Source organism: Trachemys scripta, chromosome 10 (assembly GCF_013100865.1).
Source record: "Trachemys scripta elegans isolate TJP31775 chromosome 10, CAS_Tse_1.0, whole genome shotgun sequence".
NCBI classification, from domain to species: Eukaryota; Metazoa; Chordata; order Testudines; family Emydidae; genus Trachemys; species Trachemys scripta.
The window spans coordinates 63,299,833-63,371,921 of record NC_048307.1 but is presented as its reverse complement, the minus strand read 5'-3'; the positions used below and the strand labels follow the sequence as shown (position 1 = coordinate 63,371,921).

Genomic DNA, 72,089 nt, shown 5'->3' with positions numbered 1-72,089 from the left:
TTGAATTGAGGCAGCTTAGTTATGAACATAATATAAGAACTCAGGTAATGCATTATATAGACCTACACTAAAGCCTCCAGCTAAATAACAATAACTAAATTCCCCACATTAAATAGAATTACCTTTTTTACTTTTTTCCCCTTACTAAGTGGTTCCTCTTTCTGATTACGCACCCACACACCCCATGGTTCAGGAGGGGTATCTCTTCAGGACAGGAAGTGGGGCAGGTGCTTGCCAGAATAGTTTCCAAGGGTCCAAAGAAGCTTAGATGGGGGACCTGTTGAGAGCAGAGGCCTGATGTTTGAGAGGCTGGTGATAGGGTCCAGGGGCTCCCATTGAGGAAAGCTGTCTGTGGGGAAGATGAGCAGCTGTGAAAGGCCAGGGAGAGAGGAAGAGGAGGAAAGATATCATTTGAAGGGAGCATGAGGGCACCTGACTTACTATATAGCTACCTCTGAAATGGCCTACATTTGAGAACAATTGATTTGATCTTTTCTCTTGTATCATCATATTTCAAGTGCTTCTCTGCTAGTTGTGAACTTTCCTGTTTTTCACCAGTTCTGATTTTAGCATTTAATTGCTGAAAATCTATTTCTATGTTTTCTATTGATATCTTGCCTTTTTTTTCTTGCTTTCTTAGTCTGGAGTATACGAGTAAAATTTTCTGCAAAAGCCTTTTCATCTCTCCAGCCCTGAAGCTACAGAGACAGGTTATTGTGAATACCCAGTTGGGTATTGAGCACTGAAACGGAAATGTTTAGTCTCACATCACTGTCTTTGTACGTTTCTTCTGACAAATTGTCTACATCTTTTCTCCCCATCTTTCTCTCATGCTGCCCTGCACCCCTGTTCTTGTTTGCCTGAGACCCTGTGCCAATTTATTTCTAACTGCATGATTGGACTACAGCGAGAAGGCCCAGCAGTATGAACCACTTCATCTACTTTTGCGATCAAACTATAAAAATGGAGATGAGTGTAAGAGAGAGCCTAAGAAGGCAACAGTTTAAATATTTATAGGTTACTTTTTAAATGAGTAGTACATTTTAGACTTTAATGGTAGGTCTCTGTAAGTACTAAAACTTGTAAACTCCATATTCGAGCATCAGTGGAGTATCTTTTCTAGCAATGAAAAATGATTATCCCACTCTGATTTTACAATATAGCATTAAAACTTTTCAGTTCATTAATTTGAACCAAAGCTGAAGACAGACAACTTGGTTTATATAAAAATGTAACCAGGTACATTTATATTTTTTATTAATATATCATGTGATTAAGTATTTAAACCACTGTTAATATTTGGTTGATTTTCTGCAAATATATAGTAACTTCTAATTTAAAAAAATAATGTGGAAACATCCTATCTAACCTGAGGCTTTTAAAACTCTTAATCCACTTTCAAATCCACTATATCTACTCAAAAAAGAAGTTAATTTGATCAGGAAAGAGAAAATGCAAGACAAACTGATTATTTCACTTATACGCTATGTAGAACATCAGGGTTTTACTTCAAACATTAAGCGTACTCCAATCATTCAGTCAATACTGCATATTCTTTAACTGTAAATAGCATGTGAGTTTTAGTAACTTTATTCACCAATCTTTTGTTTGTCCCTTGTGTAATTTATTGTTTTAAGAGATCTGAAAATTTACTCACTCTGATAATGGACTGAAGATTATCAGATTACTGAACACGCGTTAATATTGTAAAGGTTTTTTTACCAAGTCTTAGAGTGTTCTGAAGCTTTTGTATATTCCTAATTAGAGCTATAATTAAGCACGGTGCTAGAGAATGGTACATATGAAGTCAAGAATAACTGTTAAATCTGCTCTCCAAATTTCAAGTGATATGACATTATTATACTCTAATTCTTACCATATAAATCTTAAATTGTTCATGAGTATCGAAATAAGGTACTCAGTTTTGCTAATAAGCAAATTTGAAATGATGAATAGTGCTAAATGTTAATTAACTGTTTGGAATGAAATTTTACATAGCTGAAAGAATTGTGGTTTAAAAGGTTAACTACACCACCTCTACCCCAATATAACGTGACCCGATATAACACGAATCCGGATATAACATGGTAAAGCAGTGCTCCGGGGGGGGCGGGGCTGCGCACTCTGGCAGATCAAAGCAAGTTCAATATAACGTGGTTTCACCTATAACATGGTAAGATTTTTTGGCTCCTGAGGACAGCATTATATCGAGGTAGAGGTGTACTAATTGTCCTGTTAGCTGTTGAGATATTGTGGAGATCCTTAGACAGTTATTACAGGTTTTATAATTGTGTTTTCTCTTTTCTTATGGACACAGTTCGCAAGAGAAGGGTTGAAGGAGACAACCAGTAAACCTTGCTGCTGCTAGAATTGCATTGTGTGGAGATTTCAAAGGTCCTCAAGGCGCATCTGCTCATCATGGGTGTTGGCAATCTCAGATTTCATTTACTTGGGTAGAAGGGAAAAGACTGGAAACCCCATTCCTTTTTAGTAAAGTTATATTTAGATCTGTGTGGAATGCATCACATATTTCAATTTGAGACATAGTAACTGCACCAGACTTTGCAAGATCAGTTTTTTGAGAACGTTTTTGTATTCAAGACTTTAGCTATACTTTCCACTAAAATAATGTAAATTTTGAAATCAGTGGAGTAGTTGTCTGTATTCAAAGGATGATACATGAAGGGATCAATGGGCAAACAATGGAGTACGTTTCTGATAGGAAATCTGGGGATGGATATTTAAATGGAGGGATTTGTATATTTTTGAGAACAATGTTTTGAGAAAAGGGATTCTTCACACAGAACAATTGGACTCTTATTTTGTAGCTATTACTTCAGCCTTCTTGTTCATATACACTGAACATAAATCTTTCACAGCTGTCACAGTTGCAGTTCTTCCTGTTTATCTTGATTGGCTAATATGCTTTCTTGATACTTTGATAAAGCTCAAAAGTCATCCCTTTTCTGATGAAAACGTGAATTGAATAAGGGCTGTTTCTGCCCTCCAGTACATTTGGAGGAGAACTAATTACAAGACGAGGATGGGTGTCTTGAAAAATCAACATCTGTACTAAACCAAAAAAGCCTCCGAAGTAGCTTACATTTCTGAATATTCTAAAAGACTGTACTTTGTTCTGATGTGGTTAAACTGGACATCTTTAAAGTGATTTAGTATGTTCATCAGCATTGTTTTAGATTATATTCTTGTATAAAAATGTATATCTAAATACCTTAAATGACATAGGAGTTTTCTAGCAGTAGTGAACATGCACTCTTTAAGAAATGCTTGTAGTGTGTATAGGAAAAGCAGTCTTGTGCAGCTCTGAAATCATATACATAATCTTCTTTGGCAGGTTGCAACTGAGAAATTCTGTTAAACTAAAAAGAGCAGTCAACCATACTTTCTGTGAAATAGTGACCACTGTACTAGACGGATCTTTACCTTCCACTCTGACAAAGGGTCCTCTTGTTCCATCATCACAACATGTTATGCAGAAACTTAACAAATGTAGTGTCTAATCTGCATTGGGTAGTAGATTCATGCTGTTATTCCAAGCCATTTATTTTAAAGAAAAATATTTAGAGTTCTGTAGCTAGGAAAACAAATTAGCGAACAAAAGTCACTTCAGTTTCTGTACATAACAGCTGTGGACTCTTTTGTAATATTGCAAAACTTAGGTTTTATTTTCATTGTGCTATTTTTGTATTGCACTATACTTGATTGCACAGAGTTGACCATTAGATCATAACATAAGTAAAAGCATGTTCTAAGGAATTGGACAGTCTATTTACAGTGACTTATATAATTCAACTGACTTAACTGTCCAGTATCCATAAAATGAACATAAATATAGTCATTTTTTTTAAAAGCCATATATAGGTGATGTGGAGAAAAATGAGATTTTTGCATCATGCTGTACATAAAGTTTTACAATGTACAAATTTTTCTTTAGAATAATCCCCTATTATTGTGCCCACTTCTACGCTACCACAAATCATGTTTTAGGTCTTTAAAAAATCCAGACTTCGATCTTAAAATGAATTAAAATTTTATGGCAAGTACACAACAACTTTTAAACTATAGTACCTTCAATGAAGATATAAATAATTAGGTTTTACAAGGGTGGAAAGATGAATTATCATTTCAAAATTGGAAATGTTATGGTTAATTCTGAATAAACATCAGTGTGTTATGGCCTAAAAGACATGGATGTAACCATGTAAAAATGAAAGGAAGTTGGAATGAATTCTGTTGAAAAACCAAAGATTTCCTGCACTGCACATTTTTGAATGAACAGAAATATGATATTGTTGGTCATAAAAAAAGACTCCTTTTGCCTTTGGTTTACAATATTTAAATTTGTTACATAATTTAAGCAGACTTTGTTGTGAGAATGCTATCCTAAAGTTTAAGTTCTTATACATTTGCATGCAAATGTATATATTAAAAGCTAAGTGTCTTTTCAAGAGATGGTGCTATACCGGTGTGGCCAAAGCATGGTATACATGCATTAAGGTGTCTGAATCTATTTTACGGTGCCTAATGTTTAAAACACCAAGGAATCATTTTGTGTCAAATAAGCAGGTTGTAAAACCTTCTCTTCCTTCTGTTGTCAAAAGATTGCATATTTATAAAATCTAAGTTTTGTCATGTCTGTTTGATCAGCCTCTAGGCAAATTAGCCAGTTACTTTATATTTGTAATTGAAGATAGAGGAGGGAAATGAAAGGCAATGAGGTGGGGGGGAGAATTGATAAGGAAAAGCATTTTTTCTTCTCTACGCTATTTGTTTGAATTATGTCTGGCTCATCAGTGGCATAAGTGGAAATCAGTGGTTGGTTGAAGATGTGTAGTGGTCAGGAATCCTGTCACAGTTGAAAGTAATGGGCATCTTTGTGCCAGATCCTTAATAGCATAGCCCCAGTGAAGTACATGTAGTAGCTCTGTTGTGGATGGCTGAGGCTAGACACATAGTGGCAACCTTAGCAGAGAAAACAGACAGATTGGACATGGAGAATTAACCATAGAGGCTTGTCCCTTAGGTTTGAGCACATTTGGCCTGGCAATATGAAGACGCTTTAATAATTGCTGCCTGTGATTTACCTTGTGTGTGGATAAATGAAGGAATCCCGTCTCCAGAGCTGTCAAATACCATAATCAAACTCAGCAAGCAAAGCTGACTTTTTGATTTACTGGCTTCAAATATATCTTGGGTCTTGGGTATGATGAGGTCATATTTTATGGGTGGTATTACTTTAGCAATAAATTACTATAAAAACCAGGCTGCTTTCCCAAAAGAGGTGGTGATTATGTGCTTTTTTTTTTTTTTTTTTTTTTTTAGTCTGTAATTGATTCATGGTTAATTCACTTTTTTTTTTAAATATGCACTAAATCTGGAAAATCAAGTAACCACACATTCTGTTGATAGTTTTGGGTTCCATTCTTAATACACAGAATCATTGACTGAATATGTTTCCCAAACATTCTGTAAATTATCTACTTACAATTATATTCCAGAGAAATGTCATCATCATCTCCACAGCTTTTTGTATGAATAATGCTGTTTGTAAGCTATGAATTACAGAGTCTGTTAAGTTTAAGTTTCCGTTGAGGAAACATGAATTGAGTATCTTAGCATATCAGCACTGTATGCTGTCAAGCGGTATTACATTAAACATTCTGAAACCTCAAAATATTATTTGTTTGGTTTTTTTAACAGAATGCTAATTTAGCAGAAAGGTGAAGCTGGCATATACTTCAGGCTCCTGCTTGTACCTTTTCCATTGGGAATGCTTGTGCCCAAACAGCTCTTCTGGGAGTCATTTGCTGTCATTTGCTATAATTTGATTTTCACGTGGGAAAAATGTTAGCTTAGCATACGGCAGAAAATAACGAATAGTGGCAAACTGTTGTCAACCCAGTTCCATGCACGCAGCCATTTAAGCCTATGGACTAGATTTGTTTTAGCTTCTGCTGGGATAATGTAGACTGCAGGTTCTTGGCAACACAAAATCTGCAGCCTTGCTTGGGGAACAAAATGTTTGTACTCTCTCCCTCTGCCTTGGGGATCTTAGAACTGTGGGCTGTGCTAGCCAACAAATGGAGCTTGGCCTGGGACAATACAGCATCTAGGAACCCAAGATATGCAGTATTTTCGGTACATCTCCTAGGAATCTCTACTGGCAGGCTTCTGTGGATCCCCAGCAAAACTCCCTCTCCAGGACGGCTACCCTCTTAGACATGGTGGAATCAGAATTTCGAATCCTGCACTTACCGGGGTAACTCTAACCCAGGAGTATCTGCTAAAATATCTATGAAAGTCCAAATAATTAAAAAGCAATCTGTTCCATAAACCTGTAGTCTTGTATAGAACTCATGGGAACGCTTCGGCAGTCTTTGTTGGGCTCCTTTCATAAAAGCAAATTGGGTAATAAGCAGGGCTGGCTCTAGGATTTTTGCCGCCCCAAGCAAAAAACAATTTTGGCCGCCCCCCCCCCCCCATTTTTTTCTTACCCCACCCCCGGCCCCTTCCCCAAATCCCCAGTCCTGCCTCCTCCCCCCAGGCTCTCAAGCCTGGGAGGGAGGGAGAGGGAGAAGCAGTGCGTGTGCCGCGGGCACTTGGGGTCTCCCCCTCCCTCCCAGGCTCTCAAACCCGGGACGGAGGGGGAGATCCTGAGCGGCCGCGGCGCGAGAATCAGCTGTTTCGCACGCCTTGGCTGCTCGGGATCTCCCCCTCCCTCCCGGGTTTGAGAGCCTGGGAGGGAGGAGGAGCAGCAGTGCGCGAAACACCCGTTTCGCGCACCATAGCACCCAAGCAGCAGCAACGGAGGTGAGTTAGGGCGGCCGGGGCACATTTTTAGGGGCGGCATGGCACGCGCCAAAATGCCGCCCCTAAAAATGTGCCGCCCCAAGCACCAGCTTGTTTTGCTGGTGCCTAGAGCTGGCCCTGGTAATAAGTACATTAAATATGGTCTCGAGAGACGCTACTTATGTTCCAAAATTAATACTTAGAAACATCTCTCTGTTTTCCAACCAAATTTCCTTTGAACTCTTGACAGTCATATTAATAGACCTATTACATAATTTTGCCTAGTAAAAGGACACGCTGTCTTTGAATTTCTCCTCATATGCAGTAGTGAGTAATACCTCTCATGAGTTACATTTCTAATACTTTCCACTTCATCAGTGCACAGGCCTTGAGAAGTATACCAGACACCTAGCCAGGAATAGATTGGAAAAATTTGGGAGGAAAAGGGCGCTATCAACAAATACTCCAGTGACCCAGTCTCTCTCCCTGTCTCCATCCTTAAACAGCTGCTGGAGTCCTACCAGAGGCCTGTCCTAGGCCCTGCTTGTCGGGGAATTCTCTCATATCAACTACTTAATACATTCAACAGCTGGGGATGGTGGCTTTAAAAGTGAAAAACACTCTCTGCTGCCTATCCAGGAGTGCCCAATCTTTATTGTCTGGGTGATGGAAGTAGGTAGGTGGTCTCTTCCACCCCTTGCCCCAGCCTCAATTGTTTGTATCCTTCTGCCTCCTGAATAGCTCCTGCTTTATGCTGCTGCCACACTCTTGATTCCAAAGCAGCAATGGGTTAAAAGAGATTGAAATCAATTGCTATATGTCAGTTTCACTGGCACCCAGAGGCTACTGAATAGTAGCAGTGAAGGGAACTGGCGGCCAGGTCTACACTACCATAGTACATCAATCTAAATTATGCTACTTCAGTTACGTGAATATGCTCTCCTGCTGACTTCCCTTACTCTTCTCGGAGAGGTGGAGTACAGAAATCAATGGAAGAGCACTCGCCCATCAATTTAGCACGTCTTCACCACACCCTCTAAAGAAGCGCTGATTTAGCTCCGTAGTGAAGACGTGGCCTGAATCTCATAATTTCACTCTTATGCTTGGGGAAAACTATGAGTTTATAGAGAGGCACTGGGCTGTCTGCAGGCTTGGGGCAGGCAGCACTATTTTCCATTTGGAAAATTGTCTTCATTACAATGAGAGTTAGAAATTTAACTTTTTTAATGAAGGCTCAAATTCTGCAACAAGGTACTTAGTTTCCCCTCCTTGCCCCTCACCCCATTTGCCAAGGCAAATTGTGGCGTGAATGAACTGTTTCCAAGTTTTTATCATACAATATTAAAAAGGCAATGCTGTGCATTACAACTGAGAGATTTCTTTTTAAAAAGCAAAGTCAGTGAAATAGGGAAGACTGCATGAGTGTATAATACCTAATTTTAAAAAGTTAAATTTCTAATGGCTCTTACAGCACTTTTTATCAGGAGATCTCAAAACACTTTGCAAAGAAGGTATAGATCAGCATTGGCCTGCTAAACAGAGGGTTATGAGTTCAGTCCTTGAGAGGGCCATTTAGGGATCTGGGACAAAAATCTATCTGGGGATTGGTTTAGAGCAGGGGGTTGGACTAGATGACCTCCCGAGGTCCCTTCCAACCCTGATATTCTTTGAAAAGTGTCTAGATCATTATCCCCATTTTACAGATGTGTAGATCATTTAAATACCTGCGTGAACTTGAAGCCACATCTCCCCTGGCCTCTGATTTTTTCCTTGTACAAATGCGATTGTACAGAGGCAGTTGTAAGACAGGCTGAAAACATAATCCCATATGAATTATCCATTCCTGTTCTTCTTTTCTACCATAATTTTTTAATTTCCTGAAGAGTTTTGTATTAGCAGTGTGTGGGGAGGACAGGGTAAGAGAAAAATTGGACACAAAATGGTTACATGGTGTTTTCTGTTTGTAAACTGAATCTAAAGCAGAGCTTTAGCTAACGGGGAGTTTTGCAAGGGAGTTCTCCAGGTGAAGGAGGAGCAAATACAACACCCTTGGGGTAAGTGACTGTCTGTAGTGTGTGTTTCTTTGTGTTTGGGGGTTACTCGCTGTGTGCTGAGCTTGTGTTTGTCCGTCTGTTTGTTTGTTTGAAGGACCGTGTGCTGTGGCTGGCAGTTGGAATAGGGTTACCATATTTCAGCAAGCAAAAAAGAGAATGGGAGGAGCCCCGTCCTGCCCTAGCCCCGCCCCCATCCTGCCCTAGCCCCGCCCCTGCCCTGCCCACTTTCTGCCCCCCTCAGAGCCCCCAACCTTCCCCCCCGCTCCTTGTCCCCTGACTGCCCCTTCCTGGGACCCCTGCTCCTAACTGCCCCCCAGAATCCCACCACTACCTAAGCCTCCCTGTTCCTTGTCCCCTAACTGCCCCCTCCTAAGACCCCCCCCCACCCTAACTGCCCCCCAGGACCCTACCTCCTACCTGTACCCTGACTGCCCAAAACCTTATCCACACACACCCCCAGATAGCTCCCCCCAAACTCCCGAACCCCCCCGTCTCTTGACTGCCCCCTCCAAAACCTCCCTGCCCTTTCTCTGACCCCCTGGCCCCCTAGTTGTTGGCCTTTGCCTACCATCTCTGTGAGCCGTTCGTCCCGGCAGGCTGGCTGGCAGGGGAGGAGGAGCTCCAGACTGCTGGTGCGAACTGCCGGAGGCGATCTGCGAATGCAGGGAGGGAGGGAGTGATCTCTGCTGCAGGGGAGGCAGAGGACGTGCTCTCTCTGACTGTCGGAGCCCCATGTAAGTGACACCATCCGGCCGGCTGCCCTGTTAGCTGCGTGCGCTCTGCATGGGGGGGGGAACGTCCGGACATTTACAAATTCCCCCCGGACGCTATTTTTAGCTCAAAAAGCCAGACATGTCCGGGGGAATCCGGACGAATGGTAAACCTAAGTTGGAAGCTCTGAGCTTCAAAGGAAGGTTTGAAAGCTAGAAGCCTCTGTTAATTGGTTGAGCCTTAGTCAGTGGGCGGGGCTATCAAGCAGGCCAGAGCTTTATAAAGCAGTGCGCAAGCGACCAGGGGCTGCTAAGAGCGAGTTTCGCAAGGGAGTTTGGAAGGGGGCAAGGGCCCCTTGCTGTTGTTTTTGTTTTAAAACCTATAAATTAAACTACAGTCAAAACTTCTTGCTTTAAACAACCCCTTCATTAACTAGGAGACCATGCAGGCAGAAGCCCAGCAGCAGAGTGGGGGCTATCCAGTGTATTGCGCTGAGTGCGGCATGTATGATTACCTGCCCTGTGGGTGGGTGACGTATGTGTGCAAGCGGTGCAAGGAGCTCCTGGCCCTCAGACAGCATACGGGCTTTGGAGGCCGGGGTGGTGGAGCTAAAGGAGGCAGAGAGGTATGTTGATGAGGCTTTCCAGGACACTGTAGAATTGTCCCACCTCCGGTCAGACAACCCCTGCCTGCGCTGTTGAGGAGGATGGAAGGCCCAGGGAAGCAGAGCAGTCTACGGGAGCAGAGGGAAACCTTCCCATAGTTGGGACCTTCCTTCCAGCTGGTGTTGGGGTATCCTCTCGCACTGAGGTTACCTCTCCGGGGCAGGGAGGGAACTCCAGTTACTAGGAAAAGGCAGGTGTTAGTAATGGGAGATTCGATCATTAGAAACATAGATAGCTGGATTTGTGATGACCGGGAGAACCGTATGGTGACATACCTGCCTGGTGCGAAGGTTGTGGAACTCTCGAGGCATCTAGACAAACTTGTGTAGTGCTGGGGAGGAGCCGGTGGTCGTGGTACATGTAGGTACCAATGACATAGGGAAGGGTAGGAGAGATGTCCTGTAGGCCAAATTTAGGCTGCTAGGGAAGAGACTGAAATCCAGGACCTGTATGGTGGCATTCTCAGAAATGCGCCCAGTTCCACCCGCAGGGCCAGGTAAGCAGGCAGAGCTTCAGAGTCTCAATGCGTGGATGAGACGATGGTGTAGAGAGATAGGGTTTAGATTCATTAGGAACTGGGGAAACTTTTGGGATGGGGGGAGCCTATACAGGAGAGATGGGCTCCACCTAAACCAAAGTGGAACCAGACTGCTGGCACTAAACATTAAAAAGGTTGTAGAGCAGTTTTTAAACTAGGAGATGGGGGAAAGCCGACTGCTGCAGAGGAGCAGGTGGATCGGACAGAGACTTCTCTTAGAGGAGAGTCTAATGATAGAGATTCTCTAGGTTATAGTCAGGAACAGAGGATGTTAAAGGATAATGTAAGGGCCAAATCAGACGAGAAACATTCACATAAAAAAGAATCTGACACATCAGAAAAGGGCAGACAAATAAACAGTGACAAGTTTTTAAAGTGCTTGTACACAAATGCTAGAAGTCTAAATAATAAGATGGGTGAACTAGAGTGCCTCGTGATAAAGGAGGATATTGATATAATAGGCATCACAGAAACCTGGTGGACTGAGGACAATCAATGGGACACAATCATTCCAGGGTACAAAATATATCTAGGGTGACCAGACAGCAAGTGTGAAAAATCAGGACAGGGGGTAGGGGGTAATAGGAGCCTATATAAGAAAAAGCCCCAAAAATCGGGACTGTGCCTATAAAATCGGGACATCTGGTCACCTTAAATATATCGGAAGGATAGAACAGGTCGTGCGGGGGGGGAGTGGCACTATATGTGAAAGAGAATGTAGAATCAAATGAAGTAAAAATCTTAAGTAAATCCACATGTTCCATAGAGATTCTATGGATAGTAATTTCATGCTCTAATAAGAATATAACATTAGGGATCTATTATCGACCACCTGACCAGGACGGTGATAGAGATGATGAAATGCTAAGGGAAATTAGAGAGGCTATCAAAATTAAGAACTCAATAATAGTGGGGGATTTCAATTATCCCCATATTGACTGGGAACATGTCACCTTAGGATGACATGCAGACACAAAATTTCTCAATACTTTAAATGACTGCTTCTTGGAGCAGCTGGTAAGGGAACCTAGAAGGGGAGAGGCAACTCTAGATTTAGTCCTGAGTGGAGCACAGGAGCTGGTCCAAGAGGTAATAATAACAGGACCACTTGGAAATAGTGACCATAATATAATAACATTTAACATCCCTGAAAAAGAGCCACCGTGGCTTAACAACCATGTAAAAGAAGCAGTGAGAGATAAAGGCTTCCTTTAAAAAGTGGAAGTCAAATCCTAGCGAGGTAAATAGAAAGGAGCATAAACACTGCCAAATTCAGTGTAAAAATGTAATAAGAAAAGCCAAAGAGGAGTTTGAAGAACGGCTAGCCAAAAACTCCAAAGGTAATAACAAAATGTTTTTTTAAGTACATCAGAAGCAGGAAGCCTGCTAAACAACCAATGGGGCCCCTTGATGATCGAGATAGAAAAGGAGCGCTTAAAGACTATAGTCATTGCGGAGAAACTAAACAAATTCTTTGCTTCAGTCTTCATGGCTGAGGATGTTAGGGAGATTCCCAAACCTGAGCCGGTTTTTGTAGGTGACAAATCTGAGGAACTGTCACGGATTGAAGTGTCACTAGAGGAGGTTTTGGAATTAATTGATAAACTTAACATTAACAAGTCACCGGGACCAGATGGCATTCACCCAAGAGCTCTGAAAGAACTCAAATGTGAAATTGCAGAACTATTAACTAGGGTTTGTAACCTGTCCTTTAAATCGGCTTCCGTACCCAACGACTGGAAGATAGCTAATGTAACGCCAATATTTAAAAAGGGCTCTAGAGGTGATCCCGGCAATTACCGACCGGTAAGTCTAACGTCGGTACCGGGCAAATTAGTCCAAACAATAGTAAAGAATAAAATTGTCAGACACCTAGAAGAACATAAATTGTTGGGCAAAAGTCAACATGGTTTCTGTAAAGGGAAATCGTGTCTTACTAATCTATTTGAGTTCTTTGAAGGGGTCAACAAACATGTGGACAAGGGGGATCCAGTGGACATAGTGTACTTAGATTTCCAGAAAGCCTTTGACAAGGTCCCTCACCAAAGGCTCTTACGTAAATTAAGTTGTCATGGGATAAAAGGGAAGGTCCTTTCATGGACTGAGAACTGGTTAAAAGACAGGGAACAAAGAGTAGGAATTAATGGTAAATTCTCAGAATGGAGAGGGGTAACTAGTGGTGTTCCCCCAGGGTCAGTCCTAGGACCAATCCTATTCAACTTATTCATAAATGATCTGGAGAAAGGGGTAAAAAGTGAGGTGGAAAAGTTTGCAGATGATACTAAACTGCTCAAGATAGTTAAGACCAAAGCAGACTGTGATGAACTTCAAAAAGATCTCACAAAACTAAGTGATTGGGCAACAAAATGGCAAATGAAATTTAATGTGGATAAATGTAAAGTAATGCACATGGGAAAAAATAACCCCAACTATACATACAATATGATGGGGGCTAATTTAGCTACAACAAGTCAGGAAAAAGATCTTAGTGTCATTGTGGATAGTTCTCTGAAGATGTCCACGCAGTGTGCGGAGGCAGTCAAAAAAGCAAACCGGATGTTAGGAATCATTAAAAAGGGGATAGAGAATAAGATGGAGAATATATTATTGCCCTTATATAAATCGATGGTATGCCCACATCTTGAATACTGCGTCCAGATGTGGTCTCCTCATCTCAAAAAAGATATACTGGCACTAGAAAAGGTTCAGAGAAGGGCAACTAAAATGATTAGGGGTTTGGAGAGGGTCCCATATGAGGAGAGATTAAAGAGGCTAGGACTTTTCAGCTTGGAAAAGAGGAGACTAAGAGGGGATATGATAGAGGTATATAAAATTATGAGTGATGTGGAGAAAGTAGATAAGGAAAAGTTATTTACCTATTCCCATAATACAAGAACTAGGGGTCACCAAATGAAATTAATAGGCAGCAGGTTTAAAACAAATAAAAGGAAGTTCTTCACACAGCGCACAGTCAACTTGTGGAGCTCCTTACCTGAGGAGGTTGTGAAGGCTAGGACTATAACAGCGTTTAAAAGAGAACTGGATAAATTCATGGAGGTTAAGTCCATTAATGGCTATTAGCCATGATGGGTAAGGAATGGTGTCCCTAGACTGTTTGTCAGAGGGTGAAGATGGATGGCAGGAGAGAGATCACTTGATCATTAGCTGTTAGGTTCACTCCCTCTGGGGCACCTGGCATTGGCCACTGTCAGTAGACATGATACTGGGCTAGATGGACCTTTGGTCTGATCCGGTACGGCCGTTCTTATGTTTCTCAATAAATTTTTTGGTGGCCTCAAAGTGCAGCCACCAACTCTTGCTGGTGGCTGTTCTGACAGTTTTTCCTAAAATACTTAACTTCATGGAAAAGCAATTCAATACAGACATATACATGTCCAAATCATTGTAATTTATTTATGTAGTAGGAAGACAGTAGGAAGTAATGCTGCCCATTCAGCGCACATGGACTTTGCTCCTATTCTTGTGCTCCGAGTGTATTATGGTGCGGTAGCTACATCATCTGTAAACAGCAAGTGTGGCCCCAGGTGGGGAAAGCGCTGACCCATCTCTCTGTCCCTGCCACTTGTGGACCTTCAGCGAGAGCCTGCCCTGGGGAAGGTGGGTTGAGGACTCACCAGCCGCCTGCAGAGTCCCTGGCTCCCTGTGCCCCAGCTGGGCAGGAGCCGGGGGAGCTTCCACAGGGAGCGTCCTGACGACCAAACACTGTACCTGCTTCCACTGACAAGAGCTGCCTCTGGCCCCACCCGTCTCCAGAGGCGCTGCCTGGTACCCCTTAAGGAGGCTGCTTGGTGCAGGGCACCAATCCTTGCTGGCAGCACCAGCACAAACACCAAGGCAGCGCATCTCGCTGCCCTTGGTAACGGTTATTCAGGAGCAGCAGCTGGGCACTGCAGGGAGGGACTCACCCCCCCCATCTCTGCCAATGCTTTGGAGACTGTCATGGATGCAAAAATATCCACTGGTGGCCACATGTGAGAAATGCTGATTTAAAGTGTTGTAAAATGTAGCTAGAGGCTTCTTTCACTATTGATTCTCTGCGACGTAAATGAGAGCAAAACTTCCCCCATTGACACCTAGCAAAGTTTATACCTTGTGAAGCAAAATTTGTATTTTATTTAATATTTGTGCATTTTAAACTGCCCGTTTACCTAGAGACAAAGGGAAAAACAAGTGAAGGGCTGTAACTGGTTCTCCGCAAACCCAGCATCTGAGCTTGCCTCTGCCCTGGTTTCTCTTGGTTAAGCTGGTATGTCAGCTCACAGGCCAGTGTGTCAAAGCACCTCCCACGCGTATCAGTATTTCAATCCCTTTTCTCAGGGCTGCATTTATTGTTCAAACACACACACAGTTCAGCATCCATCAAATAGGAGAAACCAGGCAGCAGGACCTGGTTTTTCCTAAGACCGCTACCTTGGAGGGCTTCTGCTGCTGCCTGTTCCCAGCCAACATTTTCACCTAGCTGCTGTGGCAAGCCCTAGCTCCTTTTTCCGAACCCACAAACTCCTGCAGAAGCCTCTTTGCAGCTCTTATCCGTAAGTGAGCTGCTTGTTGGCCTTTTATTGCAGTAATCTGGGAGGCAGCTGATCAGTTACAGTTAAAGCCCAGTCTGTAAGTACTACATGAGGAACAAATATTTAATAATGGCTCTTCAATCTAGAGTCCTGCAAGATCCAAGTGCTCGAAGTTGAAACTAGACAAATTCAGAGTGGAAATAAGGCACACATTTTTAAAGGGAGGAAGGGAAAGAGCAATTAACCCCTAAAACAATTTACCAGTGTGTCTGACAATTTTAAATCAAGATTGGATGTTTTTCTAAAAGATCTGAGCTAGAGATTATTGTGGGGAAGTTCTGTGGCCTGTGTTATACAGGAGGTCAGACTAGATCATCACAGTAATTCCTTCTGGGGTTGGAATGTTTGAATGTATGAAAAGGCCATCCCACCCTGTGACAAGGGCTCATTGAAAATGTTCTGTTTCAGCTTCCATTTTTTTCAGGTCCAAAGCGTAACATACAAAAGCTCAATGCTCTGCCATTGATTTTATGCTAATATTTTTTTGAAATTTATTGAAAATACCGAAAAGCAATGACTAACAGCAAGTGTAAGAGCATGAATTGTTAAGGTGGATTGGTTAGGGTGGAGAGCAGGAAAAAAATAATTCTTCAGTACATCTCTTTTCTGTCCCTTCCATTAATGCACATTTTGGGTGTGTCTCCAATAACAGGTATTCAAATAATGCCTAAACTCATAACCTTGCTTGTGCTGTGATGCCAGAGAAGTTTTCTTACCCCAGAGGACTATGGGAGAAACTTGCAGCATAGTTGTTTGCAGTTACTATTGCTCCTGATTTGCCTTGGTCAAGATTTGAAAATCATTTTAGCAGGGGATTAAAAAGCTGATTAGTATTCTGACCTGCTGTGATGAACTAGGTAATACTGATATTATTTGTATGAAGATGGTACATGCCTCTCCGTGTTTATAGTGGGTTACTTGCTATGAAGTTAGATCAAAAGGGATTGTTAAAGCAACCAAACAGGAAAAGTAAAACAATGTCATGGTGAGGAGCATCCCCTCAAACGCTAGTCATTTATACAGCTGTGATGGTAAGAAAGAGATCAAAGGCAGCAATAAACTATTGTGGGTCTGAAGGCCTAGAAAAAAGGGGTTGAGAGGGGCTGCCTAGTACTAATTGAGAAGCACAGAGCTAGGCTTGCTGTAAGCATGCCTGCTGCCTTCCAGGCTAGGACAGAGATGTGATGAGCTAAGCAACGACAAGCTGACAAGTTAGAGCTGTGTTTAGGCTTTACTTCACCTTTTTAACCCAATGTACCTAAAGATGGTGGTATTCCTGTCAGGGCCGGCTCCAGGGTTTTTGCCGCCCCAAGCGGCGCAAAAAAAACCCCCAAAAACAAAATCGCGATCTGCAGGGGCAACTTGACGGGAGGTCCTTCACTCCGAGCAGGAGTGAGGGACCGTCCACCGAATTGCCGCTGAATAGCTGGACGTGCCGCCCCTCTCCAGAGTGGCCGCCACAAGCACCTGCTTGGCAAGCTGGTACCTGGAGCCGGCCCTGATTCCTGTTGTCTAATAAATAGCCTGTTTTGAAGAGACTGTTTAGTGTCACTGCAAACATCTTCTGGTTGCAGACCTCCCAAGATGGTATGTTTCCAACAGGTGCACAAGCTCATTTGGACTTGTGGAAGGAGTCACAATGAGAAACAGAAGTGCTGACACCAGGGCCTTAGTTACAGACTTCCTCTTGAGCAGAATGGAGGCCCAAGGCCTACCACAAAGAAGAAGGGGGCACTTGTAGGAAAAGATTGTATACAGGTCAGAGGCAGAGCACGCCCTGCAGATCTGTCATCTGCCAAAAGCTATTCAGAGTTAACATTCTGCTTTATCCTTAACTCACCCAACAGTTCAATCACAAATATGTTATTGCTGCTGTAAATAACAGGCACTGCTTTATTCTGAAGTGGTAGAACAGGTTTTTCATATTTGCATGATAGAATTATAAGGCTGTCCTATCAGTGTTGAACAACAGGTAGGTAATTCTAAAATAGAAATGTTAGACATCTTAACAGAAATCTCACATTACCTATGGGCGTTCCCCTTTAGGTTCAGAAGCGCATATTTGATTCTAAGCATTTTTCAAACCCAATTATTTAACTCTTCAAGTGGTCCTTGTATTGAAAATAATTATTGCAGGGAATTTTCTTATTTTGGAGTCCACAGTACTTTCCCTCTCTGATGATAGCATAGTGCTGCAGGCTCCGGCCATATAGCGCAACCTGGCTGACCAGTATATATTTTAATACCAGCAGTGTTTTATGTCAAGTGTTTGCTTTCAGTTAGAGCACTTTTACCTCTAACACAAAAGTTTGTGTTTAATTCTTATGCCAGAACCATGGCTTAACAAAATGCTGATACAGCATTGTCCTTTGGGAAAGGGGTGTTATGATGTTTCCTTTGCCTATTAAAACACAACTTAGCTCAGTGAGACAAGTCCTCCCAGGGGTCCAATCCTATGCACACTTACTACAGTGGACAGTTCTTACGAATATTTTTGTTGACATTATTTGAGCTATCTTATTGCTAAGCACAAAAGGATGGCCATATTTGCCTAATTACTCCCTGCTCTAAGGGCTTAAAGAAAGACACTATTGTAAATTGCTTTGTTATGTATTACTTCTAACAGAAGATATTCAAAACCAAATCTGACTTTTAAATTAATGAAAATGTGGCAGAGAAGAGAATAAGCCCATAAATATTCACTCCAAAAATTGAAGTTGCTATGTAATTTTAGGATAGGCCAGGCAACATTACGGAATGATTTTATAATCTTCACAAGTGGTAGATGTGCTCACCAATCTACCTGGACAGATTGGCTAATAAAAATTAGAGAGAGAAGAGACCTATTCTGTCATCTAACTTATCCTGCTGTTGATGCAAAATTGTTCCTTGTATGTGAAGTTCTGTGTATTCCATGATTCAGCGGTCTTAGAATTTGATCCAGCAGACTTAGAATTTGATTCCTTATCACACCTATGATTGAGAATCTCCATTTTCATTATAAAAAATAAATTTGTTTCCAGCCCTCAGGTTGTGAAGAAAAGCTGGAAAACATGCATGGAATGTGAACTGATGCTGGACTATCTGCCTGCGCTTGCAGACTGCCTGAACCGGTTCTGAGTGGTCAACCACCCCCACTCATCTTAATGGATTGTTGGCTCTGAAACTGAAAGCATCTGCAGTATATTGTACAATGAAAATGTGGGGTACAATGCAAAATTAAATTCCTTAAATACCAAAATAAAAAACATCTGGATGACTGCTGTTCCCTATATTCAATATAATTATTGTATTTACAATTAAAAAAAGTAAATAGAGTAAAATATATGAAAAGCAGAATTTGTTTATACCTTTTCAAAAGGTTGAAGGTTTCTGAGAAAAGCATACTAAGCTTCCAGAACAAAATGTATCTCGGCAGCTTTGTTCCAAGCGATTTATAAAAGGATTAGTAAGTGTCATGGGGGAATTTCAGCAGAAAATTACATAAATGTTAAATGTCTTAGTAACAAAGCAAGAGAAGAAAATGGACAGAAAATCAGGGTAAATCTGAAAAGAGCAACCAGCCCATTCTCTGCTGTCTGTTCAAATGTATCTAGTAGACTTGAAAATCCCAGCTTTTTGTAGTTCATAACTACAACTGGAGCCAAGTAGACAATTTGCAGCAGCACCTGGCCAATTTAACTCTAAATTTACTCTCTTTCTTCCTCTCCCCCAGACTTCTTCATTTTGGTGTCATTTATCCTCTTTCCAACAGACAATGTGTCCCTTTTCCCTATTTGGCTTATCATGGCAGGAATCTTCAGGGACTTCATTGCTCTTAGGAATCCTTGACCCAAATGATCTCACTGAGTCAGTTGGGTCAAGATACAGGATTCTCCTCTGACAGTGATGGAGACTCCACCTTGACTAAATTGTTCCAATGATTTATGACTCTCCCCACTAAAAATGTATGCCTTAGTTCCAGTCAGGCTTTGTCTAGCTTCACCTTCCAACCAGGGGCTCGTGTTATACCTTTCTCTGCTAGACTGAAGTGCCTGTTATTAAATATTTGTTCCCCCTGTAGATACCTACAGACTGTACTCAAGTCACCCCTTGCTCATCTCTCTGTTAGCATGCTAAACGATATAGCTTGAGTCTAAGGCATGTTTTCAAACCCTTTAATCATTCTCGGGTTTGCCTCACCTCCCTCGCCAATGTATCAGCATCCTGCTTGCCCTGTGGATACCAGACCTGGCCCCAGTATCCCAGCAGCCATCGCACTTGGCCCAACTCAAATACTCCAGTTTCCAGAGCTATGGGGGTGTTTGTGAAATCACTGTCCCCCATCCCGGGTGCATCCTGGTGTTGGGGATCGTGGCTGTTTGTGCTCCAAGGTGCGTGGCCAGGCCCTGTGCAGGCTGACAGGGCTAAGTCAGTAGCTCTCAAACTTCTGTACTGGTGACCCCTTTCACATGTGCAACCCCCTTACCCATTAACAACCCTTTTTTATATATTTCACCCCATTATAAATGCTGGATGCAAAGCGGGGCTTGGGGTGGAGGCTGACAGCTCACAACCCCCCATGTAATAACCTCGTGACCCCCTGAGGGGTCCCGACCCCCAGTTTGAGAACCCCTGGGCAAGAGGGACTTGTGGGCCCCTGCCGTGGGAGAGCTCCGTGAATGGGACGCTGCCCCTTTAAGGCTTCTCCCCTCCCTCACCCCCACCATGCCGAGGTCGGGTCAGCACAGCCGGCCCCACCCCCTGACCCGGTACGGAACCAGTCGCTCCGCAGCGCGTCACTGGCTGGCGCCGCGGCCCTTCCGACTTCCCTGTGGTGCGGGAGCGCCGGAAAGGAGGCGAACGAGGCCTGCGCTTTGCGGCAGCGTCGTGCGCGCGCCCGGTGAGCCCGCGCCATGGCGGACATGGAGGACCTGTTCGGGAGCGACGTCGATTCCGAGCCCGAGCAGAAAGGTACCGGCGGGGGCGGGGTCCGCAGGGGGAGAGAGGCCGGGCCGCCCCCCCCCCCGCGCTTCCCGTATTTAACTTCGGCCCCTCTGCTCCCCTTCCCCGCGCAGAGCTGGGAACTTCCCCTCCCTTTATCCTTCCCGGCGGCTGGTTCCCTTCAGTCCCCCCAGCTCCTTTCCCGGGGGCGGGGGCTCCATCAAGGCCTGGCCCTTTTAGTAACAAGTGCGTGTGGCGGGTGGGGTTTGCAGCCTGGCCCATCGGGGCCGGCTTTCTGCCTTCCGCGGTGATTGCACCTGGGATGCCCGACAAGTGCTGCAGCCGGGGGGGGGGTGTGTCCCTGGCCCCGGCTCTGGACCCGAGGGGTTTCATTACTAGCAGTGATTAGCAATATCCCAGGATCTTAGCATGTTTGATCACAGCTGCTGTTAAAGGTGGCCAAGTTCTCCAGCCCCAGGATTCGATTGAGCAGCTGACCGGGAAATTGCTTAACCCGCGGGGGGGGAGGTTCTACTGATTCTCTCTGTTGATAGTAACCCCCCTACGTCCGCTTTCTTTCTGCTTAATAAGTACTGTATTGTAAAGGCCTCCAGCTCTGTAGTGAAACAGATTGTCACAGCTTGGGCACACATGATATGAATTTAACACAACTAGATCGGGGTGGGCAAACTTTTTGGCCCGAGGGCCACATTGGGGTTGCAAAACCAGATGGAGGGCCGGGTAGGGAAGGCTGTGCCTCCCTAAACAGCCTGGCACCCGTCCCCTACCCGACCCCTCCCGCTGCCCCCCCTCACAACCCCAACCTATCCACTCCTTGTCCCCTGACCCCCTAGCCAACCCCCCTGCTCCCAGTCTCCTGACTGCCCGACCTCTATCCACACCCCCACCCCTGACAGACCTCCTGGGACTCCACGTCTATCCAACCCCCTCTGTTCCCCATCCCCTGACCACCTCCCCCCCGAACCTCTGCCTCATTCAACCGCTCCCTGTCCCCTGACTGTTCCCCGGGCCCCCCGGCCCCTTATACAACCCCACGGCCCGGCCCACTTACCGTGCTGAGCAGAGCATGCAGGGCAGCATGTCTGGCTGCCGCGCCAGCCAGAGCCAAGCACGCTGCTGCTCTGCTTGGCAGGAGCGCGCAGCTCCGCTGCCCAGAGTGCTTGCTGCCCACGCGGTGGTGTGACTCTGCCGGGGAGGGGCTGGGGGCTAGCCTCCCTGGCCGGGAGCTCCAGGGCCAGGCAGGATGGTCCGGGCCGTTGATTGCCCACCTCTGAACTAGATTCTGTTGATCTGTTTTTAATTTTATGAACAGTATAAATAGGGCCAACATTTGCTACATATAAATTATTATTTATGAATTTCTGAGGGCTGAGATACTCTTATTCTGGATTGCTTTGGCAAAGCTTTTTTTTTTCCCCCTTGGTGTAGAGCAAAATTAATATTTAATAAAGGAAAGGAGAGAGAACACACTTTTCATCACCTGTCTTTTGGAAATCTGTCTTTTTTTTTTTTCGGATTTAGTCTAGAACTTTTTGTCTTATTATGTTAGTTAAACAAGTTTTCAATTTCATTTCCTTTTGAATACATCAGTTCCAGTTAAAATACATCTAAAATAGGAAGTATATGTTTCAGGACTGAGAGTTTAGTGAATGTGCATGTAATGGTGTATTCGTTTCCCTTACCATGACCTGGGAAAACTGACTTTCATGAAATTGGTGCAAAATTGGTTTCTGATAAATTTGATAAATCAGCCTTTTACTCTTTGAGTATTTTTATGTTTAGATATGTTTGTATTCCATGAGTTTCCTGTTTGTTCCTTTTTATCTGGAAAAATAATCTGTTAATATAATTTCTATAACTTTCTCTTTTTACATACATTTGTGGTGATCACCGTTCCCTAACACAATTCATACATCGCAGTTGTCATCAACAATTCAAAGAAAAATGTTGAAATAATTTCTGTATGGATATTGTCCAGATTAGCTTGTCCAAAATTTGACCCTTTTTTATGTTTGCAAAGTCCCTGTCGTTTTATGTAATTTATTCCAAACGAACACTATTTTTTTCCTGAATAAAAATTAGTGCCACAAACTCAGCACTCATGAGTAGTTCTACTGTAGCAAATTTGTCTATGGACATGTGTTGGGGAGGGGCAAGCAAATTGGATTTGAAAACGGTTTCATTTTGAACTCTCAAGATGTTATAAACAGAATAAAATGTTAGAATAAAAAAGCTTTTTTAAACTATCAAATTTATCTTTGTCTCCTCATGACCCATATAAATGTATAATTTTTCTTTGACTGCTAGTAGACTTCTGGTTTCAATGATGCCTGGTGACAGGATCGCAGACTAGTTATCTGTCCTTTTAAAAAAAAAAAAAAAAAAAAAGTTTTAATGTTACAACTTCATTAGCTTTCTTTTATTCTTATAATTTAAATAAGAACATGCTATTTACTTTATTTAGGTGCCTCTCTTATGTCCCCTCTTATTTTTTTCCACTCTGTCTTAAGAAGTGCTAATCTTTTTGTTATCTCTTCATCTGGCAATCTTTCCCCTTAATCACTTTTAAGTGGGTAATATTTATTTTCCAGATTCTGACTCTGGATCTGACTCTGACTCTGATCAGGAGAATGCTGGCTCTGGCAGTAATGTTTCTGGAAGTGAGAGTGACAGAGATGATGACAGAGAGGCAATAAAGCCCAGTAACAAAGAGTTATTTGGAGATGATAGTGAGGATGAGGGAGCATCCCACCATACTGGGAGTGACATCCGATCTGAAAGATCATACAATCAGTCTGAAGCTTCGGGACATTCTGAACATGAAGATAATGACCAGTCAGATATAGATCAGCATAGTGGTTCAGAAGCTGCTGATGACGATGATGACAGAGGACACGGATCAGATGAAGGTAGCCGTCACTCAGATGCAGATGGATCTGAAAAAGCACATTCGGAGGATGAAAAATGGGGCAAAGAGGACAAAAGTGATCAGTCAGATGATGATGAGAAGCTGCAGAATTCTGATGATGAGGAAAGGCCGCAAAACTCTGATGATGAAGAGAAGGTTCAGAACTCTGATGATGATGAAAGGCCTCCGATTTCTGATGATGAGGAAAGACTACAAAACTCCGATGAAGAGAAAATGCAGAACTCAGATGATGAAGAGAGGCCTCAGATCTCTGATGAGGAGAAGATGCAAAACTCTGATGACGAAAGGGCCCAGCATTCTGATGAGGAGAAGATGCAGAATTCTGATGATGACGAAAGGGCCCAGCATTCTGATGAGGAGAAGATGCAGAATTCTGATGATGATGAAAGGGCCCAGCATTCTGATGAAGATCACAGGCGTTCAGATGATGAAGAGGAACAGGAGCATAAATCTGGTAGGATTGAATACAGTGTTGAAAATATCATCATCCTTGACCTTCATTGGGTTCTTGTAGTCATTTCATAATTGAGATAATTAATCTTTGTGTGGGGTGACCTTTTCTCAAAGATTGATTGTAGTGTCTTTTCATAAACAAAACCAAATTAAATCTTAATGCTGAACAGACTGCTGTCACCATTACAATGAGGACCCTAAGTCATGTGGCTTTTTTTTGTTGACCTGTCCATAACAATATTACTGTTGTCTTGGCTTGAAATGATTCAGATTTGGTTATAAAATTATTTATTAATTCCAGTTGAGTTTTAACAGTAATGGAGTATTTTTAATAACGCTTGATTCACCCAGTAAACTTTAATTATTTTTTTGTTGTTTGAATTAGTTTACTTATTAATACAAGCTATGGATTGTGTGAGATGTAAAAAGATGCAGCATGAAATTCTTAATTTGAGGATATATATTCTCTTTGATAGAGTCTGCAAGAGGCAGTGACAGTGAAGATGAGATTTTGCGAATGAAACGTAAAAAAACAATTGCATCAGATTCAGAAATGGACAGCGATGCAGAAGGACAGAAAGGTAACTAGCTGTTTTTTCAAATCCCTTCTACTTTATCTGACATTAAGCATGCATTCACTTTAAAACTCTGTATGATTGGTAGTATTAACTGAGGAAAAAACTAGTTTTGGATTATCTGGTGAGTTGCAGAGCATAACAACTAAGGTGCAGCGATAGAGCTGCATGGGGAAGCTTGCACAGTTTGAAGTAATCTACCCAGTGCTATCAGCCTTTCACTTTCCTTGGCAACAAATTGAACTATTTATTTATTTATTTATTTATTTGAAAAATCTGGTGACATCATCATTATATCCTAATTTCTTGCTGAAAGACCCTGGAAATTGAGTCTGTTATTTGATTATGGGGGACTCGGAGAATGTATATTATTACCTACCACACTTCACTGCCTTTGTCCAATATGTTGACACCAATTTAACTTCAATGATCATGTAATCCAATATCTGTCTCTCTCAATTGCTCAGCTTTCACTGTTGGCCCTTATGATGTCATTGTTTCAGTAGTATTCCTGTCATCATAGAGTCCTTCCAAGGTAGATGTGACCTGCATTTTTAAGTTTAAATCACTTTTTTTGTTGTTGTTGTTGTGAGCGAAGAGACAAATCACCTTTTCAAGTCCTCTTTGAACCTCCTAGAGAAATGCACATAGGAAATAAATTTTTCCCCCCTCCTTTGCAGGTCACTTTTAATGATCTTGTAGATGACTTCCAGTGGTAGAATATAACAATTTATCTTTTTCTCCATATATAAAATACATATTTTTCTATTCAAGATCACAGGGATGCGATAGATTTGTTTGGAGGTGCAGATGACATTTCTTCAGGGAGTGATGGGGAAGACAAGCCACCAACTCCAGGGCAACCTATTGTAAGTCCTTTGAAAGAAGTTGCCTGTTGTGTCTCTTACACCTGCCCAAGCAGTCTAGTATAGAGTTTTAAATCCTAGAGGACTGAGTTTTAGCACACTTTAATGAAAGACTGACAATTTAATGAGAATTCATAAATGATATTGCCCAGGCAGAAAGAATCACTGTTAACAGTTTCACCTCTTATACATGGCAATGTAAGATAGGGTCACTTGTTTTTCTGCTCTTGTAACTGTGGTTATATATTTTGAGTATGTTCTGGTTATGTCAACAAGTAGAAGAATATAGTACTATAACTGTTCTTGATACTTGTAGTAGGGCCTGTTGGAAAAGTATTTTTTTGGGGGGGAATAGGTGGCAGTGGATTCAAAACCCTTTACATCTAAAGGCCAATTTTAGTCTAGGCAAAGTTACCACCATTTCCTAGCTCCCTATAGGAGACCAATTTATTTGGATCAGTCCCATGCTTTTTACTTTCATTCTCTCTTCGTATCTTGAGCTAACATTCATAACTGAAATCACATTAGATGGCAGGCTTGAGTACTGTGTTTGATAATTTTGTCTCAGTAGTGTGTACTTTGCACAATCCAATTACGTGTGGGTGGTGGATGGACAGATAGAGAGGTTTTCCATATGTTTCAGAGCAAAAATTAAGTGGTCAGTGGAACAACCTGAACAGTCTGGCTTTTTCACCTACATAATGTAAAGTGGTTTTGCTACTGCGTCCATTAGGATGAGAATGGATTGAATCAGGAGCAACAGGAAGAAGAACCTATTCCAGAAACGCGAATAGAAGTAGAGATACCAAAAGTAAACACTGACTTAGGAAATGACTTGTATTTTGTGAAGCTGCCCAACTTCCTCAGCGTGGAGCCCAGGTAATACTGCATTTGAGTCTATATTAAAGGTGTTAATTATTTAAACTCTCACTTAGTATTTCCCTTTTGTTCTAGTAGTCAAATGAAATTTCTGTTGACAACATTAAATATAATTAACACTGAGGTGCATACTTTGATGTAGTCGATCAGATATTCAGATCACTTTTAATTTTACTGTCTTCTTGTAAACTAAATGTGTAGGTTCAACCTGTTAGATACATGTAATGCATTTCATAATTTTAAATAACTCCATTTATTTGTACTAATTTGACCCTGTGAAATTAGCCATTTTTCATCAAAATTCATCATCTCACTCTTGTCTAAATTAATAGAAGAACTAGTGATTTTTTTTTGTAAGCTTGGTGTGCAACTCAAATGAGTAAGTCTGTGCTTTTTAATTGTCTGTGGCTGCATTGCACCAGTCTCCTGAATGTATAGCTGTCTTGCCTTTCTTCAGCACTGCTTTAGTTTTTGGTGAACGTTGATAATTTCATCCTGAATAATGCACCATATGTTGTAAAACCAAATGATCTTTGAGATTTAATTCAGAGTAAACAGCCTATTCAGGGGACCTGAGTATTTCCTAAATCCAGGAAATCTGTTTTGATGGCATTAATGGCATTAATTTTGTATGTATGACTTTTCTCAATAGGCAACGTTGTTTTGCAAATCTAAAAATGATGTACTGAACATAATATAAAAAGTAGCCTAGAGAGACTTTGTTCCACAGTTGTGATGTATTTACTAGAACTGTGCATGCTTTTCAGGTTTTTAGTTTAGTATGTATCTTCACAACACATCAGTTTTAAAAGTCCAGTGAATTGAAACAGTAGCATATGCCTAATGAGTTCATAGTATTATAAAAACTATCTTTTAAGATTATCCATTGAGTTCTAAACATGTAGTTTTCATATTTACTCAGTTTGAGGCTTAATCTTCTAGTGTATTGTAAGCCATTTAATTTACATTTTTATTTCTATTACATTTGGCTACTTTTGAATAATAGAAGCACTACTTTGGATTATTCATTGAAGCCAGAAGAAACTATATTATGATAATTCAGACTGACCATCTGTATAACACAGATCATAGCATTTATCCAAAATTTCAAAGAAAATAAATTCATGTAGCTCCTTATAATACTACTCTGTGTGGCTCCAACTGCACATCAACAAGTTACAAAAAATGTGAGTGTTGCTTTTTCTAAACATACCACTGACTTGGGACTTATACTATTGGACCTTGTAAAAGGTGTCCATCTCCCTGCAAATCTAGGCTTGTTCCTGACCCTGACACTCTAGTTTGGTTGGTTCTCCCATTCTCCTGCTGCAGACCACTTTTAAAGAGAACTCTTCTTTTGACCACCTCTATCCCAATGCACCCATTGCTTGATTTTTAAAATGTTCTATTCTGTGGCCAGGAAGTATTTATGAGCCCATAGCCTTTGATTGAAAAGATAATGTTCCAAATGTGAACCTTTGTGGGTCAGGATGTACAGACTTTGGGGGTCTGCAGACAGACTACTGCAATGCTTTGCAGCAATCGATAGCTTTCTCAAAAAGTAAAGTGCAGCCACCTCTGGCCGCTTTCGCGGCTTCGCCTCTCAACATTGTTTGCAGCTATAAATAACAGCAAGGGCAGATACTGGATATATTAATGGGTCAGTACCCAAAAATGGAGACTAAGGGCTTGTTGACACTTGAAACACTACAATGGTACATTTTATGCTGATGGGAGGGGTTCTTCCCATTGGCATACGTAATCCACCTCCCTGAGATGTAGTGGCTAGGTTGACAGAAGAATTCTTCTTTGGACCTAGCACTGTCTACACTGGGACTTAAGTGGGCTTAACAACACTGCTCGGTGATGAGGAGTTTTCACACTCCTGACCAATGTAGTTAAACCTAATTTTTTAGTGCAGACCAGGCCTAAAATAGCAGTAATTTAGCAGACTAACAGCTTCTCCCTCGCCACTTTCTTTTCCTTTACAGCATCTGGGTGAGGAAGTGAGACTTCTCCAGCTGTCAGACTTAGTGGAGGAAGAAAAATTGTTTTTCTGCCTCTCCCTTCTCTCAGATGGGTTAGGTGTGGGACTGTGTCAAATCTAACACCTATTAGGATAATGGTGCGGCCCATCTGGGTAATCTGATTGTGGGCTGCGAGACATTTTAGTGACGTTGACCATCAGCAGGCATGGTCATCTGCAGGCATGGCCCCCCCGCAGCTCCCAGTGGTCACAGTTCGCGGTTCCTGGACAATGGGAGCGGCGGGCAGCAGGGACATGCTGCAGGTTGCCCACCACTGCATTAGGCTCATATGAAAGATGGTTCATCCAAACATTGTCCTGGCAGGAATTCCCGCATCCTAACCAGGATCATTCACAAAATCTTTGTCACGCTTTAAAATTCACTGGACCAGGCTGAACATATCAAGTACTAGACTCAGGCCTAACCTTGTATTTGCCACAATGGGACATCAGGGGAGGATACCACATTTGAGGTAGACTTTTTCTTTACAAAAAGTTATTCAGAGATTTAAAATGTTAGAAGTGGTTGCAGCTGATATTATTGGGAGACTTTAGGGTAGGTCTTCTGTGGTTTAAAACCTCTCCAGTTTATTACATGGTTGCAGAAATAAATGTATGTATACCATGGCAGTAATGTCTACAGTTGTGTGTAATATATAATTTAACTGAATCACAAATTTATTTTTAGCAATCCTAGAATAACATGGGTTTGCTTTTTCAGAAGATGGGTGAATAAAGAATACATTATCTAATTTATTACAGACCTTTTGATCCTCAGTATTATGAGGATGAATTTGAAGATGAGGAGATGCTTGATGAAGAAGGTAGAACAAGGTTAAAACTAAAGGTATATCTGTAATTTTCTTTCTGCATCTCACCCCTTTTCTGTTAGGTTCTTTCAAACTACTATATAAAACAAAAGGCATGGGGTGTTGAGAGGTGATGGTTTGAGTCACCCTGTTAAAGATATCTCCTGCTTCTTGTTCTACCAAGAAGTAAACAAGTTCAGCACTCATAGAAATTACTTAGCTGTTTTCTGTTGTATCTACTTTTTTCTTTAGATGCAGTGAAGATTTGTAACTGTTCTGCAAAAGCTTTTCTTTTACCCTGCACGCAGCAGATTTAGCTAACTACTGGCACTTGATTCTTGACCTCCCAGTAATATCTTTTTTACAATATTCCTTTAAACTAGTTCACCTTTTACTTTATATACATGCTTACAGACTTTCTATTCCAACAGGTGGAAAACACCATACGTTGGCGAATGCGACGAGATGAAGAGGGAAATGAGATTCGAGAAAGCAATGCTCGGATAGTCAAGTGGTCAGATGGAAGGTTAGCTTAGGCTTTTCTATATTATCTAGACTAGGAAAACATAGTTGTCAGACGTTCTTGCATATAAAAGTGAGGCGTGAGTGAAGTTTGAAGTTCTTGCAGAATTAATAACTATTGTTTTCTCAGATCTTTGAGTGGTATACTATACTTCTTAGCTAATAATTCAATTATGCATAAAAAAGAGGGAATAAGAAGGCTTCCTTCATTTACATATGGTGTAAAAGCAGAATGAGTCATAAATACAAAAATAACTAATATATTAATCCTTTTTTAAGCATGTCGCTGCATTTGGGCAATGAGGTCTTTGATGTGTACAAGGCACCATTACAGGGAGATCACAACCATCTGTTTATCAGACAAGGAACTGGTCTACAGGGACAGGCTGTGTTCAAGACTAAATTAACCTTCAGGTAAACATATAGTTCATTTAACAGAGCTTGAAGTCATAGTACAGCATTTTGGTATGAAATATTTGGGTATTAAAAGGTGGAGCTGAATTAGTAAAGTAATGGATCACTAGTTCTTCTTTTAGTACACCTTGTATGGAAGAGGTGTGTTTTTGTTTTTTAAAAAACACTATTTTAAAAATTTTCTGACTCTTGAAAAGTAAGGCTGATGTTGCTGTATACACCTAACTATGGCTCAGTCATGAGTTTTCTAGGCTTCCTTTTGACTTCAGTGCTGGTCGTATTCGGATCTGAATATCAATTGTATAGAGACTGCCAAACTGTTTGAGTTTATACTGTCACTGAAGACCAAGACTAGCATGCTAGCTACACTTGAGACCTAAGTACATTTCTCTAAAAAGCGACCTTAAAGTGGCATCTTGAGGCTGCCATGTTTGTCTCCCCTTTTTACAAGTATAAGTGAGGTTAGAATTAGGTCCTGAAATTGGGATTCCATTGATATGTGAGCCAGAATAGAGGCCAGCATCCTCTTCTCTCCCATAGCATAATAGTAAATAAATAAATACAAACACCATTTCACTTTGACTGAATACATAGGGAATGGAGCTGTTCAGTAAGAAGCTGCCATTTTTCAATAGTCACTTTTCAGAGTAGACCTGCATTTTAAGGTAGCTAGGTCTGAGACCGAATCTCCAGGCTTGAAAGGCCAGTGTGCTATTTATTGCACTATCTAGGCAACCTATCTTTTTGTCTGTAATTTTAATATTTAATTTAAAATTTTAAAATGAGAAGTTTTGGTGTGAATCAGGAGGGGTATTGATGTTCCCTGGGGGAAAAAAAAATCTCCATACGATACGTCACTGCTATGAAGATGATGACTATGACCAGAAGCATAAATGTGAAGTGGAAGGAGGAATATTTAGGTGTGTAAGGGGATGTTGAGGACTTCTTAGGGGAAGGGTGATTTTGCTAAATCTATTTTAATCTATTGGATAATTCTTGTGTACTGTACACATTATCTATTCTGTTTAATTTTTTTGCTTTTGTATGGATGAGTCTGTTTTTCCTGATTGTGGCATGTCAGTAATTGTTCTTGGAAAGCAGAGGTGTCCTTGTAAGAAGTGTTTAACCTATAACAATTTTCTAACAGGCCTCACTCTACGGACAGCGCCACCCACAGGAAGATGACTTTGTCTCTTGCAGATAGATGTTCAAAGACCCAAAAAATTCGTATCTTGCCCATGGCTGGTCGTGATCCAGAGTCTCAGCGCACAGAAATGATTAAGGTATTAGTTGCGATAAGGAGTTTTATTGCTCTTTTGACCTAAACTTAGAACTAATGTTGTTCATCTCAAATTGCAAATATCATGTCTGAATATTCTTGGGTATTTGAGTTTTAGAAAAATAAATGAAGATGCAACCTCTGGTGCTGACATAGAAATCACAACAATCTATTCTATCAGCATCCATTTTTATGCTCGGTGGATATGGCATCTGGTATAGTGATTGTTTGTAAGCTAAGAGGAGAAATTGTAAGAATGTAAAGTACCCAGTTAGCAAGAGAATTTCAGAATTAACAAAATTAAAAACAAATATTAAGAATACAATAAATAAAGGCCTTGGAAGTAAAATTTTGAAAAGTCTTTATTTTTAAGATGAAATAAACATTCATTTTAAGGTGACGTGGTATTTTCCAGCAGTCGCTAAATGACTCAGACTTTCTAGTTCATATTTATCTGGCCTGTGTACACTTAATTTGCATATTCAGAATTACATCCCAAATTCACCAATGTCATAGGGAGCTGCCACCCCATTGTTCTACGGGGCCTAGCACAATGGGGACCCAATCCTGAGTGAGGCGTCTAGATGCTGCTGTACTCTAATATGGAAGTTATCGTGTATTTGTCCGCGGAAATTTTTATGTATTAACTTGTATTGGAACTTCCTATACGCATGCATATAAAGAATTTGTTCCTTTATCATTTTTCCCTGCTGCTTTCCCTTCTTGGTAATAGACTTCCATGATTTGACCTTAATGTTTAGAAAGCAGAGATGCCCTTATAAGAAGGGTGTTTAACCTATAACGATTTTCTAACAGGCTTCACTCTATAGACAGTGCCCTCCACAGGAAGATGACTTTGTCTCTTTCAGATAAATGTTCAAAGACCCAAATGCAGGCATTTCTTCATGTATATTCTGTCAAGTTGGTTGCCAAGTGTGTGAACATAGCAGCCAGTTGCATAATAATCACAGTAATATATGCCTCTGTTTTGTGGCAGAATTAATTCCTAAATCTGCCGTTCCTAGACTGGCCTGCTAAGGGGACTAATTCTTCTATTCAGAGATTATCTATGTCAGCCCTTTGCTGATTTGTTACCATCCTCGTGAAGTGCTGTGCCTCCTGTACAACATTCTAGAGCCGTTGTAATTTCATAATTAAAGAAACTAGCCCAATTCTAGTCTAGCCCCTTTTATTTCCCTTCTAATCTCTCCCCTTCACCATTCCAAATAATCCTTTGGCCTGAAAATTCCCATGCTTAGCCTAAAGGCAGAGGGGCTAAGAGATGTTCGTGGAGTTTTTGGAAGCAGATCAGCCAAACTTCTTTATTTATAAGGCTGTGAAAAATTAATGTTTTTGACTTTTAACAAAAACAACTTTTTTGTGTGCAAGTCATCTGTTCTGCTACTAGACTTCTCATGTGTTTGAAGACCATTACACAGGCAACTGTGCAAAAGATTTCACACCAAAGTATACATTTATTAAAAGCGTCATTGCATTCTGACTGTTTACGTGTCACTAGTGCCAGCAAAGATTACAATTGCTATCGAGGTGTAGCTGTCCTAAATTAAGCACAGTGCATGGAGTATTTGCTATTACCTACAGAAACAACCCTGCAGAGCTGTGGTTCTGAGGTGCTCTGCAGGCCACAAGGGAGTCCTGAAGAAGGTGCTGGCCCCTGCCCCCACAAGATGGGGAGTTTTTCCAACCCTTTAGTAGTGGGGGCAGAAAATTGTAGTGTTTGCTTCAAAGCATGGTCCCCTTTCTGCTTCTGGGATTTGTATTACTCCTTTGTTACAGTTGTAAATATGTTATAATTCTTAATTTTAGTAAGAAAACAAATCTAGAGATTGGACAAACTTACTCAAACATTCATTTAAGTATGATGCTACAGGTATAAATATTAGTTTTTCAAAATATTGTATTCACTGAAAATAACAATGCAGTGCTACAGGAAAAGTAGTGCTAATTGAAAATGTCATTCTTGGCACAGTGGGGTGAACAAATCAGTGTTGATCACATTTGTTCTGTGTAGGAAAGGTTAAATTCACACAGCAATCCAGAAATAAGAAGTAATGGTTAACTTTATTACATTTTCTCCTAGCATATTATATGATTGTACAGAATTTAAGTTTAATCATAAGTACACATTGTTGCCTCTATTTTTAAACTGTTTAAATTCTTATAACATTCACAAACTTGATTTTGTAATCTTGGAAATTAAGCCTTTGACTCTGATGTGCATGAAATAAAAAATTAAATAAGGAAACTTAAAGCTATAAATGTTTCAACCAAGAGAAATGTCAATTATAAAATATACTTTGCCTGATTCTCCATAGTTCTGCATTGTGTGTAGTCATTTACATCAGTGCAAAGCGAGCATCAAGCTGTACCATTCTGATTTGGTCGCGTTTGACATTTTCTTTGCATTGGTGTAAGATGACTACACAAGGTGCAAAGCATAGGAGAAAGATGCCCTCTGGGTATTACTCCTCATAGTTCCTTACATGCTACTGCTTTTCCTGGACAGAAAGAAGAGGAGAGGTTAAGAGCGTCTATTCGCAGAGAATCCCAGCAGCGGAGAATGCGGGAGAAGCAGCACCAGCGTGGTCTGAGTGCAAATTATTTAGAACCTGATCGTTATGATGAGGAGGATGAAGGAGAAGAGGCAATCAGTCTGGCAGCTATTAAAAACCGCTATAAAGGTGGTATAAGAGGTACAAATAAAATCTGAATGTAACTTTTTTTTATTGTTAGGCTGCACTCATCAGATACTATCTAATTCAAATTGACTGATTTCACGAGATAGTCCTGGTGAAATAACAGATTTCTCAGAATAGTGCCTAATGAACAAGGAAACTACAAAGAAGGCTCAATCTGTTTAATTATATTTTGTATATTTATTTATAGTTTGTCACTAAGATGGTGAGATCTTGGCACATTATTGAGAGAAATATCAGGAAACAGTATATGTGATGGTATAGTTCAAGGGGCTTTGGCAGGGATTAGCATTTGCAGACCAGTCTTTACCTGGGTTAATTTCTTTTTCTAGAGGAACGTGCTAGAATCTATTCTTCAGACAGTGATGAGGGATCAGATGAAGACAGAACGCAGAGACTACTCAAGGCAAAGAAACTAACCAGTGATGAGGTGAGAGAAGCATTTTATTTTATGGTGAAAGTTGGTTGATTGAAAATGAACAAAAAGAACGAGGGGTACTTGTGGTACCTGAGAGACTAATATTAATTTAAGCATTAGTTTTCGTGGGCTAAACCCACTTCATCGGATGCATGCAGTGGAAAATACATTAGGATGCATGCATCCGATGAAGTGGGTTTTAGCCCACGAAAGCTTATGCTTAAATAAATTTGTTAGTCTCTAAGGTGCCACAAGTACTCCTCGTTCTTTTTGCTGATACAGACTAACACGGCTACCACTCTGAAATCTGAAAATGAGCCATTTGTTTTATCATTTTGAGTATTATTGTGAAAAATGATTACTGCTCTCTGCTTTAATGACTGGATACATCATATTTATCCAGCTAAGTAGTTGTAAGTTGGGATTTTTCAAGGTTTTATGGACCCATGGATTGCAGTACAGTTAAATTTGATATGCTTACCATAATAATAAAGCCTAGGTATTTCATTGAGTTCTCAAATCCTTTTGGAAAGGAGGTAAGCATCATTCCCATTTTACAGATGGGGAAACTGAGGCACAGAGCAGTTGACATTATTTGCCCTTGGTTACATAGTGAGCCAGGAATAGAACCCAGGGCTCCTGAGTCTGTCCAGTGCTCTATCCACCAGGCCTTACTGTCTGCCTCCCCCTGATAAATATATGACAGTTCTGTTGGGGGGAGGGGAAACCTGTTTCACGCAGCACTATTAATAGATCATTGCTTTTTAAGGGGAAGAGTTAAATGCTGGTATGCTATTAAAAGGAGAAAAGATGATTTTTGCACTTGAATGACATCTTGCTTAACCTTACCTTCCTAATTTCCAGTTAATTAGTAGTAGTTTTTTGGTATATATTGATTTTATGTTCATTAAAGTTAGACAAATGTTATAATTCCATAATCTCAGTTACTGAAATGTCAAAATTATATCTCAAAATAAATCTTGATTTCTATACAGTATAGCTTGCGGTGTGAAGTACGTGACCTTAGAATATGGAAAATCTTTAATACATTGAAAGATTAAACTTTTATTCCTCCAAAAGTTATTTGAATGTGTATACTGCACATGTATACTCTGTATCATGATGTATACCCCTGATCTGTAAAACCCTCATCAGGTGTATTTGTTTCCTAATCTTGTCCAGACCCAGTGGCTAAAACTGGGATGTTGGTTAGGATTCCATTCTGTGTTGCTGTGTCTGAGATAATTCCAATTACAATGTTAGCAGAGTGGCATTTGTATTAAATAACTAAAAGGAACTGGAGTGTGGTAAAATAACGGAAAGCAAACCATTGAAAGCTTTGTCTTGTTAAAAGTATTCCAATAGTGTTTATTTTTTAATTTGTTGAGTGAATTTAGTGTTCTGGAAAGTGAGGCAGTGTAGAAGCATTGTCCTATAGTCTGGGTATGTCCATGTGTGCAAGTAACCCCATTTAATTATGCTAATGCCCTTACACCTGAACTGGAATTCCAGTCGTTTTTCTCCCTTGAGCAGATGTTAGCAATTGTTTCTTTTGTGATAGGTGAACACGAAACTCATTTTTGTTTGTGATCTCAATTAGGCTTTGATTCTGGTTCCTCAGAGGTGAAAGAGTCGTGGGCTAATCACCTTCCATTTTAAAACAATTTGATTTTAAGGCTGAAGTTCATAACATTGCCACATAGGGGTGCTCAAGCTTAAAAAAAATGTAATGTGGCAGTGGTGGATTATAGCAACACACACTCTGAATGTTTATAAATAGAGACTTGGAGGCATTTACCAATATATATCTTCATATACAAAACACGGCACTTATCTGTCAAATACAGTGATACCTTACTAATCTGCACGGTGATGTTGGCTATCTAGTCAAACACAGAAACAAAAAGGTTGTTGAGAGCTGGTCCTCAATACTAAAGTGCTTTGTCCAACAACAAATTATCAAGTGATGCAGCATATTGATAAAAGGCAAGTAGAATTCCCATTGATGTAACTTTGGGAAATTCTGTTGTACAGTAAAGTGAGCATTTTTGAAATACCTGTACTAGATAGATGTCTTTTCAGATGCCTAGGTCAGATAGGGGTTGCCATTGAGATTCTAGGTTATAAATGTCAATTTGTCATGTTGGATAAAGTTGAGCAGAAATGAGTCTTAATAGAATTCTTAAATCCCACGTTAGCTTTCACTACTTTTTAAACAATTTTAAAATAGCAATGGTCCTTAAGTATAGTGGAAGAGTGGGGTAATATTACTGCCTAGACCTGGTGATGTATATATTCAAGTGAGAATCTTTCTCTTCTAAACAAATTAAATTATTACATCAACAATTTTATTTGTTCATTGTATCAAAATTAATTAGGCTTCAATGTAAAATGTCTCCCATGATAGAAAATTCTTTTTTCTTAAAACTGGTTAACACCAAATCAGGGAACATCATAAGAACGAGGAAAAATACTCTGAACAACTCATAAGTAAGTGTCTTGCAGGGAATTTAACTGGTTGAAACAATGTTGTGCAGTTTTTCTGCTGACTGTTGGACTCAATTCTGGATTTCTTATTCAGGCAAAAGTTCTTTGGTTCAATGTGAGTTTTGACTGACTGAAGACTGCATGGTTAGATTCACTTGTCAAGCTAGTGCGCTAAACATATTCTCTTGGGCAGTGCTTCCATTATTCTGTGTCTTTTGTTAATTGTGTCAAATATGTTCATAGGAAATTGAAATGAGATGCTGTCTGGAAGTCTGACTTAAACTGATCAGGTCTAAAATATTTTTCCTAAAGTCAAAACTCAACTTACATTCAGCTTTGTGTTAGGGTACTAGAAAACTGGACATCCAACCTCTATAAAGACATTATTTTGTCACTTAGCAAACAGACCAAAATGGAAATGCAGAATGACAAAACAAAATAGCTGAGTCATAGCGTACATGAAAAAAGGTATTTTTTACGACCGCCTATGGGATAAACTAGGCAACAGTTGGGAAAAATACTGGGGGTTGCTTGACCAATCAAAATTCATGTCCCCCCCCCGAATTCTGAGATTAAAGAATACTCTTAATTTTGCATGCATAAATTCAGTTTTTGACCTAAGAATCCCACACTGTAGGTCATTGTCCACATTTGATAGTATATAATCTGCTTCAGAGCCTGGCACAATCCAGCTTGATGGTTCTTTACTATATTTCAGACGCAGAAATTTTAGTGATTTATTCTTTGTAATTCTACCTGATGGTTTAGAACATCCTGTTGCATAGTAGTTTCTTATTGTAAAGGTGTTTCCCTTTTTCCTACTGTATCTAATATTGTACTGATTAAAGTTTAAATTTGTTTTTATTTGTTCTGAAATAAATTATTTTGAAGTGTATATTTGACCAAAATGGTACTTATGTTCAGTCTACACTGTAAAATCAGTCATGTTTGCAGACTTGGTTAAAATTGTTGTCCAACAATGTTGTTAATGCATATTTCTGTATTGCTGTGTAGATTGGATGGGACCTAACCATGTTCTAGAGCAGGGGTCGGCAACCTTTGGTACGCGGCTCGCCAGGGTAAGCACCCTGTGGGCCAGGCCGGTTTGTTTACCTGCGACGTCCGCAGGTTCGGCCAGTCATGGCTCCCACTGGCCGTGGTTTGCCGCTCCAGGCCAATGGGGGTGGCGGGAAGCTGCGGCCAGCAGATCCCGCGGTCCCCCATTGGCCTGGGACGCTGAACAGCGGCCAGTGGGAGCCGCGATCTGCCGAACCTGCAGACGCGGCAGGTAAACAAACCCACCCGGCCCGCCAGGATACTGACCCTGGTGAGCTGCGTGCCAAAGATTGCCGACCCCTGTTCTAGAGTGTCTCTGTAAGCTTTACAGAAAATCTTAGATGACTGCTTGATAGAATTTCTGGAGGTGTTTTAGTGTTTGAAACCAAAGACTTGATAGATTGAAAATTAACATGTTTATAAAGTTAGATTTTTATTTGTATTGGTTTACCCTTGTGCCAAAGGAACGAGCATTTAAATCTCCAGTACAAATACATAAAGTGGGATATATATAAAATATAACTTAATATGGACATTATAAAATCAATAAACACAGTAAGAAAATACTAAAAGCAATCCCATAAATCACAATCACTTTAGCGATTAAATCCAAAGCTAGTTATTTCATGACTATCCTATCCTAAATAAATACCCACATAGAATCTACGGTTCATGTAAATTTAAATAGGAATTAGTACACAGTAGACCTCATTTTGGTGTGCTATGACTGCACTCCACTAAAAATTATTTTAAAAAACTTTATGCTTAGCATGTTAACTATTTTAGCCTGATAGTGAAAAGTAAAGTAGACAAATAATGCATCATCAGATTGCATAACAGTACAATCAACGGTCAGGATAGTGAACCTTTGTATTATTTTGATTAGCTACTACTCCTTATTTCACTTTATACTAATCAAGGTCTTTTCATTGGGGAGCATGGTTTTTTACTTGACCAAAGCTTGAAAAACTCCCTTGCCATTGATGAAAATGGTAACTCTGGCCAGTGAAATAATGCAGCAGGAAGATGAGTTAGTTTCACTGCTCCTGGCTAGTGCCTTCTTAGCACTAACTGAAGGCTGGTCTGCAACGGGGGGGGGGGGGGCGGGGGGAGCAGGGGCAGGGTCGATGTAAGATACGCAACTTCAGCTACGGGAATAATGTAGCTGAAGTCGACGTATCTTATTTCGACTTATCTCGGGTCCTCATGGCGCGGGGTCGACAGCTGCGGCTCCCCCGTCGACTCCACTACCGCCGTTTGCCCTGGTGGAGTTCTGGAGTTGACTGGAGCGCGTTCGGGGATCGATATATCGCGTCTAGACGAGACGCGATATATCGATCCCTGATAGATCAATTACTACCCGCCAATTCTGCAGGTAGTCTGGATGTACCCAAAGAAGCTGACCAAATTCTTGTCAGTTTTACTGAACAGAGGCAGGGACTTGAACCTTTTTTAAACACAAGTTGTGCTGATTTCACTTGTATGGACAATCTTTAATCAGTTTGAGGGCTTTGTATCAATTTTGCTTAACTTGATTCCTTACTCACTTAAGCTTAAATTGGTTATATAAGGTACTCTTAAACTGATTAAAGATTGTCCCCACAAGGAGGTTGTGTTGATTAACTGCATCTGTTTCTAAACTGATTTAGTTAAATTGGTACAATTTCTTTGTGTTGGGGACAGGATCACTTCCTGTACTTTTTCCCCTCCTATGCCCAACCCAACATTTTCCAGTTCTTCATGGATGCATCCGAAGAAGTGGGCTGTAGCCCACGAAAGCTTATGCTCTAATAAATTTGTTAGTCTCTAAGGTGCCACAAGTACTCCTGTTCATTTTTATACAGTTATTTAAAAGTGCCTTTCTTCTTTTGCTCATTGGACATGTGTTAAGTCAGAACAGAAACTAGTTTAAAATCCCATATGTTGAAAATACTAATGTCTTTTCCTTTTGTAGTCATCTGCAAAATTAAATTTGTTGTATTTGATAAGACATAATTTCAAACATGATGGTTGTTGCTGTTCTCTGGCAGACGTATTGGCTGTTGAAAGATAGAACAGTTTGTCAGCTATTAGTCTATATTTCCCCATCAATATTAAATCTGGTAGTTACAAATACCTAGCAGAAATTGCTCTCCCTGTCTAATTGAAAGACTAGAACTTTCACCTAGAGAAGAGCATACTCTCCAGTATTCCCCCAGGAGTGGGGCCGGAGAGACCGGCAACACACCTTCCTTACATCAGGATGTTTGTGGGACTCGCTGGCCATGCTCAGATTTTTTTGATGGTGTTTTCGGCTGCTCTTTATGGCATTCTGGTCTGTTAATGGCGGACTCTGCTAATGAGCAACAGTTTATTCTACAGACACTGAAGAGGACTTCCCCACGAAGAATTATCCGTAGCTTTTGTAGTAATGTAACACAGGGTTCTGTGTTCTGTCTGTGGGACAGGAGCCATAGGGTTTGTTTATTTATTTTTATTTTTATTTATTTTTTGGTGTGCATTTAAAAACACCCAAGTGTTATAACTCTAGATGCTGCTTTGGAGTCCATGTTTTGCGTGACTGCTTTCACACCAGGGTCGAATTTGGCCCAGGAAGCAGAGTAACTGCACAATTGCAAGGCAATTGAATCTTTGGTATGATTCTGTAAGATTGGAGAGCGTGTGGTGGAGGTTGGGAGTAATGTCAGGAGTACTCTCAATGCAACTGATCATATTAAAATAAATCTTAAGTCTGAGTATTATAAAAGGGGACTGAAACTGGAAGTAGTTTCGTTTTTCTTTACAGAAATAAACTCGGTGAATTTTTCATTTTAACTTGAAATATATTATGTTATGCCCTCAGGAAGGTGAACCTTCTGGAAAGAGGAAAGCAGAGGATGATGACAAAGCAAGTAAAAAGCACAAGAAATATGTGATCAGCGATGAAGAGGAAGATGATGATTAAAATTGGGGAAAGCTGATGACTTTTTATATATATATTGTACAGTTCTTTTACAGCAAAGATGTAAGTAAACGTAATGTGGTTATTTTGATAAAGGAAACTTACACTGAGATCTGTAAGTCAGGTGTGAATAAATTTTTCTGAATGACATTTTAAAGATATTTCAATTTTATGGGTATGTTTATGTGCCCCGAAACTCACTACTGTGTGTGTGTGTGTGTGTGTGTGTGTGTGTTTGTAAACCTGGTATAGTACATTTCACTTTTTAGAGTATTGTGGCAACCAACTCCTCTGTCAGTTACATTGTTGATGTTAGTGCTGTGGGGTCCAGGTCCATGACTTGAGCTTCTAGGGAGGCACTATGGTAATACAAATAATAAATAAAAATTGATTTATCTGGAGGAGATTACTGGGTTCAGCCTTCAAGCTGCTTAAATGTTGCTTACAGTTTGCTTGGTAAGTTTCTGATACTGGTATTTTAACTCTTCAAGCTGTTACTTTGTAATTAAAAATTGGCAGAATCTGCGAGTGTTACAGTTGAAATCTGGCTTTTCTAAATAGTCTTTGTTTACAGGACTATGGACAGTAAATAAGTATGCTGGTATATTTTGATGAATTAAATTATTTTTAACTAATTCTAGTAACCTGTTAAAATATATAATTATAAACAGGATTTATCCCTGAACTTAGGTCTGTAAATTGAAACATTGAGATTTCATGGATTAATGGATATAGCAAAAATCTCTGGCTGGAGAGCAAAAAGTCTGTTCGTTTGGTATGTTGGAGGAGAGATGTCAGAGGAGCAGTGTCATTTTTAAAGAATTCTTGTGTGTTTATATGTAGATAGTGAGAGGTTAATGTTTTCCACACTTTATGTAACTAAAAATTAGAAGATACAAGAGAAAATATAAGAATTTATATAGAACAAAATAGTTGTTTTGTTCTGTAAGCTCTCATAGTTTTTGGGGAAACTAGTGATTATTGCTCAGGCCTGTTTTTTAGAGAGAACGTTACATCTAGCTAGGAAACAAAGGAGAGAATGAGTGCTTTGGCTAGAGCAATTAAAGACTTCAGGTTTTAATGATGACCTATAAATACCTTATCCTTTCTCTTTGACTACACAATACCAATTGTGGAGCCATGAAAGAATACAAACATAAAGACCATCTAGAACTTTTCTCGCTTCAGTTTTATAATTGGATACTTCAGAGCAGCTGTCTGATATTCTGTATAGCTGTTTGATGTACAGTATGTGATTTTCCTACTGTATGAAATGGTGGTAGATGTTATCTATGTGTGTTGCTCTTTCTTAATTGACTTTTCACGGAATCTGGTAAAGGTTAAATGTGATTGGAAGAGAAAACAGAGTGGGGAAAAGGACTTGCTTAAAACCTTTCTTAACCAAAATCTATTAAAAAATAATAAACTTTTCATAGCAGCAGGAAATCTTTTTGTAACATAAATCTACCTAGTAAAGCAGGCACAGGTTTATAAGAGATTATTAGTGATCTATTTCTTATTTAGTGAGATCCTGACCTGGTATTAAGTAATAGAAGGAAGAGGGTACGGTCTAAAGAACATTGTGCTTCCTGAAATTGTCCAGTGTCTTCTAGATACAAACTTTTAAAGATATCTTGTTTCTCTCATCTTAACCCTTAACCAGTCTAACACTCTGAAAGTCTTCCCCCACTTTGAGGCCTTGGCTACACTTGTGAGTTACAGCGCTGTAAAGCCTCCCCCAGCGCTGTAACTCACTCCCCGTCCACATTGGCAGGGCACTTGCAGCGCTGTATCTCCCTGGGTACACTGCTGCAGGTACTCCGCCTCCCCGAGAAGCATAAGAGAGACAGCAGAGTGGCTACGACTCTCCCCTGTGAGTGTGTACCAGGAATCACCCTGCAGCGCTGTACTGATCACCTTGTCAAGTGGCCAATCCTCTCCATTGTTGTGACCAGCTGCAGGAATGCGGAAGTGCCGGTTTCAAAGCTCTTACCATAGAGAAAAAGCAAACAGTTTGCTGTTTGCTTTGAGTGAGTGAGTGAATGAATGAGCAGGGGGCTGGGAGTTCGGAACTTGCAAAATAGAGTGCTGACACGCTCCAAAAAGCACTCTCTCTCCCCCCACACTTCCTGTCACTCCACCCCATTTTGAAAAGCACGTTGCAGCCACATGAATGCTGGGATAGCTGCCCATAATGCACCGCTCCCAACACAGCTGCAAATGTTGCAGGTGTGGCTACGCCACTGCGCTGGCAGCTGTCAGTGTGGACAGACTGCAGCGCTTTCCCTACTCAGTTGTACGAAGACAGGTTTACCTCACAGCTCTGTACAGCTGCAAGTGTAGCCAAGGCCTCTGTGTTCTGTGCTTTTGCTTTCTAAGTTTAAAAAACAAACTCACACACTAGAATTGCTACTTTACACACAAACTTTTGAGCACTTAACATACAGAGAAACTGTTCTAATGACTTTTCCCTTTGTAATTGTAATGCTACCTAAGAGTTCATTTGTTCCCTTAGGATTTTTCAAAATAACACCTTTTTAAATCTGCTAGAATTTTGACCTGTTAATCCTTTTAGCTGTGTGACCTCAGCAGAGAGATTGAGTCTCTCCATGGGGTTACCTAGCTTTCACTTGTTCCTTTCTCAGAATAGAAGCCATCTGTAAAGGAGCAGTGGCTTAATTACATAATATAGATGTAACATATGGTACTCCTGCTCTGTCATAAAAACTTCCCAATATATTTTCTCAGAGTGCCATTTCACTGATGTAGTTTTGCCTTAATACCAATTTAATGTAAAAGTGTGATGGATATTTTTATCTTTACTCCTTAGAGTGTACACTTTTTAATTTAATCACAGTCTTAGACTAAATGCTGCTGAGGCTTTTAGTTCAATATGGTCCACCTCAGTTTCCAAAAGTGCTCTCCTTATGGTTTATTGTAATTTTAAATATAGGGATTTTTAAAAAATAAATCTCATAACCCTATTTTCTATTGCTTTTTCATAAATGTCTCCTTTATACACTTATTAAAGCTTCATTGTCTCTGTTCTGCTTAGATTTTGTGGTATTAACCATACGTAATTAAGGTACTTTAGTGATGTTAGTCTTGTCCACAATGTCCATTAGTTGTAAGTCTTTCTTTCGCTTACATGGAGGCAATCTTTTCCTATTCCTACCTTCTGCTTCCATGTATGTGAGTATGCTGCTTCTCTCTGACTTTGAGATGTTCAAGGAGAGTGAACAAGGGTTGAACTATATTGCGTCTGTGCTACCTGGTCAGTATGCTTAGTACAGATCGGGTATTCAAACTAAGACTTGAGCCACATTAAGATCAGTTCTTGAAACCGATTTTTTTTTTAAGTGGTTCAGGGTACTAGGCTTTTCTAGTGAGTGTCAGGCAGTGGGATGGGGCATAACATTTAAAAGGATGATTGAAAACTTCTCGCAGCTGCTTGGTGTTGTAAAAGTTATTCTGCATCCATTCATGCTGGACAGCAAAATCTTGTTACCTACATCATTTTTCAAGCCTGTTTCCTTTGTTGTAACCATTCTACTTAGGGGTATGCTGAGTCACGAAGTGGTGACTTTCCTAAGGTGTCACGGTGACTTAATGCAGAGCAGCAAACAGGATACAGGAGTCCTGTCTTAGGGTATGTCTACACTACACTATGTCTTACGCCAATTTTACAGAATTCGATTTTTGGCAACAGATTGTATGAAGTCGAGTGCATGCGGCCACAGTAAGCACATTAATTCGGCAGTGCGCGTCCATGTACTGAGGCTAGCGTCAACTTCCGGAGTGTTGCACTGTGGGTAGCTATCCCATAGTTCCCGCAGTCTCCCCCACCCAGTGGAATTCTGGGTTGAGATCCCAATGCCTGATGGGGCAAAAAACATTGTCGCGGGTGGTTCTGGGTACGTCCTCCCCCTCTCTCCGTGAAAGCAACGGCAGACAACCGTTTCGTGCCTTTTTTCCTGGGTGAACTGTGCAGATGCCATACCACGGCAAGCATGGAGCCTGCTCAGCTCAAGACAGCAGTCATGAAAATTGTAAACACCTCACGCATTATCGTGCAGTCTGTGCTGAACCAGAACCTGAAAAACCAGGCGAGGAGGAGGCGGCGGCGACGGCAGCAATGAGGATATGGACACAGAATTCTCTCAAACCGCGGCCCCCGGTGCTTTGGAGATCATGCTGTTAATAGGGCAGGTTATAGCCGTGGAACGCGGATTCTGGGCCCGGGAAACAAGCACAGACTGGTGGGACCGCATAGTGTTGCAGGTCTGGGATGATTCCCATTGGCTGCGTAACTTTCGCATGCGTAAGGGCACTTTCATGGAACTTTGTGACTTGCTTTCCCCTGCCCTGAAGCGCCAGAATACCAAGATGAGAGCAGCCCTCTCAGTGGAGAAGCGAGTGGCGATAGCCCTGTGGAAGCTTGCAACGCCAGACAGCTACCGGTCAGTTAGGAATCAATTTGGTGTGGGCAAATCTACTGTGGGGGCTGTTGTGGTGCAAGTAGCCAAAGTAATCACTGAGCTGCTGCTACCAAAGGTAGTGACTCTGGGAAATGTGCAGGTCGTAGTAGATGGCTTTGCTGCAATGGGATTCCCTAACTGTGGTGGGGCGATAGATGGAACCCATATCCTTATCTTGGCATTGGAGCACCAGGGCAGCCAGTACATAAACCGCAAGGGGCACTTTTCAGTGGTGCTGCAAGCCTGGTGGATCTCAAGGGACGTTTCCCCAACATCAACGTGGGCTGGCTGGGAAGGGTTCATGACGCTCACAACTTCAGGAACACTAATTTGTTTAAACGGCTGAAGCAAGGGATTTATTTCCCAGACCAGAAAATAACCGTTGGGGATGTTGAAATGCCTATAGTTATCCTTGGGGACCCAGCCTATCCCTTAATGCCATGGCTCATGAAACCATACACAGGCAGCCTGGACAGGAGTCAGGAGTTGTTCAACTACAGGCTGAGCAAGTGCAGAATGGTGGTAGAATGTGCTTTTGGACATTTAAAGGGTCGCTGGCGCACTTTACTGACTCGCTCAGACCTCAGCCAAACCAATATTCCCATTGTTATTGCTGTTTGCTGTGTGCTCCACAATCTCTATGAGAGTAAAGGGGAGACCTTTATGGCGGGGTGGGAGGTTGATTACGTGCAGCCAGACATCAGGGCAATTAGAAGAGCACACCAGGAAGCGCTGCGCATCAGAGAAGCTTTGAAAACTAGTTTCATGACTGGCCAGGCTAGGTGTGAAAGTTCTGTTTGTTTCTCCTTGATGAAAACCCACCCCCTTGATTGACTCATTCCCTGTAAGTAACTCACCCTCCCCCCTTCGATCACAGCTTGCTTTCAAAGGAAATAAAGTCACTATCGTTTAAAAATCATGTATTCTTTATTAATTGATTATAAACATAAGGAGAGAACTGACAAGGTAGCCCGGGTGGGGTTTGGGAGGAGGGAAGGAAATGGCCACTTCAAAAGTTCAAAATAATGACAGCCTTTTGCTTGGGCTATCCACTGGGGTGGAGTTGCAGGGTGCACAGAGCCTTCCCCCCCATCCCCCAACCGCTTGGCTAACTGCAGGGAAGAATTTCTTTTCAGCCACAGGCGAACAACCCAGTAGGAATGGCCACCTCTGTTCCCTTAATTAAATTCCCGTATTTCAACCAGGTTACCATGAACGATATCACTCTCCTGAGGATAACACAGCGAGATAAAGAATGGATGTTGCTTGAATGCCAGCAAACACCGGGACCATACGCTGCCAGGCTTTGTCATGCAATGATACCAGATTACTTGCTACTGGCATGGCGTGGTCAAGTGTCCTACCATGGAGGACGGAATAAGACTGCACTGCCCAGAAGCCTTCTGCAAAGGCTTTTGGAGTACCTCCAGGAGAGCTTCGTAGAGGTGTCCCTGGAGGATTTCCGCTCCATCCCCAGACATGTTAACAGACTTTTGCAGTAGCTGTACTGGCAGAGAATGCATCCCAAGTCCTCAGGGCAAATTAATCATTAAAAAACGCTTGCTTTTAAACCATGTTTTTTATTTACAAAGGTACACTCACCAGAGGTCCCGTCCATGGCTTCATTGTCTGGGATACCGACTTGGGAGGGTACTTCAGTCAGGCTGAGAAAAAGATCCTGGCTGTTGGGAAGAATGGAGTGCCGTGTGCTCTCCACAAGCTCGTCGTCGTCATCCTCCTCATCTTCCCCGTCCGCAGAATCCTCAGGCATGGCTGAGATTACCCCCTCCTCGGAATCCACAGGTCAGGGGTGGGGTAGTGGTGGCGGCCCCCCCTAGAATTGCATGCAGCTCAGCGTAGAAGCGGTATATCTGCAGCTGTGCCCCACACTTTCCGTTTGCTTCTTTGGTTTTCTGGTATGCTTGTCTGAGCTCCTTAACTTTCACGTGGCACTGATACGAGTCCCTAGTGTGGCCTCTCTCCATCATGCCTTTGGAGATTTTTTTCAAATGTTTTGGCATTTCGTCTTTTGGAACGTAGTTCTGCTAGCACGGAATCCTCTCCCCATATAGCGATCAGATTCAGTACCTCCCGTACGGTCCATGCTGGTGCTCTTTTTCGATTCTCAGACTGCATGGTTACTTGTGCTGATGAGCTCTGCCTGGTCATCTTTGCTCTCCACGCTGGGCAAACAGGAAATGAACTTCAAAAGTTCGTGGGGCTTTTCCTGTCTACCTGGCCAATGCATCCGAGTTCAGATTGCTGTCCAGAGCGGTCACAATGGTGCACGGTGGGATAGCTCCCGGAGGCCAATACCTTGAATTGTGCCAACAATAACCCTAATCTGAACCGGCAATGTTGATTTTGGCGCTACTCCCCTTGTCAGGGAGGAGTACAGTAATCGATTTTAAGAGCCCTTTATGTCGAAGTAAATGGCTTCGTTGTGTGGACGGGTGCAGGGTTAATTTGATTTAACGCTGATAAATTCGACCTAAACTCATAGTGTAGACCAGGCCTTAGTCCCAGACCTTGCTTTCTCCCAATATCTTCATACCGTGACACAGCCTAAAATCAAGTCTTCAGGCTCTGACTATTGTTGAATTGCTAGAATTCTACATGGGAATAATCGGGAGGGAAAACTTTTTTCTCATATTCAGAAAGGAAATGTTCTTATATTTGCTAGGCAGAGAGTGCTAGGGCCATGTGACTTTATGCATGTAGGACTATGTGACTTTAATACTTAATGTTGCCTAGTGATGCCCTTTGACTTAAGCCATTTTTTTTATACGTGTTCAGACTTGAAAGGCTTACAGAAAAGCTGCAGACCAGTACCGGTCACTAGCCTAAGTCTTAATTGCTTTAAAATTCTTGGGCATTCTGGACAATTATATAAGCCAAGTAGATAAGAAAACAACATAAAATCAGTTCATTACTGAAATGGTTCTCTACTAGAAAGTTACAGGTTTTAACTTGCCTTTTTAAAAAAAAAAAAAAAAAACTGATGGATCTGATATTTTGCAGCAAGCCTGTCTCTCAATCTAATAGGCCCACGTGGGGAGAAAGTCATCAAAAGCAGATACTTATGTTTTTCTTGCATTATAAATTAACATTTAAATGTAGAGATGGAAACTTAGAGCCAATTTACCACTAAAGGTAACTTCCTTCCTTGTCTCTTGGATATAGGTCAAAATTCCGTGGATGAGATAGCATTAATGTTGCTATTAGGGCTATCAGATTACCTGACTACTTCATTTTATATGTACTGTAAATTGGCAAGGTAAATATAAAGTATCTTGTTATTTAAGGCTATGGGAGTATTGTTAGCTAGCAAAATTCTGTGTCCAGTGTTGACTGAATCAGATAAAATATAATTTATATTTTGTTGCACACTTTCCTGTTCCTCTGTGAATATTTTATTTCAGAATTTTTATTCTATTGTGTTTGGAAAAAGCCACTAACATCATCCTGGCAAAGTGTGTATGGGTTTATATTTATTTTTTGTGTTTTGTTTTTGTCTGCTACTATGTAAAGAGACAAGGAAAACACTGTCCCACCAAAGGAACATTTCTGTAATGGAAACACTTACTAATCTGCAGATTCAAGCCATTTGGAGATTGAGAAAATTGCTGATGGATGAAGAAGTAATGCCTTTATTTTCAATAAGTTATAAGAATTTAGTGTTAAAGCTTTTGGCACCCGAAAGCTAAAGCGTGGACTTTTAAGTGTTTAATACATTTATATTAGTGCATGGAAATCCCAGTTGTTGGCCCCAAAGGAGTTACATGTCTGAGATAGAGAATCCTTCTGTAGCTACTAGTCCACTCTAGACGCAAGTCCCTGGCTTTTTTCCCATCACTTATGCAGCCAACAGCTTGGATTTTTGTTTAAACAAAAGGCGTATGATGTGATCTCATTAAATTGTGTGAACTTGCTATCTCCCTTTCCTGTTTTTTTAGATTATAGCAACGTGCTATTTGGGTCACGTTACACTTTGTGAAGGAAGGTGTGCCTTCCAGAGACGGGAATGAGGGCCCAAGCCAAAAGGGCAGGGCTCCAACGTGCATTTTTTCACAAGATTGCCTGGAAAAAAAACCCCGCCAAAAATGAAGTTGTGTAACTTAAAACTAACCCTGGGCAGTTCTAGCTTGTACGTTCCACTATTCGTATCTGATAATGCTAGAGAAATTCTTTGCCTTCTCACAAATAAGCCAATCCTTATTAGCTTAAGGGACATGGCTAACCTGTTTAGGGCCCCCACATTTGCCTTTCTTTAAAGGAAGATAAATCCCATGCAGTTTTCTTGGAGAAGGCCTTATTTTTTTTAGATTATATATTGTTAGCATAGGGCCAAATAAACCTTCCATTATACTCCATTTTCACATGCTTATAAATTTATGAAATTTATATCTTGGACTGATATTTTCCATGCTTGTTTCTCTGCTGATAGTGACTCTTTTGGATGGGGGAGGGAAATGGGCAAGCCTTTTTTTTTCTGTAGGACGGGAGGAGGAAATTTTAGAGAATGCTGTCAGCCTTTGTTTTGGGTGTTGTGGATGATATTAAAATGCTGCTTCTGTACATGTCCTGTAGTCTGGAAGGTGAAATTAGATTTTTAATGAGCAATGGTAAAAAATAGTTGAGTAGTTTGTCAGTATGCCAATTTCCATCTGTAATTCTTCCCAGGGATTCTGTGGACGTTTTTGGCTACAGTTGGTATTGGTTCCCTCTTCTTGGAAATTAAACCAGTCATTTCTTTGAATAGGCAGTGGACTTTTAGGATAGTGTAATAAACACATGATTTTATAGGACTGTGTGGAACTAGAAATCTTGCCTAAATGTTTGACTGATTTCTGTAATTCAAAAGGTACCAGAGGATGTAAGACTTCTGAAAACAGCTCAGTCCATTTCCAGCACAAACACAGACAAAACCTTTTTCTTATATGTGGACCTTAACAAGTGAACATTACTGAGGAAATGTCAGTATTTTTTTAATAACATAAATCAAATCTGGTCATGCAACTCATGGAGTAAAGGGGCTTAATCCAGTTTCAGCAAACTATATTTAAAGCTGTATTGGGCATAAGAAAATCTAGACTTTGAGATTATAGTTGTAAGAAAATATCATGAGCCTTTCCAGTCAAGTCATGTATAAATCTTGTATGAAAATCTTATAGTGGGACTCATTTTAGTGGTTTAGGGTTGAGTGGATAGCAACCTCAACTGACAGTGCCTCAACTTCGAAGTCAGTCTTGGAAGATAGGAGCTGAGGAAGTTGTTGCTAATGGACTCGGTGATGGACACTTTGAGGTGTCTAGTACTTTTGGCTGAGGACGCGTGCCAACCCAAGATACAGTTTGCTGAGAGAAAGCAGTGAGCTACCAAAATAAATATGTGAGATTCCTAACTCGTTGAACTTTTGGCATTCAGTTTAGTATCTAGGTTACATCCTGGAACAAAATCTGGGTACAGCTTATAAGGCATATAACAACTTCTAGTGAAATTTTATGGCGGAGTTGTAAAAGGCTGAAAAATGTGATTTATGATGGAAACACCAACTTAGCCTTGACTTATTACTATGTGTCTAGGCAAAGCTATAAAAATGAAAGGTTTGTTTTAGATATCAGGAGATACAAGTCCTTTTAAAACACGAAAAAATAAGATTTTATCCTCTTAAATCTGATCTAAGGATAGAACATTCTGTTGATGGGGAGGACAGAAAAGCCAAGTAGTTCTTTCAGTGGAAAATATGAAAATGCTAATCCTTGTGAGGTAAAGTGTGTTGGTATAAATCAATGCCAGCTTTCCATTTGACTTTTCTCTAAATCTGTGAAAGCAAATGCATCTTCATTTCAGCTTCAGTTCATAAAACTGGACATCTGTGTGTGTTACACGACAGACGCTGCTCATTATAACTGTTTAATTAATAAGCAGCAGGTTTAAAACGAACAAAAGGAAGTATTTCTTTATACAACACACAGTCAACCTGTGGAACTCTTTGCCAGAGGATGTTGTGGAGGCCAAGACTATAACAAGGTTCAAAAAAGAATTCATGAAGGATAGGTCCATCAGTGGCTATTAGCCAGGATGGACAGGGATGGTGTTTTTAGCCTCGGACTGAAGATGGATCATTTGATGATTACCTGTTCTGTTCATTCCCTCTGAAGCACCTGGCATTGGCTGCTGTCGGAAGACAGGATACTGGGCTAGGTGGACCATTGGGATCTGACCCAGTATGGCCATTCTTATGTTCTTATCTGAAGGCAACCCCACCAGAATTCCTGACCAGCCATAGAAACTAGAATTTCAGATCCATGTCTACATTCCCAGCAAGTTATGGTATTCAGATCTGGGCTTTCCATGTCTAATGCAAATTTAAGTTAAACACTTAAAGTTAAATTAAGCATTTGTATGATGTTATGATCCACCATGGAAAACAGATAAGCTACCCCACACACACAATTCTGGGTACTATTACTGCCCATCACGTAGTCCTGATTGTTCTATAGGATAGTAACTAGCTGTAAGTAGAGAAGTGTATATTGGCAGCTATTGAAATCTGCAGAGCTAAAATGTTTAGTTGTAACCCACATGGGAGCAATGAGACACATTCCCCTTATACTATTTACTTAGTTACTATTTTAATGGCATAGTTAATTTAAATATAGAAAAATAGCAAAGTATTGGAAGTTGAGGCAGAAGTTAAGGAATAAAAAAATCAAATATCCTTTGCAGGCCAGTAAAGGATTTTCTCCCATTACTGGGCAGGACTTGCCCTGTGGTGGTGGTATGTGATCCAGCACATTTCATATGTCTAATTGCCCTTGCTTCAATAACAGAAATAACTTTCCATCTATGTTAGTGGTGCTGCTGCGGCTGGTTGTCAGGTATGCATGTGCAGGGCCATATATATAGGTAGCATAGGTGCAAGACCCACATTGGCAGTGGGTTTCTGCTCTTGGAGTGGAATAGGGATGAGAGTGTAGCAGGTGATGCTGTCAGTACCTAAGATGATGTTTTCAGAGGTTAGTGGCTACTTGCATATCTTCTGTCCGATCCACAGGCTAGTGTTTACTAGTAGATCTAGTGGACTGTTTTTGCTCTCCAAGCAGAAAGGACTTAGCTTGGAGCCCTTGCACACAAGTCAGATGGGTAGAGGTTATTCTTCTTGTGAAACAAATTATACAAGTATTCCCGTGGGGCAGATTAACAACTGCAAGACTCCCTTGAAGTTTAATACCTAAGAGTAAAGCTCTGGAACTCCCATGTAAGCCATGCTTTCATAAGGAATTCTTATGAATGTAGAGTTAATTGCGTGCATGCGTTAGGTATGCAACTTCATGCCCATTTTCCAGAATTTCATGTCATTGTATTTCAAATAATAAAAATTGGCCAGTTGCATGGTTTTATATTCAATACGTACTCATTATAGATAATACAAGTGTGAACTTTGGCTGCTGAATAATCAACCCAGTGACCAATATCTTTAAGTGTTTTGTTTCTCCTGCGTATGTCCAGCAACCTCAAGTTCTAGAGAACAGTTATGAGAAATCTCCCTTGCTGAGTGACCCATCCCTACTAATCTTTTGGGCTAATACATTCCTTTTCTGGCAGTGGCTTTTGTTATGGGGAACTTGGCCTTCCAGCTTCAATGAGCTAATTAAAATGGTGAGGAGAGGAGCAGGCAGAAGTGGGAATGGTGTTTTGTGCATATTTCCAATCCCATCCCAGATGTTCCAGGTAAACCTTAAGCTCTGTAGAACATCAAATAGGTACTAATCGCGCTTGACACAGATGAAACAATTTTCCAATGTTTCATGATAAAAATGTTTTGTGACCTGTGATCCCCAGTTGACTGGGCTGGAGTTGAGAACATCTCACTACTCTGTCCTGTTTGATCTCTCAGAATGAAAGAGGATTATACTGGTTCCAGCCTCTGCATTGTAATATCTGCATTCAAACAGTCAGTAGTATATAACCAGTGGTCTCCTGCTTATGCGAAGGCACATATAAAATGTTAGCCACCTATACGGTGTGAGGCAAGCCCCCTTCATTGTATGCGGAAATACCTGATATGAGACTGAGCTATTTGGTAATTAAGCACTTTGTAAAGCATGTGGAGTTCGCCATTTGTCATAAAGGCCTTTTGTTCCCTTGGCTCCTCTATAGTACATCTTACTTTAATTCTAGTTCACTATTCTCCCTGACGTCAGCTGTAGTGGTGTTCAGATAGGTAGGACAATATGAGCTGCTCTATTATCTGAGAACAAATGTCTATTTATCAAGTTTGCTTAACGTATTTCTGGATTCGCTGCAGGCTGACTATGTAAGTGAATAATGTGCCCCTTGATACTACAGCTATACATGCATTAGAAATGCTTACTGTTGTACACAGCAGGGACTTCAGAACAACCTAGATGTTCAGCTCAGACAACTAATATTTTTCACATGATACCATATTATACAAGGGTGTAACATACATACACACTACATTTAGATATAGTTAATAGAACATGAAAGTGCCCATTTTTGCAACTTGTTATACAGTAGATGTAAAATCAAATCTCTGTAATGGGGGTGTAAAGGCCTTTCAGAGTGAAAAGGAAAAATCCATCTGGGTTGTAAACACCCCTTTTTCCATACCTCCCGTACTTTGTGGAAATAAACTCCACTACCTGTGTATCTGTTGTAGGGACGTCCTCCCCAGCCCATCTGGATAAAGGAGTAGGGAGGATGGGGGGAGAGTTCACAGAACCAAGCCAAAAGCCTGCACAAAATACTCTTGCTAAACAGTCAAGGATAGCTGGGACTTGCTTTTGACTATGTTGTTGATTTCTACAGTTGGTGCATGATGGAAGGAGCATCTGGCCTGTGACCCTGCTAATGGAGGGCTTGGTTGATTGTCCTGGTTCTGCTGAACACCAAAAAACGTAATCCCCCAATAGGGTGGGAGGGAACATGTATTTAGTGAACAAGTTATTTTGATGCTTGCTTGGTAAGCCCTCTTTAAGCCAGCCTTTATCCATTTTTTTGCCTTGCTTTCCCAAAATATCTTATTCAACTTCATCAGATTTTCTAAGGCTGCATTTGTTTTCAATGAAACTTTTTGTTCATGTACATAACAGTAATTAATGCAAAATTAAATTGCTGCAAGGTAAGCAACAAATTGTTTTTAATGTGGTTAATGTTGAATCTACTTATTTTCTTTCTTCTGAATTAATTTTAAGGTGGAAAATCAAGTAGGACAGTCCCCTATCTCCTGCTCTTCATGTTGATTTAACAATCAGAAGAAAAACATAATATCCATTATAAGGCACTGTTAAGCATTCAGTCAGGTCACTCTACACACTAGACTGATCATAAACTCTTCATGTTCACGCACTAGGTTCTCTAACAGTGCTTTTTTGGAGGGGAAATCTTAATTTTATATAGAGATTTTAAAAAAATATTGCACCCACCTTTCTATACAGACAATTTTTAAATACATGATTGTGTAGCACCAATGTCCAGGAAATAAATTCTCACAGTACATTAACGCTAAAATGTCTGTTGGAAGAGAGCAACTTCCAGAGGTCAAGTCCTTGTCTGTATTAGGGAAATGGATCTCACTTGTTCAGTTTTTATGATTTAACATTTATATTGCAATACTGTCTGCACCCCAAAGGTCATTACCCTACTGTGCTAGGTGCTGTACAGATATTTTCAGCATTTTTCACTAAAACTCTGATTTAAAAACTGGTTCTGGTACTCTGCACTATGGCTCATTCCTTTCAACAATAGCGAAACTGAAACTGTAGAGGGTTTTTTGTAAACTTTCCTAGCATAGAGATGGCCCAAGGATCTTTCATTAAAGGAGCTCTGCTTCCAGCTTTCTCCTGTCTTTAAATGTGGTAGCTGTTGACTCAAGATTTTTGACTGATTTTTTTTTTCAGTGAGAGAAGACCCAAACTGCAAGGTCATAGATCAAACCAGCACATTGAATTGCACCTCGAAACTACTACAGACTATGAAGCACAGGTGTAGCATATCCCCTGCAGTAACTAAGTAAGCAAGTTGCCTCATTCTGCATAGTGGTTTTCAGTGGTAGCCCTCCGTCAGGCATGTTGCTGCAATCCAGTCTTGGGGCATGCATTAACTATGGGAAAGTAAAAAATCTGAAATAAACTATTCCATCCAAATTCAGATGGAAAAAAGAACTTGACCAGTACTGGTATCTGGGCTTCCAAAAGTGCCTGAGGAATCAACACCTTCCCCTCGTTTTTAAACTTGGATTTAAAAATGGAGGAAAAGATTTTCATACATGATTAGAGATTTGAAGTGTTTTCTGCTTTTGCGTGCCCAACTTGAAACATCTTTAAAGGATCCTAATTTTCAGATGGTGTGACATGTCCCCAGGGTACACTCTGGAACTGCTGTGCCCCCTTAACTTTCCAGCCTGGGCTTTCCCTAACAATGCTGTGCTAGTGACAAGCAGCAAAACTCCTCCAGGTGCTCTGATTACTCAGTCAACAACATACAGGGACATACCCAGCTGAAATTGCATGAATGCTCTATCAGCCACTCATGAATTATACAGAGAGAGACCCCAGCAAATCTCCCCAGCCTTGCACTCCAATGATGTCCCATCTTATACTGTTTCAAGATCTTTTCTTGAACAGTGCAAACTCATTAATTAGTTCATCACTTCGTCAAAGGAAAGTGGACATGCACCAGCCTTTGTAATCTGAGCAGGTTCCCCAAGCACTTCAACCAAAAACACACTGTTTTAGATGAAATATAAAAATAAGTTTATTAACCACAAAAAGATAGATGTTAAGTGATTATAAGTGTTAGGCACAGAGGTCAAAGTTGGTTACATCAGAAATAAAAATAGAATCACAGTCTAAATTCTAACAGGCTAAGCAAGGTTTGAATCAAGCAGTTTTTCTCACCCTAATAGATGTTACAGGCAGCTCACAGTTCTGAATACACAGACTGAATTTTCTTCTGAGCCTGGGACCAATCTCTCCAATTCAAAGTCTTTGTCTTCCAAATGATTTTCCAGGTGTTGAGATGGGGGAGGAGAGAGGCCAAGTGGTGATGTCATTGACCCTCATTTATACTTTCTCTCCAGGTACTAGAAAGATCCTAGCTGGGACATGGTGGTTAGGTAGTCCCCATTGTGTACATGACCTCTGAGGAATCTCTGGGAGAGTCGATTTCTTCTTGATGGTCCATCAACACCTATCTGGCTAATCTAGATATAAATCTGTCATGTCAGTGTGTTGCTCCTTTGTTGCCACTGAAAGGCATTTCCCACTTACCACACACGTTTCTGAAACAAACTTATTGCAATACTTCATAACTTTACTACCCTGTTGAATGGTCTATACTGTCATTGTATGTGATGTTCAACAGATCAAGGCTTTTTAAATGATACTTCACAAGGCATACTTTGTACAAAGCATCTCATAGTCCTATCATAGTGGTGAATATGGGGGCTCTAGGTTGCTATTTTGGGATACAGACTGTCACAGTGAGTGCTCAGCGCTTTCTGAAATTGCATCTGTTTGAGGTATGGCAATTTGGGCATTGAACCGCTAAAGCACCCAAAGTCACTAGACACGGAAAAATCTCGATCTACATCTTAGTGGGTGCGTGCACACCAAACCCAACTAACTCCTGACAATCTCTTCTCCATGTACCTTCTAGTTATGGAATTCCGTTTACTATATCCAGTCTCACCAGCACATGGATCCACTAAGCTCCCGTTGAAGAGCCACAGGCCCCTTGTTTGGAGGCATGCTTGTGGCTGTACAGTACTACATAGTGTTAACTTCTTTGCTACTCTGTTATTGGCTCGGCACCTGAGAACTGGTGGAGCTCTGTGCAGCGGTTTTGCTGGGTGATTTATTATTTTCTTGACATGTACAATCTAGTGGTTTAATTACAATATACTAAGAGTATTATGGCTGCTACGGTAGTAAAACTATTTTCTTTTAGATTTTCTTGCCAATACTTCTCAAAGGGGCTTTCTGTTCCTATTCTCTGCCTATAGTTGTGCCATCTTTCAGTGTAGCCAGCTTTTACCCTCACGACAAAAATGGATCTCTCTCCCCTGGCATTTAGTTCTGGCTACAGCAGTCTATAAATCCTTTCCAAATCCTGCAAAACATGTGAACCTAGTAAATTTTGCTTAAGGTTAATAGACCTCCAGTCTCCATCTGGCTAAAGCTAAACAGTAAATATCTTATCTTATCTTAGGGGAGTGGCTGGGTGAGGTGATGGTGTTGGGAATCTCTGGCCCGCTTGTGCTGGGGACTGGCTGGGTGAGGGGTGTCACCATTAGGGAGTGAGGTGGTGTAGCCCAATTGTTAGAGCATATACTCTGTCTTGACTACAGGACTCATACAAGGGCATATAGAAAGGGGTCTTGTACTACCCAAGGTTGAGAGACATTGACCATTACTTTTCACTGCTGAAAAAATGTTACTGTTGGTGCAAAGGGAATTAACTGAGTGAGGTGGGATAAGGAATCACAAATAAGTATCCAGGTCCTACCCATCTAACTAGATTATAGTGTGATTTCAGATATTCCAAAATATACCGTATATACTCGATCATAAGCCGGTTCATTTATAAGCCGAACCCCCCAAGATGGGTAAATAACAAGGGAAAATTTTTATAACCCTTTCATAAGTCGACCCTTTAATTCAGGGGTCCACAAACTTTGGCTCCCAGGCCATCAGAAGAAGCCGCTGGCGGGCCGAGATGGTTTGTTTACCTCTAGTGTCCGCAGGTACGGAGGTAAACCTAAGTAAACACAGTGTCCGGGTGCGCCAGCTGCTTACCCTGGCGGGCCGGGACAGCAATTGATGGGGAAATTTTTTGGGAGGGAGAAGCTGGGAGTCAGGGGAGTAACCTCTGTGACCACCCCCCACATGACCCCACCCCTAACCTGAGACCCCCACACTCTCCGCATCCCATCCCTTCCCACCTTATCTGGGGAGGGCCAGGGACGATGTTTCTGGCCTGGCTGGAGCTGCTGTGGCAGGCTGGGAGGCGTGGCCGCAGCCTGCTCCGGCAGGCCAGACCGGGCAGTGCAGCCGCAGCATGTTCCAGTGGGCTGGGCCAGGTGGCACGGCTGCAGCGTGCTCTGGCAGCGCGGCCACAGCCTGCTCTGGGGGCCAGGCCGAGCGGCACGGCTGCAGCCTGCCAGCCCCAGAGCTGCAGCTGCTTCGGAGGCTGGGGGGAGAGCAGCGTGGCCAGAAGCAGAGAGACTCTGGCCCCGCCTCTTCCCTTCTGGCTCTGCTGGCTGTGCTGCCTCTCCTTGCTCCCTCTGTTGGGGGGAGGGGCTGTGTCCCACCTCTCCCTCTCTATACCCGTTCATAAGCCGATCCCCTTCTCTAGTGCTTCCCTTTTTTACTAAAAAAAATTCGGCTTATGAACGAGTATATACAGTTGTCAAACAAAAGGATTCTTTTTGGTGATATTTCAGGAGCTGATCCCAAATAGTGGTTTTATTAAAATTAGACTTTTTCCATCATTTGTTAACACAAAAAAGTTGCAAAAAACAAACTGAAAAGCCTGAACTCTCAACCGAAGATATTAGCACATTTAGCAATGCAATTTTCAGGTGGAAATGAGAGGGAAGATGAAATAAGCCAACAACCTAAGCAAGTTTTTTTGAAAAATGAAATGAGTGCACACAATGATCTGTGCCCATGCGTGTAAGTGCACACATGATCTGTGCACTTTCACCCTACTGAAATTATTAAGCTGTGTGCATTACCTACCTAAATAGCCTCACAACCTTACTTTTGTTTTTTTTGTCCTCTTCTCCCACCCCCTCCCAGTTCTGTTTCCTTCCCAGAGTCTTTTTCTGTCAGGGCATTTTGTCTAAAAGCTAGATTGTAATCTCTTTACTGACCAAGACTTGTGATTTGCTGGCCTATTTGAAATGAGTTACAAGGTCTGACTCAAATCCATAATGGACAAATGTCCATCTCACAAAACCACTCACCACAATTGACATTTACTAGCAGCACTGTTGGCGGGACAAAAATTGAGTGGGCGTACAGGCAGCTCTGACTCCTCTCCCCCCCCCCCCCCCCCCCCCGTTGAAATTATATCTCCAGTGCAAAGTGGAGGCACATGACTGGGATAGTAGAGAAAGCTGCATTGCAACTGTCTGTTTTTGTGGTTAAATACAGGCCAGCACTCTCTAAGACTGTTATGGGTACTAGATACCTCATTTCACATAACGATAAAAGTTAAGCTCTGTCAAGAACAGTTCAGCTGTATAAAGGCATGAGATCTAGAAGATAATCATGCTGGAGAAGGGTAAGCTATGTGAACACTCAGGGTAACTGAGGGTGAACATGGTGGAAGGCCTCCTATAATTCATAAACCTGCACATGGATAATCTGGTGTGGGAAGGTGGCAAGCTAGCCTTAGTTAGTCTTGGTTTGCTTGACCATTTAAATAGCTAACCTTTTTGTAATAATGGGTCTCTTTTTGCAGATTCCAAAGCCAGAAGAGAGCATTGTGATCAGCTAGTCTGACATCCTGTGTATAACACAGGTCACAAAATTTCCCCAAAATAATTCCTAGAGTAGATCTTTTGGAAGAACATCAATCTTATTTTTAAAATGGCCAGTGGATAAAGAATCTACTATGACCCTTAGTAAATTGTTCCAGTGGCTAATTACCCACATTGTCAAAAATGTATGCCTTATTTCTGATCTGAATTTGTCTGGCTTCAACTTCCAACCATTGGATTGTTTTATACCTTTCTCTGCTAGATTGAAGAGCCCATTAGGAAATATTTGTTCCCCATGTAGACACTTATAAATTGCTATCACATCACCCCTTAATCTTCTCTTTGGTAAACGAAATAGATTGAACTCATAAGGCATGTTTTTTTAATCTTTTAATCATTCTTGTGGCTCTTCTTGGAACCTTCTCCAATTTATCACCATCCTTCTTGAATTGTGGGCTCCTATTCAGGATTCCCGTTTATGCATCCCAGGATCACATTAGCTCTTTTGGTCACAGTGGGAACTCATGGTCAGCTGATTATCCACCATGACCACCAACTTTTTTAGAGTCCCTGCTTCCCAGATAAAGTCCCCCTTCTGTGAGTATGGCCTACCGTTCTTTGTCCCTAGATGGATACATTTATATTTAGCTGTTTTAAAATGCATATTGTTTGCTTGCGCCAAGTTTACCAAGCAATCGGGATTGCGCTGAATCAGCAGCCTGTTCTTTTTCATTATTTACCATCCCCCCCAGATTTTGGGTCATCTGGAAACTCTATCAGTGATGGTTTTATGTTTTCTTCCAGGTCATTGGAAAAAATATTAAATAGCATATGGCCAAGAACCAATCCCTGTGGCATCCCACTTGAAACGCATCCACTTTATGACGATTCCCTGTTTGCAATTATATTTTGAGGGCTATCCGTTTTAATCCATTTAATGCACCATGTTAATTTTATATCATTCTAGTTTTTTTAATCAAAATGTCATATGGCACCAAGTCAAATGCCTTATAGTTGTCTAAGTATATTCCATAATTATATTCCATATTATCTTTGTCAACCAATCTTGTAATCTCATCAAAAAAAGGTATCCAGTTAGTTTGACGTGATCTATCAACAAAACCATGTTGATTTATGTTAATTACATTACCCTCCTTTAATTCTTTATTAATTGAGTTCCATATTAGCTGCTCCATTATTTTACCCAGGGTTGATGTCAGGCTGGCAAGCCTATAATTAACTGAGTTATTCTGTTCACCTTTTTTAAAAAGTGGCACAATATTAGCTTTCTTCCAGTCATCTGGAACTTCCCCAGTGCTCCAAGGCTTATTGAAAATCAACGTTAATCAAATCAGTAAACTCCTCCGCCAGCTTTTTTTCGGATCTCACATTTCCATATTGCTGAACTGTACTTTTTCTGCATATGAAGTGCTGGAGATTATTAATATTTATATAATGCCCAAAGTCTGGAAGGTGGCGTACAGACAAAAGACACAAAACTCCTGCCCCAAACAAGTTAGTCAAGCCTGCAATTGGATCCAGGCACGAAGACCCCTGTGATTGCACAGAGCCCATTGACTTCATTGGGTTCCAGAGTACCATAGGGTCCACCTATGTGGATCAGATCACAAGATGGAGACATGACTTAAATGAAGACCAGGTAATGGGATTGGGTGCTACAGTTTTTGGGTGCCCAACTTTGAGACACCAAAGGTCTGAATTTCAGAAGTGCTAAGCTCTTTTGGGTCCCATTGACCTCACCTGCAGTTGTGAATTGTCAACACTTCTGAAAAATCATACCTTGAGGCTTACTTGGGACTTAATGATGCATAGGTCTTATGCCCTCAGCACAAGGGTGAATTTCATAGTCCATGTTTATAAGTATTAGGGGGGTAGGGAGGGTGGATTGTTCGCAGCACAGACAAATGAGGTCATTTGGAGGTCAGTTGGACACGTGAAATATCTTTTCAGTGTTGACCTGACCCAGGTTAATGGTGTTGGCAGGGTTTTGATGTTAAAAAGCTTAGATCACTGCCTTGGGCCGGTTGCAACTAGTCCGTGTCATTGTTCATCAGTTTTTAGGGCTTCAGAAGGGAACAGGGCAGATTAGGAGAAGCTTTTAACACAGAAACTTCTTGTCTTTGTGCAGCTTTTTGGTTCTTGTGACCAGTCTCCATAGCAGGAAGCTATGCAGCTTTGGTTAAACCTGTTACATGTGACTTTATTATTGTATGTGAAATAGTTTCTGCAATAGTAACAGCACTAAGCAGGTGTGAAATCTGCCATTGTCAGAGACCAAGCTGGTACGGTGCCAGTTTGTTCATGCATATGAGAACTGCTCCTGCAGTTGAACAGCAGCTGGCAGCTTTCCTGCCTTGTCATGTGTGCTACAGCATTCTCTGACTGCCCCGTGAACTGATTCATAAGACCAAAATAATACCCAGGGTTTATTAAGGACACTGCTGATACATTGATATGATCATAGGGCACAGAGAAATCATATTCTACATGCAGCTCTGAGTTGGGAGTCAAGTGTTGTTCATGCTACATGTGAAGGAAATTCATATTGTGATCTAAGGGCCCTGGAAACAATGTATTAGAGACTGTACTGAAACAATGGTTGTCCAAAGCCATCCTGGGACAAGCTGAACAGACAGTGGGTTTCAGCCAACATTTTAACAAGGGGATCTCACAAGCTGTATTCCTAGTAACCGATGTCAAAGGGCAGGAGTGCCGGTACTGCGGCGTGGGGAGGTGAAGAAGTGGGGAATCTATCCGTTCGTTTTTCCTGTTCAGTACAAACCACGGGTGGCCCTATCGCTGAGCAAACGAGCTTCTGTTCTGCTGCACTTTTGCTAGAACTATTTACGCTTTGCTCCAAAAACATACCTTGAGTATGTGCAGGGTTGGGAATGACCCACTATTTATCATTTGAAGATGGCCAGTGGGGCGAGGGGGGAAGAGATTTAAGATTTTTGAGCACTCCGGGGCTATTCTCTCCTGGGAATATGTGGTGGTTTGTTTTTTGTGAGGTATTGGGGTGAGGGGGGGTTTCCTAGTTATCTATGGCGAACTACTTTCCATAGCAGGATATGTCACGTAAATCCTCCTTCCATGCTAGACCTGTCAAACTATTTGTTTATGAATGTTTGTTACTTACAAATTTAGCTCCTTTTTTAGTTATCCAGTCATTGCTGAACCAATCTTGACTTTCCCAAAATATATTTATTCATAGGTGTGTGTTGAAGAGTTTGGATGAATAACTTCCAGCCTGTAGCTTTACAAGTTCTTCCTTTGACCGTTCGATGTTCAGGATGTGTGGTTAGTTGCTTAAGTCACAGGGCATTATTTCCGCTCCCTGATTAGGTGACTGAAACATTTTTAAGCAGGAGACTAATGAATAGGGAATAACACTCATCCTATATGTATTTGTGGATGAATTAATCATTTGTATTACAATTCATGAAACTCCTGGGGTTCAGAGACACTTTCACAAACACCAGGCAGTTGTCCGGATACTTATGAATAATGAATTGTATCATGAATCATAGTGGAAAATAAATGCTGATGTGGGAATATTTTTGTGAACAAAATTGCTATTGCCCAAATTTTTCTCCTCGACTCCCCGACACTCATGCATGCCTTTTTTTTTTTTTAACAATGAAATTTCAAACGCAGGAGCCATGTTCCAGTAGCAATAAGCTGTGGCACATTGTGCATGAAAGGGGTTTTGCTGCACTCTGCCTTCAGCATTATGTGTCTCAACACCCCGTAAGTGTGCATTGCCAGCTGGCTAACGTATACCCTGTTAATGGCTACAGGAAGTCGCATACAGATCTGTTTCGCTTTAGAACGCCTCACATTATCCAGTGCAATTTCTTCCTTTCCTGTTTTCTTTTATGTAGTCCTATTTCTTTGCCATTTGATTCCCCAAAACTTACAGTGGGATCAAAGCTATTGCCTGCTTTTTCACACTAGGTATCAGCTTTTGGCCTAAGTGTGTACTCACCAAAGGGTTTAATCACATCAGTTCATTCCTAAATCATAAAATCAGAAATGTAGGGCTGGATGGGACTTCAGGAGTTCATCTAGTCCATCCTCCCGCACTGCGGTAGGACCAAGTAAACCTAGATCATCCCTGACAGGTGTTTGTCCAACCTGTTCTTAAAAACCTCCAGTGACGGGGCTTCCACAACCTCCCTTGGAAGCTTATTCCAGAGCTTAACTATCCATATAGTTCAAAAGTTTTTCCTAATATCTAATCTGAATCTCCCTTGGTGCACACTAAACCGATTGCTTCCTGTCCTACCCCTACTCTGCTTTCCCCTATTTCCATTAGTAACCAAAAACCTTGTTTTTTTTCCTAACCTTTCTTCCTTCCACCGTGCCCCACCTGTCCTGGCCTCAGTGGGTCAAGGGTTAACGTGATCCCGAGTCTCACTAATCATGACTGCCATTAACTGCTGGTATTTAGAGCAGCGGCCTTTTGCGACATGGACTATGATCTATTTCCTTTCCTTGCTCTTCTGCTGGTCTGGCCTGTTCTCTTTCATTTTGATTTATAACAATACATGAGGGTGCGTTAATGGAAAAAACCTGGAAGGGACAGATTGTGTATGCACAGACAACTGCGCTCAGGAAGAGTATGCATCTAGCTGCTTAGATTTCTATGTACGTACTGCATAAGGGATTAGATGAGCAAGTGGCGCATGCATTTAATTTATGAATGTCCTTTCTAACCCATCACAATGTTGCTTGCTCTCTCTAGAGAATATGCCCTCAAGGGGCCCGTTGACTCAACAAAAATAATGGTGGTCATCAGAGCTGATCTCATACTCCAAAAATAATCCGTCAAATAAATTATTCAGTAAACGTTGCTGTTGCTCATCCCATAACATATTAGACCAGCTTTGCTAGCTGGTGCACGGTTATTTAGAAGCTTGCCAAAGAGGCGACTTTGAGATTTGCTTCTCCTAACTAACAGCTGTGGCAGAGTGCAGAGGCCTTGCCTGGACACCAGCCAGGAGAGCTAAATCTCCAGGTACATCTCTCTCAGGTGTACAGGGCGGAGCAGTGAAGTGGGGCTGGGGCTGGAGGTTGGTCAGGTGTTCAGAGCACTAACAACATCCATCTGGCTGTCACAATACGGAGGAGCTGGAAAAGAGGCAGAGCTTCCCAACCAGTAGCTTAACGATAAGGTTGTGGCCAAAGGCAGGGAGGGTTGGCTGCACCTCTGTCCCTTATTCCATTTGTATTATAAATGGCTCACCCTCGCTTCAAAGTTGTGGGGAGGAAAGCCTCTGTGATGAAATAGTGTTTTGTTGTTGCTGGTCAAGCAGGCCCACAGAAGAACCATGTGTTTGCCTATCAAAGTGAAACAATTGTATCAAAGGACTCACTGTAGCAATAAATTTAACTGAGAGTCAAGCAGCTGTGTTCTCTTTCCCTATGCAAAGACTCTAACTGACTTCATAGGGAGCAGGACTAGGCGCATAGAAATGCAGACCTGAATTCTCCCCTGCCTTGCCCTTGTATAGTCATTTATATCAGTGCAAAGTGGATACAGAATGCTACCATTCTGAGCTAACTGCAAAATACACTCGTCGTCATACAGAGGTAAATGTCAATAGAAGGTGTGAGCAGTGTTGTTGCCATGTCCCAGGATATTAGATAATATATTACCTCACTCACCTTGTCTCTCAAGGTGTGAGGTAGTGAAGAATCAGGACCCTAGCATCTGTGACCATTCTCGGTACCTAACGTGGGCAAAGGGAATCTACACAAACAATTTCTCCTGCCTTTTATGTTCTCGATTTGCCTGCTTGCAGTATGTGACCAAATATTCAATAATTACTTTTGGCAAAACAGTTGATTTTATAGGAAAGAGACACAGAGTTACGTCATACCACCAAAACATCATTCAGAAATATGTTTTAACCCAGATAGTTGGCATATTACCTCCACCTGAAAGTACCAAGTCACCATGGAGGCAATATTGGAGCTGCTCTGTAGTCCTAACATAACTATGGTAAGATCTGTGTTCATTATATGCTGCATAAATGCTGGCTGGCTAAGTTAAAGCAGCCCTGAGTCAGATCCAGCCTACCTGATTTATGCAGCTTTCAGGGTATCTGCAGGTTGGGTGTGGGGCCTGAACCCCCAGTTAATTCCAAAGACCCAACGGAAATTTTGCAAGGAGAACCTGTGAAATTTCCTGTCCCGCTGTTAGTCTTTCCTGTGTAGGAGACCATCTGATTGTGTGTTGCTGGCTCAGGTGAGTTTTGTCACTGAATTCTTAGCCTTAATCAAAGCATATTGAATTGTAGGGACCGTGTGTGAAATCCTGTGGACTTGAAAATCCCTTATCTGCCATTCACCCTGAATCCACTATCACCCACGAGATTTTGAATGGGTTTCCATGGCAGTGGCACCTGGCCTTCCATGGTGCTGAAGTCACAGACTGCTCACAGATATGTAATATCCTAACCTGGATTCTTTTTAGTGCCCCTGGGTGTTTACCTAAGGAGCACTTAGACAAAGGCGTGGACACATCCTCATGTTTTAAAAAAAAAAAAAATCTCTTTAGTAGAACTGTTTGTCTCAGACACGATTTCTGCTGAATGGACTCTAAAAGTATTAGGCCTGGCCCATCATCTCGGTAGTGTATTGGGACTATGTCTTATGATTAACTTCTAAGATCAGACCCTGGCAGAGGCTTCAGGATAGTTTTCCCCCTCCTTTTTAGCAGCTGAGTAATTTATTCTCTGTGAGTAAAATGACTCAGCTGTGGCTTTGCTAGGCTGGAGAGGCAGCGTCAAAAGCAAAGCCAGGCATTTCACTTCCTTTCTCTATAGGTAAAACATTTTTATGACATGAAAATAGGATGAAACCTGCTGCATTTCCACCCTGATCTTTAAACAGTACTGACAGCCTGATATTGAGATGCTATACCAAATAGGTTAGTCACAGGTAACCTAATCCAGCAATAGTGAAGGGGAACTGACTTGAAAATGAGAAGGTCAGGCTGAATTGCTTCTCTGGTTTCCCAGCCTGAAATGGGGTTCTCACCTCAGACTCTGCGTCCCAATGTGCATCCCTTCAAGACCCAACTAAAGCTAAAATTAAGCCACTCTGGTAAATATTTATAGTAGACAGTGTCAGATTCTAATCCTCAGCAGGTCCTATTGCTCACACCTCTCTCACTGCTCTACCCGGGCTCTGAAATGGTTAGGTTTTACTTTCACAGAAGGGGGAAAGAATAATAGTACTATAAATAAAATCAGCTGTAGTTAAGTCACTACTTTGGAGAGTGTTTGAAGTTTCTCGAATGACTAAAGTTGCATCAGCAAAAAGCTAACAGAGAAATGGAAAACTAGTAGAAGGTAATCGCTGTGGAAAGGATACTTGAATTGTGCACGGCTGCTACTCTGAAACCTTGAATTGTGCAGTGATTCATCATTATAGCAACAATCAGGTGTAAATTCTTGTGCATGCCATTCATTTGGGTAACTGATGCAGGATTTGTACAGGCTAATTATGCAGTTGTGCCAGAGCTTTTGTCAGAGGTGTCTAGGTCATGGGCTCTTACTTAGCAATGCTTCCTTTTCCCTGCATGAAAAAACAAAACTGCCACAAGATGAAAAAATTTGCATGTTGTTGGCCACAACATCACTGAACAAACATCCTCCCAACCTTTCATTTGTGTCAGATTCTTCTATATATACAGAGAAAAACAGGGCTTTCTCATTGCTCTCCTTTTGGGGTGTTTTGCTTTGGTGGTGGTAAGGCAAGAACAAAAGTCCTCCAGTGAGAGTACAGTGTGTGTGCTTCCTCTGTAACAGGCAGCAGTAATTCTGAACGGCTGCACAGGGGAGAGTGTATAGAAAACCAAGGGGTCACAGTTTCATAGCTGCACTCTCTACAACTTCTCTTACGGTATGTCTACACTACGAAATTAGGTCGAATTTATAGAAGACGGTTTTATAGAAATCGTTTTTATACAGTCGATTGTGTGTGTCCCCACATAAAATGCTCTAAGTGCATTAAGTCGGCGGACCGCATCCACAGTACCGAGGCTAGTGTCGACTTCTGGAGCATTGCACTGTGGGTAGCTATCCCATAGTTCCCACAGTCTCCCCACCCATTGGAATTCTGGGTTGAGATCCCAATGCCTGATGATGCAAAGACAGTGTTGCGGGGGTTCTGGGTACATGTCGTCAGGCCCCTCCCCCTCCATCAGAGCAACGGCAGACAATCAATTCGCGCCTTTTTACCTGGGTTACCTGTGCAGACGACATACCATGGCAAGCATGGAGCCCGCTCAGCTCACCGTCACCATATGTCATCTGGGTGCCAGCAGACGTGGTACTGCATTGCTACACAGCAGCAGCTAATTGCCTTTTGGCAGTAGATGGTGTATTATGACTGGTAGCCGTCATCGTCGTATTCCTCAGTGAGTTCGGTCAGAGGCACCTGGGCAGACATGTTTTGTCTCCTGGAGACTCAGTCCTGCCAGCAGTCCTATTGAACCATCTTGACGATGATGGCTAGCAGTCGTAATGCAGCATTTTCTGCCAAGCACCCAGAAGATGCCGATGGCTATCAGTCATGCTGCACCGTCTGCTGCCAGCCTAAGATGTAAAAGGTAGACCAGATTTGTTCTGTATTCATTTGCTTCCCCCTCCCTCCGTGAAATCAACGGCCTACTAAACCCAGGGTTTTGAGTTCAATCTTGGGGGGGGGGGGGGCATTCTGTGTGACAGTGTTTCTCCCTGATGCACAGCCACCTTTGTTGATTTTAATTCCTTGTAAGCCATGTTGTCACTCGCCCCTCCCTTCCTCCGTCAGACAATAGTTTCGCGCCTTTTTTCAGCCCAAACGCCATAGCATTGGGATCATGGAGCCCGCTCAGATCACCATGGCAATTATGAGCACTATGAACACCACGCGCATTGTCCTGGAGTATATGCAGAGCCAGAACATGCCAAAGCAAAACCAGGCGAGGAGGCGATTGCAGCACGGCGACGAGAGTGATGAAGAAATTGACATGGACATAGACCTCTCACTAAGTATGGGCCCCAGCAATGTGCAAATCATGGTGTTACTGGGGCAGGTTCATGCCGTGGAACGCCGATTCTGGGCCCAGGAAACAAGCACAAACTGGTGGGACCGCATCGTGTTGCAGGTGTGGGACGATTCCCAGTGGCTGCGAAACTTTTGCATGCGTAAGGGCACTTCCATGGAACTTTGTGACTTGCTTTCCCCTGCCCTGAAGCACCAGAATACCAGGATGAGAGCAGCCCTCACAGTTGAGAAGCGAGTGGCGATAGCCCTGTGGGAGCTTGCAATGCCAGACAGCTTCCCGTCAGTCGGGAATCAATTTGGAGTGGGCAAATCTACTGTGGAGGCTGCTGTGATCCAAGTAGCCAATGCAATCAAAGACCTGCTGATATCAAGGGTAGTGACTCTGGGAAATGTGCAGGTCGTAGTGGATGGCTTTGCTGCAATGAGATTCCCAAACTGTGTGTGTGGGGGGCGATAGACGGAACCCATATCCCTATCTTGTCACCGGAGCACCAAGCCACCGAGTACATAAACCACAAGGGGTACTTTTAAATGCTTTTGCAAGCCCTGGTGGATCACAAGGGACGTTTCACTAACATCAACGTGAGATGGCCGGGAAAGGTACATGATGCTCGCGTCTTCAGGAACTCTGGTCTGTTTCAAAAGCTGGAGGAAGGGACTTTCTTCCTGGACCACAAAATAACCGTTGGGGATGTTGAATGCCTATAGTTATCCTTGGGGACCCAGCCTACCCCTTAATGCCATGGCTCATGAAGCCGTACACAGGCAACCTGGACAGTAGTCAGGACCTGTTCAACTATAGGCTGAGCAAGTGCAGAATGGTGGTAGAATGTGCATTTGGACGTTTAAAAGCGCGCTGGTGCAGTTTACTGACTCAAATAGACCTCAGTGAAACCAATATTCCAATTGTTATTACTGCTTGCTGTGTGCTCCACAATATCTGTGAGAGTAAGGGGGAGACATTTATGGTGGGGTGGGAGGTTGAGGCAAATTGCTTGGCCGCTGATTACGCGCAGCCAGACACCAGGGCGGTTAGAAGAGTACAGCAGGGCACGGTGCGCATCAGAGAAGCTTTGAAAACCAGTTTTGTGACTGGCCAGGCTACGGTGTGAAACTTCTGTTTGTTTCTCCTTGATGAACCCTCCCCCACACATTCACTCTACTTCCCTGTAAGCTAACCACCCTCCCTTCCCCCCCCTTCAAGCACTGCTTGCAGAGGCAATAAAGTCATTGTTACTTCACATTCATGTATTCTTTATTAATTCATCACACAACTAGGGGGATAACTGCCAAGGTAGCCCTGGAGGGGTGGGGGAGGAGGGAAGGACAAGGACACACTGCAGTTTAAAACTTTAAAACTTTAACTCTTATTGAAGGCCAGCCTTCTGATGCATGGGCAATCATCTGGGGTGGAGTGGCTGGGTGGCCGGAGGCCCCCCCACCGCGTTCTTGGGCGTCTGGGTGAGGAGGCTATGGAACTTGGGGAAGAGGGCTGTTGGTTACACAGGGTCTGTAGCGGCGGTCTCTGCTCCTGCTGCCTTTCCTGCAGCTCAACCATACGCTGGAGCATATCAGTTTGATGCTCCAGCAGCCGGAGCATCGACTCTTGCCTTCTGTCAGCAAGCTGACACCACCTATCCTCTTCAGCCCACCACTTGCTCTCCTCAGACCGTGATTCAGCCCGCCACCTCTCCTCTCGTTATTGTGCTTTTTTGCACTCTGACATTGACTGCCTCCACGCATTCTGCTGTGCTCTGTCAGCGTGGGAGGACATCTGGAGCTCCGAGAATATATCATCCCGAGTCCGTCGTTTTCTCCTCCTAATCTTCACTAGCCTCTGTGAAGGAGAAGGGAGAGGCGGTTAAAAAAAGACACATTTTAGAGAACAATGGGTACACTCTTTCATGTTAAATTTTGCTGTTCACATTACACAGCACATGTGCTTTCGTTACAAGGTCGCATTTTTCCTCATATATTGAGGGCCTGCCGGTTTGGTGTGAGAGATCACTCACGCAGTGCCAGGCAACAGAATTCGGCTTGCAGGCAGCCATGGTAAGCCAGTCTTTTGGCCTTTTTAACCTTCATAACGTGGGAATGGTTTCAAACAGCAGTGCCCTCATTTCCCATACCAAGGACCCGTTGGGTTGGCCTTTTAAAATGGGTTTGCAATGTAAAAGGAGGGGCTGCGGTTTCCAGGTTAACATGCAGCACAAACCCAACTACGCCCCTCCACACACACACCCAGTTCTCTGGGATGATCACTTCACCCCTCCCCCCCCACCGCGTGGCTAACAGCGGGGAACATTTCTGTTCAGCCGAGCAGGAACGGGCACCTCTGAATGTCCCCTTAATAAAATCACCCCATTTCAACCAGGTGACCGTGAATATCATCACTCTCCTGAGGATAACAAAGAGAGATAAGGAATGGATGTTGTCTGCATGCCAGCAAACACTGGGACCATACGCTGCCATGCTTTGTTATGCAATGATTCCAGACTATGTGCTACTGGCCTGGTGTGGTAAAGTGTCCTACCATGGCGGACGGGATAAGGCAGCCCTCCCCAGAAACCTTTTGCAAAGGCTTTGGGAATACATCAAGGAGAGCTTTCTGGAGATGTCCGTGGAGGATTTCCGCTCCATCTCCATACACGTTAACAGACTTTTCCAGTAGCTGTACTGGCCGCGATTGCCAGGGCAAATTTAATCATTAATCATTAAACATGCTTGCTTTTAAACCATGTGAAATATTTACAAAGGTACACTCACCAGAGGTCCCTTGTGCGCCCTCAGGGACTGGGAGCACGCCTTGGGTGAGTTCGGGGGTTACTGGTTCCAGGTCCAGGGTGAAAAACATATCCTGGCTGTTGGGGAAACTGGTTTCTCCGCTTCCTTGCTGTGAGCTATCTTCATTGTCTTCATCATCATCTTCCTCGTACCCCGAACCCGCTTCCCTGTTGCATGATTCTCCATTGATGGAGTCAAAGCACAGGGTTGGGGTAGTGGTGGCTGCACCCCCTAGCATGGCATGCAGCTCAGCGTAGAAGCGGCATGTCTGCGGCTCTGCCCCGGACCTTCCGTTTGCCTCTCTGGCTTTATGGTAAGCTTGCCTTAGCTCCTTAATTTTCACGCGGCACTGCTGTGCGTCCCTGTTATGGCCTCTGTCCTTCATGGCCTTTGAGACTTTTTCTAATATTTTGCCATTTCATTTACTGCTACGGAGTTTAGCTAGCACTGATTCGTCTCCCCATATGGCGAGCAGATCCCGTACCTCCCGTTCGGTCCATGCTGGAGCTCTTTTGCGATCCTGGGACTCCATCATCGTTA

General features: G+C 41.9%; 2 protein-coding genes across 4 annotated transcripts in view; both read left to right on the top strand.

The window, feature by feature from the left end:
• LOC117883945 (tropomodulin-3-like) overlaps positions 1–5,689 on the top strand; it is a gene marked incomplete at its 5' end in the record, with an annotated part of 14,550 nt that extends 8,861 nt beyond the window's left edge. The window contains 2 exon segments of one of the 3 annotated variants that reach the window (XR_004647450.1): positions 641–779; positions 2,318–5,689. Coding sequence is in view for 2 of the 3 variants with exons in the window: in XM_034783885.1 (XP_034639776.1) it covers positions 641–696 (56 nt within the window). 3 annotated transcript variants of the gene reach the window in all.
• Positions 5,690–20,159: 14,470 nt separating this feature from the next.
• LEO1 (LEO1 homolog, Paf1/RNA polymerase II complex component) lies at positions 20,160–40,846 on the top strand. The gene is made up of 12 exons (XM_034783922.1): positions 20,160–20,323; positions 22,906–23,697; positions 24,173–24,277; positions 25,046–25,140; positions 25,871–26,016; positions 28,805–28,889; positions 29,283–29,377; positions 29,653–29,787; positions 30,935–31,070; positions 33,594–33,780; positions 34,116–34,213; positions 40,587–40,846. Exons 1-12 carry the CDS (start codon positions 20,266–20,268, stop codon positions 40,686–40,688), a joined length of 2,034 nt encoding a protein of 677 aa, XP_034639813.1. The 5' UTR covers positions 20,160–20,265; the 3' UTR covers positions 40,689–40,846.
• The last annotated feature ends 31,243 nt before the right edge of the window (positions 40,847–72,089 follow it).

Excerpts from the sequence above, each read along its gene's own strand:
- LEO1 (XM_034783922.1), top strand. The coding sequence starts at position 20,266 with ATGGCGGACATGGAGGACCTGTTCGGGAGCGACGTCGATTCCGAGCCC. Across the intron at positions 24,278-25,045 it reads CGATGCAGAAGGACAGAAAG|ATCACAGGGATGCGATAGAT; the intron begins GTAACTAGCTGT and ends TTTCTATTCAAG. Across the intron at positions 33,781-34,115 it reads CTATAAAGGTGGTATAAGAG|AGGAACGTGCTAGAATCTAT; the intron begins GTACAAATAAAA and ends TTCTTTTTCTAG.